The sequence below is a fragment of the Oncorhynchus gorbuscha genome, linkage group LG15 (assembly GCF_021184085.1).
Source record: "Oncorhynchus gorbuscha isolate QuinsamMale2020 ecotype Even-year linkage group LG15, OgorEven_v1.0, whole genome shotgun sequence".
Classification (NCBI taxonomy): Eukaryota; Metazoa; Chordata; class Actinopteri; order Salmoniformes; family Salmonidae; genus Oncorhynchus; species Oncorhynchus gorbuscha.
The window spans coordinates 70,429,907-70,501,600 of record NC_060187.1 but is presented as its reverse complement, the minus strand read 5'-3'; the positions used below and the strand labels follow the sequence as shown (position 1 = coordinate 70,501,600).

General features: G+C 42.9%; 3 protein-coding genes and 1 long non-coding RNA gene across 7 annotated transcripts; 2 read left to right on the top strand and 2 right to left on the bottom strand.

The window, feature by feature from the left end:
• Positions 1–7,900: 7,900 nt before the first annotated feature.
• Positions 7,901–16,461, bottom strand: LOC123997922. Its single transcript, XR_006832200.1, has 3 exons — positions 16,250–16,461; positions 13,223–13,274; positions 7,901–8,108 (listed from the first exon to the last, which is right to left on the bottom strand). It is a non-coding gene; the product is annotated as an uncharacterized LOC123997922 (long non-coding RNA).
• Positions 16,462–17,413: 952 nt separating this feature from the next.
• LOC123997918 (nuclear receptor coactivator 7-like) lies at positions 17,414–34,560 on the top strand. 2 transcript variants are annotated; one of them, XM_046302644.1, is made up of 7 exons: positions 17,414–17,487; positions 27,406–27,544; positions 31,889–32,035; positions 32,407–32,559; positions 32,697–32,792; positions 32,958–33,031; positions 33,212–34,560. In XM_046302644.1, exons 1-7 carry the CDS (start codon positions 17,441–17,443, stop codon positions 33,345–33,347), a joined length of 792 nt encoding a protein of 263 aa, XP_046158600.1. In that variant the 5' UTR covers positions 17,414–17,440; the 3' UTR covers positions 33,348–34,560. The 2 variants fall into 2 exon arrangements, with proteins under 2 accessions (XP_046158600.1, XP_046158601.1); XM_046302645.1 differs by lacking the exons at positions 17,414–17,487; positions 27,406–27,544 and adding an exon at positions 30,523–30,736.
• Positions 34,561–41,398: 6,838 nt separating this feature from the next.
• Positions 41,399–46,040, bottom strand: LOC123997653 (actin-binding Rho-activating protein-like). Of its 2 annotated transcripts, none has more exons than XM_046302106.1 (2): positions 45,823–46,040; positions 41,399–42,913 (listed from the first exon to the last, which is right to left on the bottom strand). In XM_046302106.1, exon 2 carries the CDS (start codon positions 42,847–42,849, stop codon positions 42,358–42,360), a length of 492 nt encoding a protein of 163 aa, XP_046158062.1. In that variant the 5' UTR covers positions 42,850–42,913; positions 45,823–46,040; the 3' UTR covers positions 41,399–42,357. The 2 variants fall into 2 exon arrangements, with proteins under 2 accessions (XP_046158062.1, XP_046158061.1); XM_046302105.1 differs by having other exon boundaries at positions 45,827–46,040.
• A 372-nt stretch (positions 46,041–46,412) lies between these two features.
• LOC123997917 (tRNA (guanine(10)-N2)-methyltransferase homolog) lies at positions 46,413–63,454 on the top strand. Of its 2 annotated transcripts, XM_046302642.1 has the most exons (13): positions 46,413–46,548; positions 46,752–46,817; positions 46,949–47,022; positions 47,178–47,259; positions 47,347–47,439; positions 47,602–47,736; positions 48,032–48,188; positions 48,306–48,386; positions 48,928–49,092; positions 49,286–49,367; positions 49,577–49,711; positions 56,154–56,274; positions 62,922–63,454. In XM_046302642.1, exons 1-13 carry the CDS (start codon positions 46,471–46,473, stop codon positions 63,072–63,074), a joined length of 1,422 nt encoding a protein of 473 aa, XP_046158598.1. In that variant the 5' UTR covers positions 46,413–46,470; the 3' UTR covers positions 63,075–63,454. The 2 variants fall into 2 exon arrangements, with proteins under 2 accessions (XP_046158598.1, XP_046158599.1); XM_046302643.1 differs by lacking the exons at positions 46,413–46,548; positions 46,752–46,817; positions 46,949–47,022; positions 47,178–47,259 and having other exon boundaries at positions 47,543–47,736.
• The last annotated feature ends 8,240 nt before the right edge of the window (positions 63,455–71,694 follow it).

The following is a 71,694-nucleotide window of genomic DNA, read 5'->3' as shown; positions in this document are numbered from 1 at the left end:
TTAAAAGCAGTGGTTCGCGCTTTCAGTTTCACGCGAATGCTGCCATCAATCCACGGTTTCTGGTTATGGAATGTTTTTTATCGTTGCTATGGGAACGACATCTTCGACGCACGTTCTAATGAACTCGCACACCGAATCAGCGTATTCGTCAATATTCCCATCTGACGCAATACGAAACATATCCCAGTCCGCGTGATGGAAGCAGTCTTGTAGTGTGGAGTCAGCTTGGTCTGACCAGCGTTGGACAGACCTCAGCGTGGGAGCCTCTTGTTTTAATTTCTGCCTGTAGGCAGGGATCAGCAAAATGGAGTCGTGGTCAGCTTTTCCGAAAGGGGGGCGGGGCAGGGCCTTATATGCGTCGCGGAAGTTAGAGTAACAATGATCCAAGGTTTTCCAACCCTGGTTGCGCAATCGATATGCTGATAAAATTTAGGGAGTCTTGTTTTCAGATTGGCTTTGTTAAAATCCCCAGCTACAATGAATGCAGCCTCCGGATAAATGTTTTCCAGTTTGCAAAGAGTTAAATAAAGTTCGTTCAGAGCCATCGATGTGTCTGCTTGGGGGGGATATATACGGCTGTGATTATAATCAAAGAGAATTCTCTTGGAAGATAATGCGGTCTACATTTGATTGTGAGGAATTCTAAATCAGGTGAACAGAAGGATTTGAGTTCCTGTATGTTTCCTTCATCACACCATGTCCCGTTAGTCATGAGGCATACGCCCCCGCCACTCTTCTTACCAGAGAGATGTTTGTTTCTGTTTGGCGCGATGCGTGGAGAAACCCGTTGGCTGCACCGCCCTGGATAGCGTTTTCCCAGTAAGCCATGTCTCCGTAAAGCAAAGAACGTTGCAGTCTCTGATGTCCCTCTGGAATGCCACCCTTGCTCGGATTTCATCAACCTTGTTGTCGAGAGACTGGACATTGGCAAGAAGAATACTGGGAAGTGGTGCGCGATGTGCCCTTTTTCGGAGTCTGACCAGAACACCGCCGCGTTTCCCTCTTTTTCGGAGTCGTTTCCTTGGGTCGCTGCATGCGATCCATTCCGTTGACCTGTTTGTAAGGCAGAACACAGGATCCGCGTCACGGAAAACATATTCTTGGTCGTACTGATGGTGAGTTGACGCTGATCTTATATTCAGTAGTTCTTCTCGACTGTATGTAATGAAACCTAAGATGACCTGGGGTACTAATGTAAGAAATAACACGTAAAAAAACTAAAAACTGCATAGTTTCCTAGGAACGCGAAGCGAGGCGGCCATCTCAGTCGGCGCCGGAAGTCAATATACAGTCAGATGTAATGGATGTTTCAATAATGACAGAACAGACCTACCTAAGGATGGTTTTGGCCATTTTTGGCCATTTTGGACCTATGAACAGCTACTTTGTTCATATGGATTTGAGGAGTTGATTATCATTTAATTGTTGTACATAGAGTGCATTCGGAAAGTATTCATACCACTTGACCTTTTCCACATTTTGTTATGTTACAGCCTTATTCTAAAAGGGATGAAATATATTTTTTTCCTTCATCAATCTACACACGAAACCACATAATGACAAAGAAAAAACAGGGTTTTAGTCATATTTGAAAATGTATTAAAAATAAATAAGAATCAAGCAATACCCCACCTCTTTAAGGAATACCTAGGATAGGATAAGTAATCCCTCTCACCCCCCCTCTCCCCCCCCCCCTTTAAGATTTAGATGCACTATTGTAAAGTGACTGTTCCACTGGATGTCATAAGGTGAATGCACCAATTTGTAAGTCGCTCTGGATAAGAGCGTCTGCTAAATGACTTAAATGTAAATGTACATTTAAACAAAAATCTGCCTAGAGCTGCACAGGATCTCACATAGAATGTTAAAGTTACCAGTAAAAGTTCTCAATTCTCAATGTAAACAAGACACTGACTCCATAAAAACTGCTAGCAACAGTACTGTAGCTAACATATATTCATCACATAAAAGCTAGAATATGGATGTTAGAATAACATATTTACATGAAATAGCATCTCAATATGATAAAACTCTTCACGAAGAAACAAATTCATAACAGGAATATTCATTAAAATACCTTAGGTATCGACATTTGACTGCATAAAAAAGCTTATAGTTCCACGACCGGGAAGAATATGCCAATACACATTCTAAAACAGGAATGGGCAACTGGCGGTATATATATAGTGGGGAGAACAAGTATTTCATACACTGAAACAAAGGTATCTGTACCAAATTTTAAGTTCTACTTTTCTGATGTATCAAATACTTATATCATGCAATAAAATGCGAATTCATTACTTAAAAATCAGACAATGGGATTTTCTGGATTTTTGTTTTAGATTCCGTCTCTCACAGTTGAAGTGTGTGTACCTATGATAAGAATTACAGACCTCTACATGCTTTGTAAGTAGGGAAACCTGCAAAATCGTCAGTGTATCAAATAATTGTTCTCCCCATTGTATATATATATATATATATACAGTACCAGTCAAAGGTTAGGACACACCTACTCATTCAAGGGTTTTTCTTTCTTTCAAATAGTAATGAAGCCATCAAAACTTGGAAATAACACATATGGTTTCATGTAGTAACCAGAAAAGTGTTAAACAAATCAACATTTATTATATATTTTAGATTCTTCAAAGTAGCCATCCTTTGCCTTGATGACAGCTTTGTACACTCTTGGCATTCTCTCCACCAGCTTCACCTGGAATCCTTTTCCAACAGTCTTGAAGGTGTTCCCACATATGCTGAGCACTTGTTGGCTGCTTTTTCTTCACTCTTCGGTCCAACTCATCCCAAACCATCTCGATTGGGTTGAGGTTGGGTGATTTCATGCCGTCCCTAGGAGGGGTGCATCACTTGAGTGGGTTGAGTCACTGACGTTATCTTCCTGTCTGGGTTGGCGTCAACCCTCGGGTTGTGCCGTGGCGGAGATCTTTGTGGGCTATACTCGGCCTTGTCTCAGGATCGTAAGTTGCTGGTTGAAGATATCCCTCTTGTGGTGTGGGGGCTGTGCTTTAGCAAAGTGGGTGGGGTTATATCCTTCCTTTTTGGCCCTGTCCGGGAGTATCATCGGATGGGGCCACAGAGTTTTCTGACCCCTCCTGTCTCAGCCTCCAGTATTTATGCTGCAGTAGTTTATGTGTCGGGGGGCTAGGGTCAGTTTGTTATATCTGGAGTACTTCTCCTGTCTTATCCGATGTCTTGTGTGAATTTAAGTATGCTCTCTCTAATTATCTCTTTCTCTCCTTCTTTCTCTCTCTCGGAGGACCTGAGCCCTAGGGCCATGCCTCAGGACTACCTGGCATGATGACTCCTTGCTGTCCCCAGTCCGCCTGGCCTTGCTGCTGCTCCAGTTTCAACTGTTCTGCCTGAGGCTATGGAACCCTGACCTGTTCACCGGACGTGCTACCTGTCCCAGACCTGCTGTTTTCAACTCTGTAGAGACAGCAGGAGCGGTAGAGATACTCTTAATGATCAGCTATGAAAAGACAACTGACATTTACTCCTGAGGTGCTGACTTGCTGCACTCTCGACAACTACTGTGATTATTATTATTTGACCATGCTGATAATTTATGAACATTTGAACATCTTGGCCATGTTCTGTTATAATCTCCACCCGGCACAGCCAGAAGAGGACTGGCCACCCCTCAAAGCCTGGTTCCTATCTAGGTTTCTTCCTAGGTTTTTGCCTTTCTAAGGAGTTTTTCCTAACCACCGTGCTTCTACACCTGCATTGCTTGCTGTTTGGGGTTTTAGGCTGGGTTTCTGTACAGCACTTTGAGATATCAGCTGATGTAAGAAAGGCTATATAAATACATTTGATTTGATTGTGGAGGCCAGGTCATCTGATGAAGCACTCCATCAGTCTGCTTATTGGTCAAATAGCCCTTACACAGCCTGGAGACGTGTTGGGTCATTGTCCTGTTGAAAAACAAATGATAGTCCCACTAAGTGCAAACTAGATGGGATGGCGTATCGCTGCAGAATGCTGTGGTAGCCATGCTGGTTAAGTGTGCCTTGAATTCTAAATAAATACTGACAGTGTCACCAGCAAAGCACCTCCACACCATCACACCTCCTCCTCCATGCTTCCCGATGGGAACCATACATGTGGAGATCATCCGTTCACCTACTCTGCATCTCACAAAGACAGCGGTTAGAGCCAAAAATCTCAGATTTGGACTCAACAGACCAAAAGACAGATTTCCACCGGTCTAATGTCCATTGCTGGTGTTTCTTGGCCCAAGCAAGTCTCTTCTTCTTATTGGTGTCCTTTAGTAGTGGTTTCTTTACAGCAATTTGACCATGAAGGTCTGATTCACGCCGTCTCCTCTAAACAGTTGATGTTGAGATGTGTCTGTTATTTGAACTCTGTGAAGCATTTATTTGGGCTGCAATCTGATGTGCAGTTAATTGCCCATTTCTGAGGCAGGTATCTCCAATGAACTTATCCTCTGCAGCAGAGGTAGCTCTGGGTCTTCCTTTCCTGTGGCTGTCCTCATGATAGCCAGTTTCATCATAGCACTTGATGGTTTTTGCGACTGCACTTGAAGAAACTTCAAAAGTTCTTGAAGTTTTCTGGATTGACTGACCTTCATGTCTTAAAGTAATGATGGACTGTCATTTCTCCTTGCTTATTTAAGCTGTTCTTGCCATAATGTGGACTTGGTCTTTTACCAAATAGGGATATCTTCTGTATACCCCTCCTACCTTGTCACAACACAATTGATTGGCTCAAATGCATTAAGAAGGAAAGAAATTTCAATATTTACGTTTTAACAAGGCACACCTGTTCATTGAAATGCATTCCAGGGTTTGCAAAGCTGTCATCGAGGCAAAGGGTGGCTAGTTTGAAGAATTTCAAATATAAATATATTTAGTTTGTTTTACACTTTTTGGGTTACTGTATGATTCCATGTGTTATTTATCATTTTGATCCCTACACTATTTTTCTACAATGTAGAAAATAGTAAAAATGAAGAAAAACCCTTAAATGAGTAGGTGTGACTGGTACTGTATATATTTTGCAACTCAGTCTGAGTCTCAACTTACTGTTGAGAATTAAAATAGTAGAATACAAAATGTGCAATTTCTAAATTTAGTTGTGCATCAGCAAATTTTCTCGTTATGTCTGTCACTGACAGTCACTCAATTAGTCCATGTCCACAAATGTTTTTATTTATTGGTAAGTTATTCTAACTGGGGAAAGCTATCTAAACTTGTAGTAATCATGGTCAAATTATCAGCCAGGGACCCCTCACTGATTTTGTTAATCACTCTCACTCAGTTATCATATTAAAAACTGCCAACATTTCTCTCCACTCTATGGCAAAATGTTTAGAACTGCAGGAAATGAATTCTCCTCAGTCAAGAGGGGGGCCACTACAATGTTTTGCTCACAATCAAAGTTGCCCATCCCTGTTCTAGAATGACAACTCAGAGCTGGCCCCATCAGCAATACATGTACATGTAACTAGCTAGACATCATCAACACTTCACAAGAGCTAAAAACGAAAGAATACTATATCTCGTTTGCAAATCTTACTCATAAAGAAAGAAAACGTGAAACACTGTGCTGTTGATAAACATTTTCTCTGTCATGAAACAAAATAATCTTCAAACCAAAAAAATTAAAACTCTTGAAAAGAATATCGCTCAAAACACTTTATATTTCTATATTTCGATCTGGTGATTTCACTTTGTGGGAATTTCTACTAACTAGCTTGTGATGGTAGGTAGCTTATCTAGTAGGCTTTTTCGAGACTAGGTCAGTGTTGCCTGAACCACAAATCTTTTCAGCCTCCTGAGGGGGAAGTGGTGTTGTCATTCATGCGGCACGACTGTATTGGTGTGTTTGGACCATGATAGGTCCTTAGTAATGTGGACACTGAGGAACTTGAAGCTCTCAATTTTTCAGTGAGAAATGCTATTGGCTCCTTGATCTGTCGCTAGAAACACGACATTGAGCCATTACCGCAACAACACCACAGCACCAATTTGCCTTTCTGCAGCACAGCTGCAGACCCGTTATGGATTGCATTACAGCTTCATAGGGAAGACAGGGACCAGGAAGCTTCTTTCCCAAAAACTGAGCTGATCAAAACCCTTATCATCTCCAGTACATTGAGCAACGATATGACAATCCGAGCTCTCTCTGAGTATGTGTTGGGTTTGGGCAGAATATCACTGGGAGAAAGCACACAGTGGGCTGCCCCTAAATGCTATTCGGAAAAAGTAGGAAAGACTCTGTCCTGAATTTTGAGCAAAGGGTCTCAAAGGCAGCCTGAAGAGACAATTCCTGCTCGTGTCTGTAGCCTGGAACTCGAGAGTAGAGTAGAGAGAATCTTTCGCACTCCAAGTCGCTGAATGAGGACCCAAAAGCGACTTGGCGAAAACAGAGTCTTTAATCAGTAAAGTATTTCTACAAACATAAGACGTAAGTAAAGAAGTTTCCTCTGGCAGAATTGGCACAATAAAGAGACAAAAATTCCACCATGTCATGAACTGCAGGTTGCCCGTACAGACTCAGACACCTGCTCTCCACGCAGCATCTGAGGGAAAACGACAACAGGGCGATCACAGACACAGCACGGTGGCAACAGAGAAATAGGGACTCTAAGGGGAAAAGATAAGGAACAGGTGTGGGAAGACTAAATTGGGAGCAGAACGATAGAGAGAAGAGAGAGAGGAAGGGAGAGAGAAAAAGGGGAACGAACCTAAAAAGACCAGCAGGGGGAAAACGAACAGAAGGAAAAGCAAAATGACAAGATGATATAAGACAAAACATGACACTCACAATCCCGTTTGTGGCAGAATTGAGGGAGAAAAGTCCCTAAATGCTATTAAAACCATAGGAAATCTCTGTGGCAAAACTCCCCAAAGGCAGCCTGAAAAGTAGCTAGTCTCTTTTACTAAGTCGCTAGAGGGCTCTGAAAACAAAGTTGCTAAATTGGCAACAATGGACTAGGTACTGTAGTGGAAAAGTACTCAATTGTCATACTTGATTCCTTAGTAGAAAATGACTCAAGTTAAAGTGAGTCACTCAGTAAAACACTACTTGAGTAAAAGTCTAAAAGTATTTGGTTTGAAATATATTTAAGTATAAAAATTAAATATAAAATATACTTAAGTATCAAAAGTAAAAGTACAAATTATTTCACACCAGACGGCACTATTTTATTTTATTTTTTAATTGACGCATCGCAAGGGGCACACTCAGACATCAGGGATGACCAGGGATGTTCACTTGATAAGTTTGTGAATTGGATACATTTCCTGTCAAAATGTAACGAGTACTTTGGGTGTCAGGGAAAATGTATAGAGTAAAAAGTACATTATTTTCTTTAGTAATGTAGTGAAGTAAAAGTAAATAGTGATGTTCAGATACCCCAAAAAACAACTTTAGTGCTTTAAATTATTTTTACTTAAGTACTTTACACCACTGACTAGGTATCTGGGGCTTTCTCTTTTTACTCACAAACTGCTAGCTAGAACATTTTATGCAAATGTTTAATGCTATAGTGCCCTCTAGGGGAACTACAATGTTTTGAGAAAGGGATAACAAATTATATACTGTTGCTGCTTGTGGCAGGCAGATTGACATAAATTGTCAAATTTGTTCTAAGGGCAAAAATAATCTGATTGGTTTAGGGGGCAGAACAAATTTGATTTCTTCTAAAATGTCAATGGGTGGAGTTGAACAGATGCACAACTTTTGAAAACATGGCGAAGGTTTGAACTGAGAATCTTGTAAATAAAACGTTTAGTTACAAGTTGTATCATTTTGACCTGCTAAATGAATGGGGGTTACATGGTGCATGAGTCTCACAGATTCCATTTTGTATCACGACTCAGGATATGACCCAGATGCAGACACCGGAGGCGGATAGTACAGTTCTCAGATGATTTATTATAAACATGGGGCAGGCGAGGGGCAGGTCGAGGACAGGCAGAGGTTCGTAACCAGGTCAGAGTCAGGCAGGTACAGGGACGACAGGCAGGCTCAGGGTTAGGGTGGGCAGAATGGTCAGAACCGGGAAAAGCTAGGAAACAGAACTTGAGGAACGAGAAGATATGCTGGTAAGACCTGTCAAGAAACTGGCAATAGACAAACAGAGAACACAGGTATAAATACACAGGGGATAATTGGGCAGATGGGCGACACCTGGAGGGGGTGGAAACAAGCACAAAGACATGTGAAACAGATCAGCGTGTGACATTTTGTCTTTCAGGAACTGAAAGCATGTTACCTTTAAGGCAATATGTTCCTCGCCAAAGGCAGTTGCTAACATCACAGAGATAACTAAGTGGAAGTTATGTTGATCTTATTGAAAATATAGGCCTATTGTTTAAAAGCATTACTTATTACATTAGGTAAAGTTTAAATTCATATTCAATGTATGACTTGTAATTCTATAATTTGTATTTTGTGTTTAATTTTGGTGTGCTTTTGTACTTGTCTAGTGACATGTTTCCCAGCAGTTTGTCATATGTTACGGTATTCTTATAAGGGGTGGCCACCCATTCTCTCAGAGACCCACAGAGTGAGCAGGATTCATGTTCAAGCCCTGTTCTACCACACCCAATTCAACTAATCAGCTTTTTAGTATACACATGTAGAACTGGGCTTGAACAAAGGCTTGCACAAGGGCTTGCACATCATGTGGCTCCTTAAGCGCAGGTTGGATCATCCCTGATTAGTTCATATGTCTAATGATTGTAAATTTGGCTGTAAATAGTGTATTTTGTGATAACTCACTTTTATACAGGTATTTTAAAGTACTGTACATTTTCATGTAAATATTCTGAACAAAAATATAAACGCAACATGCAGCAATTTCAACAATTTTACTGAGTTACAGTTCATATAAGGAAATTAGTCCATTTAAATACATTCAGAAGGCCCTGATCTATGGATTTCACATGACTGGGCAGGGGCGCAGGCAGGCCAAGCCAATCAGACTGAGTTTTTCCCCACAAAGGGGCTTTATTACAGACAGAAATACTCCTCAGTTTCATCAGCTGTCCGGGTGGCTGGCCTCAGATCATCCCATGTGGAGGTCCTGGCCTGACATGGTTACACGTGGTCTGCGGTTGTGAGGCCGGTTGGATGTAATTGACAAATTCTCTAAAATGACATTGAGGCAGCTTATGGTAGAGAAATTAACATTAAATTCTCTGGCAACAGCTCCGGTGGACATTCCTGCAGCCAGCATGCCAATTGAGTGAATGAGTAACGGATGTTGTCAACATGTTGTCAACCTTTTGTGGTTGACAAAGTCGTCCACAGAGAGGGTGGTATGCCAGTAGCACCGCCCTCGATCACATGTCGCTTCAGCGGGTTGTGCGGACAGACAGGTACATCACTGAGGCCAAGCTCCCTGCCATCCAGGCCCGGAAAATCGTCAATGACCCCAACCACCCAAACCATTGTGTCACGTTGGTATAAAGGGATCGGGAGACAGGCGCAGGAATGCGTAATAGGGTTTTTTATTTACCCAAATTACAGTGTGCCATGTAAAGGCACAGGGACGAAGACCAAACATGTGTACAAAATACAGGGTTGAGACCAAAACAAAAGAGCGAGGAGTACCTCAAATAAATATAGCGCACACAATGATACCACACGAGACGAGACCCATAATCATCTGAGCAATACAAGCGGCACGAAAGCCAAAACACAGCACAGGTACTCACACAACCAACGGACATTTGAACAATAATCGACACCTCAATGGTGAACAGAAGGCACATTTATACAATACAAAATCAAGGATGAATGGGTACCAGGTGTGCGTAATGAAAACAATTCAGTTCTTGGAGGGATCCGTGACACATTGACTATTTTCTCTGTTGCCACACGGCAAGAGGTACCGGTGCATCAAATCTGACAACAACAGGCTCTTGAACAGCTTCTAACTAATAAATAGCAGGCACGTTTTTTAATCCAATAATGAAATAGCGCCCCCCTAGCTTCAACTGGTTAAACATTGCGCCACCCGGGAGGCCCAGGCAGCCCAATTCCGATATTCTTTTCCACTAATTGGTCTTTTGACCAATCACATTAGAACTTTCACATCAGATGTTTTTTCAGACCTGAAAAAAGCATCATAATTGGGCTGCCTGTCTAAACACAGCCTTAGAGGGCCACAATAATAGCAATGTTGACCTAGGGGTTGTAAACTCCTGAGGGATATTGACCTTTTACTGTGACACAATGTACAGGAAATTGTGTTCAGTGAAATATGAATGACAGAACATTGTGTGCAGTGCATTATACAACAGGTGGGTCTAATCCTGAACGCATTCCCAGCAAGTGTCTATTCCACAAGTTATCATCGGCTAAATCTATGACATTAAAATGCCCATTTACTCTGTTCCATCTGACTGCTTAATCCACTGTCTCATCAGCCCAGCCAGCAATGTATAAACTTAATCTCCACTATAAAAATCATCTAGACATTATCTCACATTTCTTTAAGACTAACATTTAGTTTTCAACAGTGGAGATTTGTATAAACCTTGCTGTCTGCCTCTCTGACATTTACAACATTGTTTCAATGTTCAAATTCAATCTCCAGCTGTCCTATAGTAATGAAGGTGTCGGGATGAGACAGACAGGCATGCAGCTTTTCACAGTCGAAATCATGAATCAGCATAATTTCTTTTGAAATATACAAAGAAATATCAATAGAAAACAGGTCAAACTAAACAAAGTGCTGCTGGTTTTCTGTCTGTCCAGCTTCAGTTTGAAGTGATTGTTAGTTGTGTTGTTGGCTAGCTCCTCTGAACAACAGTGTCCTGACGAAAGAGCACATTTTTTTTGCCAGGCGAAATCATGCATCATTAGCTCATTGTTATGGATGTATCCAAATAAATGTCACTAGAAAACAGCTTAAACAAATGCAAATGCAGCTACTTTGCTTTTTGCTTTTTTTTTAACATGACAGTAAATTAGCTGTAGTTGACTAGCTAGCGAGCAAGGGATAAGACCGTTGCCAGCCAGTACAGCAAAGGAACATTTAGAATGAAAGACTGGGTCGCGTCCATAGATACAGAACAAAAATACTGAATGACTAGGTCGCTCTCTGGTAACCAAACAGAGAACGAACGACCAGCCGGCTTCGGTAGCAACCCTAGATTTGGTCAGGACTATATATTGTGGAAGGATGAAATCGTATGAATAAATTATTATTTGAATATGTTGGTAAACCGTTGTATAAAAGTGATAATGCCTGGGAATAATGCCGGTGTTGGGAGGACATATTGGCACGGTTTTCTGGCACTTGACGAGCAACACCCGCTTCTCGGTCATTACCACTTAAATAATAATGGACCAAATAACAATAGGATAAAATATTGAACAAAAAGTTGATTATTATAATTTGGATAGGCCAGGGTGTGACATGGGTTTATATGTTATATTCGTATTGGGGTTTGTATTATTTGGGATTGCGGCTGATTAGGGGTGTGTCTAGTTAGGCTTGGCTGCCTGGGGCGATTCTCAATCAGAGTCAGGTGCTTGTCGTTGTCTCTGATAGAGAACCGTATTTAGTCAGCCTGACTTTCGCTTTGTATTTTGTGGGTGTTTGTACCTGTCTCTGTGTAGTAGTCACCAGATAGGCTGTATTAGTTTACGTTTTGTTTGTTGTTTTCGTTATTCAGTTATTTCATGTACCGCGATATATTTAATTAAAGTCATGAGTAACCTACACGCTGCATTTCGGTCTGACTCTCTTCATTCAACAGACGAACGACGTTACATATTATTATTATTTGTTATTACTACTATTATTAGTAGAAGCATTATGTAGAATGTTCTGTTATATGTTTAACTGTTTTTACCATAATCATTTTCTAGTAATCATTACTCTTAATGCTGTTAACAATATTGTCAATGCTATAATATTAGTTGTGCTATTAAGGCTATTCACAATTGTATTTTTAAGTCTGCTTCCTAATAACATTTTACAAATTTCGACCATTTGTGTTATTGCTTACGATCTTCATTCATCTTCATTCATCATAATATTCTATTTAGAAGGGAAATCGCCGAGGTAACAGCTTTATTCTTGCCAGGTCTGGCTTATTCTTGCTGGGGTCTCAGTAGTGGGGGTGTGTGCGTGTCGTCCGTGGCATTTCAATTGTTTCATTATGTTTATTGGTTGTTGTGTCACCTTGCGTTATCAGGGGAACACGACCTCTGTCACGTAGCATAGCCGTGCAGTTCTGCAGCATCCCAAATGATGGTGAGGTTCACGTAGACAGTTTACAGAAGGTAAGACTGACAAATTAGGGGTGATAATAGGCAGTAGAAAACATTTGTTTATCACTCAGACATGCACCACTATCGACATGAAAACACACAATAAGAGTTGGAATGATAACCTCTGCGTGAACCAGTGTTAGACATTTTTTTTTTTTATCAATGGGTTTCATTGATTCAAATTGGGGTTGCGTTGTACAGTTTCTTAATTCCCACAGCAGTATGCTATCTTGCCCAAGTTGACAGCATAGACTAGCTAACTAGATGATCATCTAGCCTACATTAGTGGTGATAAGTTGATATAGCCTCCTACCCACCCCAGGAGTGGTTCTAACAAAGAAGTATCCCCATCAAAAGGTCTGTGCACTGCCCTCAGCTGAACATTTGATTTCAGTTATCTTCTCCTCTTCAACTCAATGTTTGGTATCGTCACGTGAGCTTTCAGCTCCTTTCCTAATGAAATGTGTCCCCTAAAAGTTATTTTGTAATCTAGGTTATGAATAGATTTATAAACCCCTTAACCCTCCAATAAAGTAAAGCTCTTTTTACTACTTGTTCTTTACAGTCATGTTAGGTAATAACAAAAGTAATTTATATGTTTCAACAATTCATATACAGTGGGGTCTGGAATTATTGGATCCCTTGTCACGTTCTGACCTTAGTTCCTTTGTTTTTGTCTTTGTTTTAGAATGGTCAGGGCGTGGGTTGGGGTGGGCAGTCTGTTGGTTTTTGAGTTCGGCCTAGTATGGTTCTCAATCAGAGGCAGCTGTCAATTGTTGTCCCTGATTGAGTATTATACTTAGGTAGCCTGGGTTTCACTTTTGGTTTGTGGGTGTTTGTTTCAGTGTGAGTGTTTGGGCCACACGGTACTGTTTCGGTTTGTTCACATCGTTTATTGTTTTGTTCCAGTGTTCAGTTTGTTTATTAAAAAGACATGAACACTTACCACACTGCACCTTGGTCCTCCTCTCTATCTCCAGACGACACCCGTTACATCCCTTGATAAAGATGAGCAAAAAATACTGTATAAATCAAACAATACAAATACTGAGCTATATTGTCTGCTTTTCTACTAATAACCTTTCTCAGAGAAAGATGTAATAAAATAATTAATAATAAAAAATAAAAAGAGGGGTCAAAATGATTGGATCCCTTGTTTTCAATACTCCAGCACCCTCCCCTTGTGAGGATGATGACACTTAGCCTTTTTCTAAAATATTTTATGAGATTGGAGAACACATTGGGAGGGACCATTCCTCCATACATAATCTTTCCAGATCCTTGATATCCTTCGTCTGCGCTTATGGACTGCCCTTTACAATTAAAACTACAGGTTTTCAATGGGGTTCAAGTCCGAAGACTGAGATGGTCATTGCACTATGTTGATTTGATGGACAATTAACCATTCCTTTGTGGATTTTGATTAGTGCTTGGGGTTATTGTCTTGCTGGAAGATTAACGTGGGTGATGAATTACCACATGAAAGTCCCCTGACTCAGATTGCTACTCATTCCACTGCGACAGCCACAGAGGTCAGGTTAGAACCAGCCTGGTTCCAGGACCACACTCTTACAGCTGTCCCCACACCTTTCTTGGAGTGAAGGGTGAAAGTGAAGCAAATAGAAAAATGTCAAGATTCTGTTTAGAAAGTTGATGACGATGTTGCTGGTTAGTTTCCATGAAAGCCTGTTGATGCATTCTGAGTAAACCTGCCTTCCCATTTATTTGCGATGTATTGAGTTGGGGGGTCTGAGTCTCACAACTATCTCTCCCTAGAGTTAAATAGGCGGACAGAGCTATCTACCCTACCTGATAATTATTTTATACAATGGCGGAAACAGCGTCCATAGTAATCTCATGCAATTTGCCAATATAAATACATATTTTAAATGTATTTTAATTTTGTTGTATTGCATGTTTTAGTTTTAATGCTAGAATCCTTACTTGCTACCTACATTTTGGGACTCAGAAATCAATTATATACAGTATATTCATTGATTCCTTTGTTGGAGGGTTAAGGGGTATAAATCTATTCCTAACCTAGATTACAAAATAACTTTTAGGTGACACATTTCAGTAAGACAGGAGCTGAGAGCGGTTGACGATACCAAACATTGAGTTGAAGAGGAGAAGATAACTGAAATAATAGGTTCAGCTGAGGGCAGTGCACAGACCTTTGATGAGGATACTTATTTTGCTAGAACCACACCTGGGGTGGGTAGGAGGCTATATCAGCTAATCATTGCTAATGTAGGCTAGATGAATCAGCTAGTTAGCTAGGCTACGCTGTCAAAACAAGCGAATTAGTCTTTTCTCGACTTGAATTTGTTCTGATACTGAAAGAGGCGAACTGTAGTTGCCTCCTTCCCTGTCCCTGACAGTGAGACGAGACAACACATTCATTTCAAACTCACTGCCAGGCGCAGGTGCGAAGCTCCTTCATGCGAAGAGGAAGCTTGCGGTTGCAGAAGGGCTTTTTTCAAGACGGAAGGGCTTTTTTCAGAGGGGAATTTTTTCAATAATAATTAGTGCATGAGAACTGATCTAGTTTGTTGGGCAATTCATCTTATTTAAGTTACAAGATAGAAAAGAGACAACAAAAAATATTTGTTTAAAGCAATGACACCAATCTAAATGTCATGCTTTCATAGAAGGGGAAAGGGGGCAGGTGCTCCAGAACCTCAAAGGGCTCTATCTGTGCATGGCCTTATGTAAAGCTTTTTTTATACACTGAACAAAAATATATGGGTTGGTCAACTTGGTTTCATGAGCTGAAGCAAATGATCCCAGAAATGTTCCATAAGCACAAAAGCTTAATTCATTCAAATCTTGAGCACAAATTTGTTTAAATCCCTGTTAGTGAGCATTTCCCCCTTGCCAAGATTATCCATTTACCTGGCAGGTGTGGCATATCAAGAAGCTGAACAGGGTGATCCATGGTGACGGTGGCGTTATGGTATGGCATAAACTATGGACAACGAACACAAATGCATTTTATCGATGGTAATCTGAGTGAACAAAAATACAGTGACACATTTTTGAGACCCATTTTTAAGGTATCTGTGAGCAACAGATGCATATCTGTAATCCCAGCCATGTGAAATCCATAGATTAGGGTTTAATGAATGTATATCAATTGACTGATTTCCTCAAATGTACTGTAACTCAGTAAAATCTTTGAAATAGTTTGGTTTAAAATTTTGTTCAGTATTTGATTTTTTAAATTTTGGATTATTATTAGAAAAAGTTTTTGTTGTGTAATTTCGATCTTGTCTCATCAACTCCCCAACACAGTTCTGAGCCTTTAGAAAACACTGGAACTACTAGTGAGTTTGAAATTAAAGTGTTGTCTCGTCTCACTGTCAGGGACAGGGAAGGAGGCAACTACAGTTCGCCTCTTTCAGTATCAGAACAAATTCAAGTCGAGAAAAGACGAATTCGCTTGTTTTGACAGCGTAGCCTAGCTAACTAGCTGATTCATCTAGCCTACATTAGCAATGATTAGCTGATATAGCCTCCTACCCACCCCAGTCTGTGCACTGCCCTCAGCTGAACCTATTATTTCAGTTATCTTTTCCTCTTCAACTCAATGTTTGGTATCGTCAACCGCTCTCAGCTCCTTTCTTACGGAAATGTGTCGTAATCTAGGTTAGGAATAGATTTATACCCCTTAACCCTCCAACAAAGTATGATTCTTTATTACTACTTATTATTTATCATTAATTTGGTCAGCTATGATTACAGTCATGTTAGGTAATAACAACAGTATAATGTATATGTTTCCACAATTCATATAGATATACAATTAAATTACAATCAAACATTGGTAAACATGTTGATGGGGGAAAGTAAACTGCGGTTGCTTTCACATTTCAAAAAACTGTATGGCTAGTTCTAAATGGGAAAATGATGCGTACGTCAGCCAACTCAAATGCGTACGACAGCCTACTCAATTTCTTAGGAAGCCCCTTACCACTCTGAGCCTGAGAAGTGTAGAGTAGCTTTTTACCACAGAGTGACTCTGCTGCATGCGACCTTACAGTATGTAGGTCAGAGGAAAAAGCTTCTCTGACATCTCAACATCATTCATTAACTCACTTGACTCTGAAGGTTTTAAGTAATGCCATTACCATCAAGCATAAAACCCTCTTTTATTCCTCATTACACCAGACAATGCACCATTGAGTCATAGAAAGAAACTGAATGTAACGCCCGGGGTGTAGTGGGGAAGAAGTCAGGCGCAGGAAGCAGAGAGTTCTGGGTAGCGCTTAATTTTAATGCACTACAACGGTGAACAGACGCCAACCAAAACAAATGCCCCCAAAAAACGACCAGCAAAAAAAAAACACAAAAAAAACACGGACAACCGTGACATACAGCCGTGTACACATGTACATCGAAATAATCCTGCACAACCAGCAGGCAGGCGACGACCGCCGAGCGCCACCCGAACAGGAAGGGTACCCAACTTCGGTAGGAGTCGTGACACTGAAGTTAGATCTTGCAGTGACATAACATTATTGCTAGATATAGACAGAACTTTAACAGAGGGAGCAGGGAGATATGTTTTTTTTAACTAGGCAAGTCAGTTAAGAACAAATTCTTATTTACAGTAAAAGATTTGACCTTGTCAGTTTAGGAATTCGATCTAGCAACCTTTCAATTACAGGCCCAATGCTCTAACCACTAAGCTACCTGCAGCCCCTAGTAATAAAATGAGAGAGAGATGTGGTATTGAGGAATTGCAATCTATTTGAACAGTCTGTAGTGAAGTTGGATTCCTTTCTTGTTATCACTGCCCATCTCATCTATTCAATTCTATTACAGATAATTACCATATAATAAACACTAATAGCATGAAGAGAATATGTTGTACAAAATTTACTCGCCAACAGTATAATAATAATAATAATAATACATGGGATTTAATGCGCCTTTTGAAAAACCCACAGACACCGTACAGCAAAGAGTATAGAACAAAAACAAGAATAAGACAATAACATGAATACAAGCTACTTAGACATCCTTTTTCCAGACCAAACCGGTTCAGCAAGCTTAGAGATTTGGCTTAGTCATAAACACATGTATTAATCTGGTGTGTTCCATAATGCACTGTTGCTATGCACACACACTGGACTCACACTACCCACACACTCACACATACATGTATATAATCTTTGTCTTTAACTCTACATTTTTGGAAAAGGACTCGTAAGTAACAATTTTACTGTTACACCTGTTGTTTATGAATCATGTGACAAACACAATGTGATTTGATTTGATGCTGACTGAAGCAGACTTGCTTTTCCAATTGAGCAGTTTTCTGTGTTTTAGTGTATAAAGGGAAGAAATACAGGTGTTAGGTCTTAATTTTCTAACTGGAAATTAGTCTTGCATAGGCTACAGTAGGCTATAGTTTAGGTGTAGCCTACGGCTGCATTTCACATACACTTGTACTGTATGGCGTAGTGGAGAACAATATCTATCTTGTGTTATTAAGCTATATAAAACAACGGATGTTGATGTGTATGGCTGCATTTCAGAAACATGTCTGTACATTTGAATGTTGCAGCAGTAGGACCTACAGTAGTCGGACATTTATTCTGTCGGGTGCTTTAGCGTTTGAGTAAACGAAAGAGAAAGTAAACTGCAGGTTTTCAATAAAAGTATCTAGATCAAGAGGCACATTTGAATTTCCTCAGGTGCAGAGTGATTGATCAAATTAAGATAGTACATATGTACTTACCTGGTTAAACCAGACTGAACACTGTCATGAACCTACAGGAACGGGCCACCGCCTTGATGTTGGTTGAGAACGACAGGGTGTTGTCCAGGATCACACCAAGGTTCTTAGAGCTCTGGGAGGAGGACACAATGGAGTTGTCAACCGTGATGGCGAGATCATGGAACGGGCAGTCCTTCCCCGGGAGGAAGAGCAGCTCCGTCTTGCCGAGGTTCAGCTTGAGGTGGTGATCCGTCATCCACACTGATATGTCTGCCAGACATGCAGAGATGCGATTCGCCACCTGGTCATCAGAAGGGGGAAAGGAGAAGATTAGTTGTGTGTCGTCTGCATAGCAATGATAGGAGAGACCATGGGAGGTTATGACAGAGCCAAGTGACTTGGTGTATAGCGAGAATAGGAGAGGGCCTAGCACAGAGCCCTGGGGGACACCAGTGGTGAGAGTGCGTGGTGAGGAGACAGATTCTCGCCACGCCACCTGGTAGGAGCGACCTGTCAGGTAGGACGCAATCCAAGCGTGGGCCGCGCCGGAGATGCCCAACTCGGAGAGGGTGGAGAGGAGGATCTGATGGTTCACAGTATCGAAGGCAGCCGATAGATCTAGAAGGATGAGAGCAGAGGAGAGAGAGTTAGCTTTAGCAGTGCGGAGCGCCTCCGTGATACAGAGGAGAGCAGTCTCAGTTGAATGACTAGTCTTGAAACCTGACTGATTTGGATCAAGAAGGTCATTCAGAGAGAGATAGCGGGAGAGCTGGCCAAGGACGGCACGTTCAAGAGTTTTGGAGAGAAAAGAAAGAAGGGATACTGGTCTGTAATTGTTGACATCGGAGGGATCGAGTGTAGGTTTTTTCAGAAGGGGTGCAACTCTCGCTCTCTTGAAGACGGAAGGGACGTAGCCAGTGGTCAGTGATGAGTTGATGAGCGAGGTGAGGTAAGGGAGAAGGTCTCCGGAAATGGTCTGGAGAAGAGGGGAGGGGATAGGGTCAAGCGGGCAGGTTGTTGGGCGGCCGGCCGTCACAAGACGCGAGATTTCATCTGGAGAGAGAGGGGAGAAAGAGGTTAGAGCACCGGGTAGGGCAGTGTGAGCAGAACCAGCGGTGTCGTTTGACTTAGCAAACGAGGATCGGATGTCGTCGACCTTCTTTTCAAAATGGTTGACGAAGTCGTCTGCAGAGAGGGAGGGGGGCGGAGGATTCAGGAGGGAGGAGAAGGTGGCAAAGAGCTTCCTAGGGTTAGAGGCAGATGCTTGGAATTTAGCGTGGTAATGTAGAGAGGAGGGAGTGAAAGGATGCCAGGTCCGCAGGGAGGCGAGTTTTCCTCCATTTCCGCTCGGCTGCCCGGAGGCCTGTTCTGTGAGCTCGCAATGAGTCATCGAGCCACGGAGCGGGAGGGGAGGACCGAGCCGGCCTGGAGGATAGGGGACATAGAGAGTCAAAGGATGCAGAGAGGGAGGAGAGGAGGGTTGAGGAGGCAGAATCAGGAGATTCAGGAGATTCAGAATCAGGAGGTTGGAGAAGGTTTGAGCGGAGGGAAGAGATGATAGGATGGAAGAGGAGAGAGTAGCGGGGGAGAGAGAGCGAAGGTTGGGACGGCGCGATACCATCTGAGTAGGGGCAGTGTGGGAGGTGTTGGATGAGAGCGAGAGGGAAAAGGATACAAGGTAGTGGTCGGAGACTTGGAGGGGAGTTGCAATGAGGTTAGTGGAAGAACAGCATCTAGTAAAGATGAGGTCGAGCGTATTGCCTGCCTTGTGAGTAGGGGGGGAAGGTGAGAGGGTGAGGTCAAAAGAGGAGAGGAGTGGAAAGAAGGAGGCAGAGAGGAATGAGTCAAAGGTAGACGTGGGGAGGTTAAAGTCGCCCAGAACTGTGAGAGGTGAGCCGTCCTCAGGAAAGGAGCTTATCAAGGCATCAAGCTCATTGATGAACTCTCCGAGGGAACCTGGAGGGCGATAAATGATAAGGATGTTAAGCTTGAAAGGGCTGGTAACTGTGACAGCATGGAATTCAAAGGAGGCGATAGACAGATGGGTAAGGGGAGAAAGAGAGAATGACCACTTGGGAGAGATGAGGATCCCGGTGCCACCACCCCGCTGACCAGAAGCTCTCGGGGTGTGCGAGAACACGTGGGCGGACGAAGAGAGAGCAGTAGGAGTAGCAGTGTTGTCTGTGGTGATCCATGTTTCCGTTAGTGCCAAGAAGTCGAGGGACTGGAGGGAGGCATAGGCTGAGATGAACTCTGCCTTGTTGACCGCAGATCGGCAGTTCCAGAGGCTACCGGAGACCTGGAACTCCACGTGGGTCGTGCGCGCTGGGACCACCAGATTAGGGTGGCCGCGGCCACGCGGTGTGGAGCGTTTGTATGGTCTGTGCAGAGAGGAGAGAACAGGGATAAACAGACACAGTTGACAGGCTACAGAAGAGGCTACGCTAATGCAAAGGAGATTGGAATGACAAGTGGACTACACGTCTCGAATGTTCAGAAAGTTAAGCTACGTAGCAAGAATCTTATTGACTAAAATGATTAAAATGATACAGTACTGCTGAAGTAGGCTAGCTGGCAGTGGGCGCGTTGTTGACACTACACTAATCAAGTCGTTCCGTTGAGTGTAATAGTTTCTACAGTGCTGCTGTTCGGGGGCTAGCTGGCTAGCTAGTAGTGTTGTTTACGTTACGTTGCGTTAAAAGAACGACAATAGCTGGCTAGCTAACCTAGAAAATCGCTCTAGACTACACAATTATCTTTGATACAAAGACGGCTATGTAGCTAGCTAAGTAGCTAGCTACGATCAAACAAATCAAACCGTTGTACTGTAATGAAATGAAATGAAAATGTGATACTACCTGTGAATGCGACCGGGTTGTTGAGTTCTATTCAGAAGACGTTGGCTAGCGTTGGCTAGCTGTTGGCTAGCTAGCAGAGTCTCCTACGTTAAGGACGACAAATAGCTGGCTAGCTAACCTCGGTAAATTAAGATAATCACTCTAAGACTACACACTCTAAACCTAAACAACACAATTATCTTGGAACGAAGATACGAAGACAGCAAAGACAGCTGTGTAGCTAGCTAACACTACACTAATCAAGTCGTTCAGTTGAGTGTAATAGTTTTCCCAGTGCAGCTAATCAGTGGACGTTAGCTAGCTGGCTAGTGAAGACTACGTTAGGAGGTTGAAATACGATAGTTACGCAATTATCTTTGATACAAAGACGGCTATGTAGCTAGCTGAGAAGAAATTGCTAGGATTAGACAAATCAAACCGTTGTGCTATAATGAAATATAATGAAATGTAAAAAGTTATACTACCTGCGGGAGCGAAGCGCCGATGCGACCACTCGCTCCAAACCGTCAAATGACTGCCACGCCTGGTTCACCAACTACTTCTCAGATAGAGTTCAGTGTGTCAAATCGGAGGGCCTGTTGTCCTGACCTCTGGCAGTCTCTATGGGGGTGCCACAGGTTTAAATTCTCGGGCCAACTCTTTTCTCTGTATACATCAATGATGTTGTTCTTGCTGCTGGTGATTCTCTGATCCACCTCTACGCAGATGACACCATTCTGTATATTTCTGGCCCTTCTTTGGACACTGTGTTAACAAACCTCCAGACAAGCTTTGATGCCATACAACACTTCTTCCGTGGCCTCCAACTTATCTTAAATGGAAGTAAAACTAAATGCATCTTCAGCCGATCGTCTAGCATCACTACTCTGGACGATTCTGACTCAGAATATGTGGACAACTACAAATACCTAGGTGTCTGGTTAGACTGTAAACTCTTCTTCCAGATTCACATTAAGCATCTTCAATCCAAAATAAAATCAAAAATCGGCTTCCTATTTCGCAACAAAGCATCCTTCACTCATGCTGCCAAACATACACTTGTAAAACTGACTAGCCTACTGATCCTTGACTCCGGCGATGTCATTTACAAAATATCCTCCAACACTCTACTTAGCAAATTGGATGTAGTCTATCACAGTGCCATCTGTTTTGTCACCAAAGCCCCATATACTACCCACCACTGCGACCTGTCTGCTCTCGTTGGCTGGCCCTTGCTTCATATTCGTCGCCAAACCCACTGGCTCCAGGTCATCTATAAGTATTTGCTAGGTATCTCAGCTCACTGGTCACCATAACAGCACCCACAAGTAGCACACGCTCCAGCAGGTATATTTCACTGGTCATTCCCAAAGCCAACTCCTACTTTGGCTGCCTTTCCTTCCAGTTCTCTACTGCCAATGACTGGAACAAACTGCAAAAATCCCTTAAGCTGGAGTCTTATACAGTGGGGAGAACAAGTATTTGATACACTGCCGATTTTGCAGGTTTTCCTACTTACTAAGCATGTAGAGGTCTGTAATTTTTATCATAGGCACACTTCAACTGTGAGAGACGGAATCTAAAACAAAAATCCAGAAAATCCAGAGAGCTGTGTAAGGACATCAGGGTTAAAATTGTAGACCTGCACAAGGCTGGGATGGGCTACAGGACAATAGGCAAGCAGCTTGGTGACAATTATTAGAAAATGGAAGAAGTTCAAGATGACGGTCAATCACCCTCGGTCTGGGGCTCCATGCAAGATCTCACCTCGTGGGGCATCAATGATCATGAGGAAGGTGGGGAATCAACCCTAGAACTACACGGCAGGCCTTGGTCAATGACCTGAAGAGAGCTGGGACCTAAGTCTCAAAGAAAACCATTAGTAAGACACTACGCCGTCATGGATTAAAATCCTGCAGCGCACGCAAGGTCCCCCTGCTCAAGCCAGCGCATGTCCAGGCCCGTCTAAAGTTTGGTCATGAGAAGGTCATGTGGTCTGATGAGACAAAAATAGAGATTTATGGTCTAAACTCCACTCGCCGTGTTTGGAGAAAGAAGAAGGATGAGTACAACCCCAAGAACACCATCCCAACCGTGAAGCTTGGAGGTGGAAACATCATTCTTTGGGGATGCTTTTCTGCAAAGGGGACAGGACGACTGCACTGTATTGAGGGGATCTTGGCCAACAACCTCCTTCCCTTAGTAAGAGCATTGAAGATGGGTTGTGGCTGGGTCTTCCAGCATGACAACGACCCGAAACCCACAGCTAGGGCAACTAAGGAGTGGCTCCGTAAGAAGCATCTCAAGGTCCTGGAGTGGCCTAGCCAGTCTCTAGACCTGAAACCAATAGAAAATCTTTGGAGGGAGCTGAAAGTCCGTATTGTCCAGCGACAGCCCCGAAACCTGAAGGATCTGGAGAAGGTTTGTATGGACCAAAATCCCTGCTGCAGTGTGTGCAAACCTGGTCAAGAACTACAGGAAACGTATGATCTCTGTAATTGCAAACAAAGGTTTCTGTACCAAATATTAAGTTCTGCTTTTCTGATGTATCAAATACTTATGTCATGCAATAAAATTAATTACTTAAAAATCATCCAACGTGATTTTCTGGATTTTTGTTTTAGATTCCGTCTCTCATAGTTGAAGTGTACCTAAAATTACAGACCTCTACATGCTTTGTAAGTGGGAAAACCTGAAAAATCAGCAGTGTATTAAGTACTTGTTCTCCCCACTGTATCTTCCTTAAGCATCAGCTGTCAGAGCAGCTTACCGATCATTGCACCTGTACACAGCCCATCTGTAAATAGCCCACCCAACTACCTCATCCCCATATTGTTATATTGTTATTTTTTTGTGAAATAAAAAAAATACATTTAAAAAACCAGCCAGGCAAAGGAATACAGTATTACCAAGTTTATTTGCACAGCCATCTGAATCTACTCTACGACATGGTCCTTTTGTGCCAACTCTCTTATTCAAGAACGGCTGAAAGTGGTTGGATCTCTCATTGAGATATGTAGTGTATTGTCATTTGGGTGAGTTTAAGACAACATGGTCAGGAGAATGTGGCTGCTATTGCTGTGATTTTACTGCTGCTCTGTGGGGCCTCGGACACTAGCCGTGTAGTTCTACGTCACCCAAAATTAACTGGTTCAACTCAACAAGTTCTTCTCTTGTGCCTTATAGCAGGACAGGTGAGGGTGACTCTTCTCTATAATGTGCCCAGAGTTGTCTTGGTAATGAAAAATGTTCCTCTGCTGCAGCAAACCAAGAAAGAGACACGTGAAACTACAGCTAAGCTATATTATGGCCTACTGAAGAAAAAGTACAAACTTTATCACTTGGCCCAAATTTTCAACTTTTTGAATACGCTCTAAATAGGTACTGATCCCAAAGCAAAATGTTACACATGAAAATCAGAGAGAGAGTTATGCTTGTTTAGCTGCTAATAAAATGCATTTGTTACTGCGTGTAGTTTGTTCGACTTGACTGGAACCTCTGGCTGGTGGAGGAGCCTAGAGGTTAAAGTGTTGGGACAGTAACCAGAAGGTTGCTTGTTTGAATCCCAGAGCCGGCAAGGTGGAAAAATCTGGCGTTCTGCCCTTTAGCAAGGAAGTAAACCCCAACAACAACTGCTCCCCGGACACCGATGACATTAATTAAGGCAGCCCCCTGCACCTCTGTGATTCAGAGGGGTTGGGTTGAATGCGGAAGACAAATTTCAGTTGAATGCATTCAGTTGTGGAACTGACCAGATATCCCCTTTCCCTAATGTGTGGCTTGTGACAGAATGATAGTTAAACTGAGATAAATATGGGAAATATGGTAGTCTGGTGGTTAGAGTGTTGTGCCAGTAACCGAAAGGTTGCTGGATTGAATCCTTGAGCTGACAAGGTAAAAATCTGTCGTTCTGCCCCTGAGCAAGGCAGTTAACCCACTGTTCCCTGGTAGGCCATCATTGTAAATAAGAATTTGTTCTTAACTGACTTGCCTAGTTAAAAAAGGTTACAATGTAGTCATTGTCTATATTTGACAGTTGAATGGCTATGTGCTTCTAGGTGGATAGTACTTCTCTATTTAATTTAATCCTCATAAAATGGGAATTTGTGTGCATATATAGGAGGAAGAGACAACTACCTATCAGAGGATGATAAATACAGTAGTAAAGTTGTTTTACAGTAAGGAAGTTCCTCCTCCTCAACATCTGTGAGTGAACAGGTGGACATCAGGCATCTTTAAAGAGGGCTGACACCTGCACTTTTGCCTTTTACCAGTGAATGCTGTTTACTTATTCAAAACCTTTTGAACAGTCAATATTCTCCTCACAGTTTTGTTTTCACATGGTAGCCTAGTAATCCTATTAATTCTCTGACACCTCTTTAGAGTCTCTGACCTATGTGTGAACCCTACTCTATCTCTCCCATCCCAAATCAACTGTTATTTGTCACGTACACAGTTTACAGCAGGTAAGACTAACTGACGCAGTTTAGGGGTGATAGACAAATGTTTTCTACTGCCTATTATCACTCAGACATGCACCACTATTGACATGAAAACACACAATAAGAGTTGGAATGATAACCTCTGTGTGACAGTACGTTTTTTAAATCAATGGGTTTCATAGATTGGGGTTGCGCTATACAACGTTTCAGTGGTTCTTACATGTAATATCCCTAGGTCCAGTCAAAGTCTCTGTGATAATGGTCTGATGAAGTGTCAAACTCTGTTTTGTATTCTGGATCATAATTCCTCATCCTTATACTCTATTGTTTTTGATAGAGGGCCTGCCACAGGGTCTACAGCAGTCTACCACAGCAAACCAAACTAAAGACATGCCATGGCCTTCCCCATCCCCCATCTAAATATACACATTTTCGTTTAAATACTTATTGCCTGATTTGCAATTTGTACACGATCCCAAAGCACTAAGGATGCCTTTAGCATGCCTTTAGCATGTCCAGGTCCATGTGAGATTTTCCCATTACTCATCTGGAACATTCTAACAGGTACAGTACAAACTGTAATTATTAAGCAATTATCCTGGAAATCACACCCACTATACCAGATTGTTTTCTCAATCTGCATTCATTTTTTTAATATACAGTAGGTACCAGTAGATCTTTAACTCACTGCTGTCTATTGCGCATGATTAAGGTTTTTCACTCATGGAAAGTTGTCCATTTATATTTAACGTAATAAAATACATTTCACATATAATCAGCCCCCACACAGTCTGATATGGATTTCTTCCATCTTACGGTTGGCTACTCTTGTGTAACCTCTTGGCCTCCTCTGTGACCCCTGGCTTTCTTTTAGACAGAGTTTCCAATTTGCTCCTTACCCCTTCCTCTTGACACTAACTCTTGGACATTTGAAGACTGTACAGGGTATGGATAGGTATACGCAATGTAGTGGAGGACCTTCCACCTTACAGATCTGCACACCTTGAACGGTAAGGGCCAAAGTGAAGTGGTAGGGAGTCAATTGGGACTGGCTGTGTTTCACACAATAGAGTGCAGATTACAATAAAACAAAAGTATCAAGAAAAGAGACAGATAGAGATAGACAGTGTCCGTCAGCCAGACCTTTATCTGTTCGGAAATTAGCGTCTCTGAGACAGTGAATTAACACGGTCATTTTCTGACCCAGATTCAGCCCAGGGAGGCATACTGTAGCAAGTCAAGATGTGTCACAGAGGCTATCTAACGCCATTGTGAAATCCTCCATGCCAGGCAGCCTTGAAGGACCTTAAGAAAGGGTTTTATGGTGAAAGGGGCTTATCTAAGGCAACGCTGGAGTATAAGATGCCTGATGGCTGAGATGGGATTGACATGCTGTTAAAGCTCTGATCCTCCAGACCATCCGCACTCATCTTCACCACATCATCCTCTCTTCTTCACCTCCTTTTCCATCCCCTGAACCACCTTTCTACCCCGCCTACTATTCAGCATGGGAGCCAATTACAGCGTTGAAGAGTAAGTCACAATACTTAATTTGGATACCAAACCTGGACGCTTGATTTGGAGAAATACGGGTTTTGAAAAGACGAATCTTGCCCTTTCTTTGCTAGAGCAATGGGAGGGATTTTGATATTGCAGCTTTTGGGGGTTTTCTTGTTCGGGGGAATAGCTAGGCCTATGTCAGCTCCAGCCTCTTCTGCATGAGACTTCAGGTCTTGTGTGAGCAAGAATGCATGTGGGTGGTGAGCCACAAGTGAAGGCTATGCATGATCCGATAGTGGCATTCCAATGGTGTGTAGTCATGTATTTGGACCCTTAATTAACTTTTTCCTGTAAGTGTTATTTCTGAAAAATAGCTGAAAGACTTGTTTTTCCATGCAGAAATTGGTTAACTTTAGACTTGTTTAAAGATTTCTGGCTTGTGGTTGTTAGATTAGATTGTGTTTCAATAATATTGTAGAAGAGTGTGTGGGCGTTTGGTGAAACATGTATTACATAACATAAAGTACATAAAAAATATATTGATGTAGGAAAAATAGGAAAAACCCTTGAATGAGTAGGTGTACCAATACCAAGCTTTTGACTGGTATTGTGATTGCCTCCTCAGGGTTGACCACTTCTACACCAAGGACAACAACACGAGACACCACAAGAATCTCCACTATCTGGTAGTGGAGAAAGACAAGCTGGCTGTGATTGACAAGTTATTCCTCGACCCAGCTGCCCCTGCCTCCAAAAACTGGGAGGTGAGTTCTGACTCAAGGATCTCTATCTCTCAAGCATCTCTATCTCTAATACAATGAGAGCAGTTTATCATTATAAAGAATGGATTAGAAAAATGATACAAGTATGAAATAATAGATTTAAGCAAGTTTGATTTTTTTTTAAATTTGACATTTATTTTTCCAGACTAGGTTTGTTGTGATGAAATATCTATGAACTATTGTCCCTGCAATGTACGGATGTGTTAGCCTGGGTACCAGTCTTCTTCTCCTAACATTCCACTCCTTGCCACTTCTCATAATGCTAAACATGTTTGGCATATGGCATGGAGCACAAGGAGTGGAAGGTTAGCAGACAGACTAGAACCCAGGAGTACAAGGAGTGGAAGGTTAGCAGACAGACTAGAACCCAGGAGTACAAGGAGTGGAAGGTTAGCAGACAGACTAGAACCCAGGAGTACAAGGAGTGGAAGGTTAGCAGACACAGACTAGAACCCAGGAGTACAAGGAGTGGAAGGTTAGCAGACACAGACTAGAACCCAGGAGTACAAGGAGTGGAAGGTTAGCAGACACAGACTAGAACCCAGGAGTACAAGGAGTGGAAGGTTAGCAGACACAGACTAGAACCCAGGAGTACAAGGAGTGGAAGGTTAGCAGACACAGACTAGAACCCATGAGTACAAGGAGTGGAAGGTTAGCAGACAGACTAGAACCCAGGAGTACAAGGAGTGGAAGGTTTAGCAGACAGACTAGAACCCAGGAGTACAAGGAGTGGAAGGTTAGCAGACTAGAACCCAGGAGTACAAGGAGTGGAAGGTTAGCAGACACAGACTAGAACCCAGGAGTACAAGGAGTGGAAGGTTAGCAGACACAGACTAGAACCCAGGAGTACAAGGAGTGGAAGGTTAGCAGACACAGACTAGAAAGGAAGGTTAGCAGACAGACTAGAAAGGAGTACAAGTGGAAGGTTAGCAGACAGACTAGAACCCAGGAGTACAAGGAGTGGAAGGTTAGCAGACACAGACTAGAACCCAGGAGTACAAGGAGTGGAAGGTTAGCAGACACAGACTAGAAACAGACAGACTAGAACCCAGGAGTACAAGGAGTGGAAGGTTAGCAGACACAGACTAGAACCCAGGAGTACAAGGAGTGGAAGGTTAGCAGACACAGACTAGAACCCAGGAGTACAAGGAGTGGAAGGGAACAGTTAGAACCCAGGAGTACAAGGAGTGGAAGGTTAGCAGACACAGACTAGAACCCAGGAGTACAAGGAGTGGAAGGTTAGCAAGGAGTGGAAGACAGACTAGAACCCAGGAGTACAAGGAGTGGAAGGTTAGCAGACACAGACTAGAACCCAGACTAGAACCCAGGAGTACAAGGAGTGGAAGGTTAGCAGACACAGACTAGAACCCAGGAGTACAAGGAGTGGAAGTTTAGCAGACAGACTAGAGCCCAGGAGTACAAGGAGTGGAAGGTTAGCAGACAGACTAGAACCCAGGAGTACAAGGAGTGGAAGGCAGACAGACTAGAACCCAGGAGTACAAGGAGTGGAAGGTTAGAACCCAGTACAAGGAGTGGAAGGTTAGCAGACACAGACTAGAACCCAGGAGTACAAGGAGTGGAAGGTTAGCAGACACAGACTAGAACCCAGGAGTACAAGGAGTGGAAGGTTAGCAGACACAGACTAGAACCCAGGAGTACAAGGAGTGGAAGGTTAGCAGACACAGACTAGAACCCAGGAGTACAAGGAGTGGAAGGTTAGCAGACACAGACTAGAACCCATGAGTACAAGGAGTGGAAGGTTAGCAGACAGACTAGAACCCAGGAGTACAAGGAGTGGAAGGTTAGCAGACACAGACTAGAACCCAGGAGTACAAGGAGTGGAAGGTTAGCAGACACAGACTAGAACCAGGAGTACAAGGAGTGGAAGGTTAGCAGACAGACTAGAACCCAGGAGTACAAGGAGTGGAAGGTTAGCAGACACAGACTAGAACCCAGGAGTACAAGGAGTGGAAGGTTAGCAGACACAGACTAGAACCCAGGAGTACAAGGAGTGGAAGGTTAGCAGACACAGACTAGAACCCATGAGTACAAGGAGTGGAAGGTTACCAGACAGACTAGAACCCAGGAGTACAAGGACTGGAAGGTTAGCAGACACAGACTAGAACCCATGAGTACAAGGAGTGGAAGGTTAGCAGACAGACTAGAACCCAGGAGTACAAGGAGTGGAAGGTTAGCAGACACAGACTAGAACCCAGGAGTACAAGGAGTGGAAGGTTAGCAGACACAGACTAGAACCCAGGAGTACAAGGAGTGGAAGGTTAGCAGAAGGTTAGCAGACAGACTAGAACCCAGGAGTACAAGGAGTGGAAGGTTAGCAGACACAGACTAGAACCCAGGAGTACAAGGAGTGGAAGGTTAGCAGACAGACTAGAACCCAGGAGTACAAGGAGTGGAAGGTTAGCAGACACAGACTAGAACCCAGGAGTACAAGGAGTGGAAGGTTAGCAGACACAGACTAGAACCCAGGAGTACAAGGAGTGGAAGGTTAGCAGACAGACTAGAACCCAGGAGTACAAGGAGTGGAAGGTTAGCAGACACAGACTAGAACCCAGGAGTACAAGGAGTGGAAGGTTAGCAGACACAGACTAGAACCCAGGAGTAAAAGGAGTGGAAGGTTAGCAGACAGACTAGAACCCAGGAGTACAAGGAGTGGAAGGTTAGCAGACAGACTTGAACCCAGGAGTACAAGGAGTGGAAGGTTAGCAGACACAGACTAGAACCCAGGCTACTTGTTTGCCCACTGCTGTTAGTGCAATCATTACATACTTTGCACCTGGTGGACATCCCATATTTGGGCATACTTCCCATAATTCAGTTAACTGAAAAGGACATCCTGTTTTTCGAGAAATTAATCTGAACCACAAAACAGAGGTGGCCGTTGACTTTACCATAAGCAGGGTTGCTATCAGCCAATGATATTTAGGGGGATGAAACTTGAATTATTTAAGAGAGAGCATTTGAAGGTTGGGTACAGATTATCAGTTCACACTCTTGCCTGTGGTACATACAGTATCATATACTAAGGCTAATGTTACATTATTAGTATAAATGAGTTGTGTTCGACTAAGAGGAATATTAGTAGACATGAGACCAATGCAGGAGAACATCAAGGTGCTTTACTTTGCAAACAAATGTCTGGAGCCATATATAGAGGTGGGTTGCTAACTATACTCAGATATTCATGAATTGTAATGTTTAGCGTGAGATAATGTACTAGTTTGTATGCCTTTTTGGTTGATTGAAGAGTCGTTTTTGGGTGGTCTGCAAAAATGGTAATTTCTTGGAAAGAAATTATTGTATTTAGTCTTTTATCACCCACCTTCCATCACTAGTACTGATTGTGGGTGGTTTCATGTTTTATGTGTGTTTGCGTTTGAGTCAGTTAATCACTCAGCCTTATGTTTTACAATATCAGTGTGGTTAAGAAACTAACAGCAGAGAGAAAAGGAGAGTGTGTTTGAACAGAGTTGTGGTTTACATTTACATTTAAGTCATTTAGCAGACGCTCTTATCCAGAGCGACTTACAAATTGGTGCATTCACCTTATGACATCCAGTGGAACAGCCACTTTACAATAGTGCATCTAAATCTTTTAAGGGGGGGGTGAGAAGGATTACTTTATCCTATCCTAGGTATTCCTTAAAGAGGTGGGGTTTCAGGTGTCTCAGGGAGTTTGTTCCACCATTGGGGGGCCAGAGCAGCGAACAGTTTTGACTGGGCTGAGCGGGAACTGTACTTCCTCAGTGGTAGGGAGGCGAGCAGGCCAGAGGTGGATGAACGCAGTGCCCTTGTTTGGGTGTAGGGCCTGATCAGAGCCTGGAGGTACTGAGGTGCCGTTCCCCTCACAGCTCCGTAGGCAAGCACCATGGTCTTGTAGCGGATGCGAGCTTCAACTGGAAGCCAGTGGAGAGAGCGGAGGAGCGGGGTGATGTGAGAGAACTTGGGAAGGTTGAACACCAGACGGGCTGCAGCGTTCTGGATGAGTTGTAGGGGTTTAATGGCACAGGCAGGGAGCCCAGCCAACAGCGAGTTGCAGTAATCCAGACGGGAGATGACAAGTGCCTGGATTAGGACCTGCGCCGCTTCCTGTGTGAGGCAGGGTCGTACTCTGCGGATGTTGTAGAGCATACTCATCTGGTTTCATATCCAAATCATCTTCATGTATCTGAAATTGATTGTATCTTAATAAAGTTACTTTAAGATCATATGAACTTGAATGCGGAAAATTATAATATCGGGGACATAATCAATGTGTCATTTTGTAATTTGCATGAACTTTCCCCTTAAAGAGTTATTTCCCTGCAGATCATCACAGGGAAGGATGCAGTGAAGCATCGACGGAGCGTGTGCAGCTCAGAGGAGGGTAACTGCTCTGAGGACGAGGAGCCCAAGGACTTACTTCCTGTTCTCCGAAACCACAGCCAGCTCCTTAATGACCACCACATCGAGAGTGTGAGTTACTGTAAACCTACACCAAAACGAAACACTGTAGCTAATACAGTCAATCCTGGCACGTTTACAGAAATGTTGATGAAGGTGCGTTGTACTTATCAAATAAACCTAATGAAGTAAAGGAAAAGTAAAGCAATCATCTCCCAGCACTATATAGGCTACACAGCCAGCTCATGGGAGGAACTTAGTGCTTTGGTTTATTTGATATGTACAAAGCTAAATATGGGACTTTTTGGGGGGTTCTTCAATTTATACTGAGTTCCGGGCAAATAAAGTGCACATACTCATCTCAACACTACACAGCTTTGACATGTGAATTTAATGGGACATTTTCTCATCATCAATCTCATCCTATGTTTCTGAAACCCCAGCTAGCCAATCACATGCCAGCAAGGACACTGGGGTATCCATGGAACCTGGTCTACAGCACAGCCATTCATGGCACCAGCCTGAAGACTCTGTACAGGCAAATGGCCCACATCGACAGTCCTGTGCTTCTGGTCATCAAAGACATGGAAAAAAAGGTGGACATCTCAACAACGTACTGTTCTATATGATTGACATTTAACGTAATATTACATCCATGTACATTGTTATTACATTATGAATGGGTCATACGATCCCAGTAAAATGCTAATAGGTTTGTTTTCCTCTCTCTCAGGTGTTTGGTGCCTTCTCCTCCCATCCCTTCAGGGTGAGTGACTGTTGCTACGGAACAGGAGAGACTTTTGTCTACAGTTTCGACCCTGCATTCAAGGTAACACTGCATTCTGTTGTGTGCACGGCTTTGTCCAAAATGGCATCCTATTCACTATATAGTCCACTTCTACGTTTGTCGTTGTAGTTAATAGGCTGTGGTCAACATCACAGTATCTTTCCCCTGACTGTCGTGAGTTAGTCTGACACCTCTCTCTTCACACAGGCCTACAGGTGGAGTGGTGAGAACTCATACTTCATCAGGGGCCATATGGACTCTCTACAGATTGGTGGAGGAGGGTAAGTGTTCAGAATTTTCTTTATCAGAAATACCTAAGCCTAAAATACCCAATACCTAAATACCTCATCCAAAAGTAAATCTAGTTAGCTTCCACAAACCCATTGATGTCTACAGATCAGATAGGCTAAACCGCATCCCTTGGCTCTGGTCTGATATATGTTTCTCTTGTTGACCTCTAGGGGGCTTTTTGGCCTGTGGCTGGATGCTGATCTGTATCACGGTGCCAGCTACTCCTGTCACACCTTCCACAACCAGCCCCTGTCCACCCAGCAAGACTTCACAGTGAAGGACCTGGAGGTCTGGACTGTACAGTAAACAGAGTGAGACACTGAGAGACTCAGAAGCGGAAGAGAGAGAGAGAAAAAGCCAGAGCCATGTCTCTCTATGGTTTACAACATGGCTTTACTTGTGTTCAGTGAGGTTTAGCCTATGCTCAAGCTGTTAGACTACAGTGAGCTTAATTCATATATGAACAGACAAGGCCATTGATCACGTGACACCAGTCATTCCTATGTGAAAACTCAATAGTGCATTTGAAGCCAAGGAAGTCCGTTAAGATGGTGTCTCATGTGGGAGATTTACGTAGGCATAACATGCTACTCCAGGATGTGACGCTGCAGGCTAGCTCAGTGCTGCTGCCCCCTCTCATTGAGTTTTTCACGTTGAAGGCAGATTGGGGAAAGGCACGCTGCCATTAGCTACAAAAGTATGATAATGACTTCTTCTGTGTACGATTTTAAAATAAATCGGTTCAAGCACATACATATGGTATAATAGAAGCAATTATCAGTAGCATTATTTTTGTTGTTTGTTATTATTTTATTTACACAAAGATTGCCATCTTCCCATTCACTATAATGGGGATCCTGTGTTCTGCAAATAATGCCTGCAGTACTGTGGTTGGCCTTGAATGAGAGGGGGCAGTCATTCTCCCCTGGGTTTGTCCTGTGTAAAACCTGGTCTCGTGACTTTTAGGCTGGTTTTAGCTGTGTTTTACCAGCGCGTAACCTATTATACCAGCATTAACTCAGGTTGTATCTGTGTTTTGCCTGGTTAACTGAGGACTGTAAAAACCTTTAGAAATACCTGGAAGTCCATTCACTTGTGGCCTCTAATGGTTTGTACAAAAGGTATGGGTTTAAATCCCATGTTAAATGTTCTCTTAAATTTGTAAAAGAGAATAATGAAAAAATATAAGATGTACCAATTGTTTTAATTTGGCTTCTTCTTCACATTACTTTGATGTTCTTATTTTCAATGACGGCCTAGGAACAGTGGGTTAACTGCCTTGTTCAGGGGCAGAATGACAGATTTGTACCTTGTCAGCTCGGGAATTCCAACGTTCTAACCACTATTTAAAGAAATGGTATCTAGGGAAGTATTTTGTTTTGTTTGCTTTGTTCTATTTGTATGTGTTGAGTTTGTAAGTATGTATGTTTTTCTGTATGTGTGCTGTACAGTGCTGGCACTGTTAAAATGGCTCCTTATTAAAATTCTGCATTTCCAGGTGACAAAAATGTGCTTTAAACCTGTGTGATTATGTGACTGATTGTTATAAGATCAATAAGCATCATTGCCTGAAATAGTAATACTAATATTCATCTCATCAACAACAATATAAAAGCAAGATTTATAATAACAAAAGGATATATGACATGTGTTAGATTAACCCAGTAGTTTGAAATATCATACTAGATGCCCAGTCATTTCTGTATGTTGAAATGAATCTAGCAATAGGTAGCGCAAGGCCATCTCAGTAGTCACACATCAGTCATTGTACAAGTATTGGTTTTGAAAGAAATTATAAAATGTCACAGCATTGATTTACATCTTGTTGTACTGTCAAAGAAAGGACGTTTGTTTAATGAAAACAACACCTGCAATCTCAAAAACGAGGTCTACATAGGATACAGCCTAATGTGCTTTCGCAAGAGCTAATGGGTATCCTAATAAAATACAAAATACCTAAATTGAGCACATCTTTATTACTGTAAATAGTAAGGAGGAGTTAGATCAACTAAATTATAGGCTATGACCAGTAAAAGAAATCAAGTTAATCTGTATCGTTCTTTTCCTAGGTCTGGCTGCTGCAGAACAAGAAAATGGCTTTAAAAAAATCCCATCTTTAAATCATTTAGGCAAAAACAACAATGCAATATAATCGATGCATTAACATATACATGTTGAAGATGTGGCAGAAAATAGAAAAGCATATCTCTTAATAAATTACTAAAATGTAAATATTTTATCTAGACTGATTCAGTGAGGGACGTGTTTCACTTCCGCCTTCAGGTGGTCATTAGTGCGTATTGCCAAGTTGGGTAAATGTTTGCTTTTCCTGTCGACTCACCAACGATAAACTAGCTAGCTAGGCTAACGTTACGTTAACTAACGTTGGCTAGCTATGTTAGCTGTCAGATAAACGGCGACAATAATGACCACTGACAGTTAATGACAGGTCATTTGAGCTAATCCGTTAACCCCTTTGTTCTAGGATCATAGCTATGTGGAAACAATATACAGTATTGATCCCCCCCAAAAAATAGTTTTTAGGCAGGTTAGCTTCCAAACTGAAAACAATTCTGATTGTGATGGACGTCGTAGTTGAACCAGCGAGCCACACCATTACCTGGTTGTGCCCACATACATGTTGGAAACTGTAAATCACTCAGTAAAGAGCATGTGTCATTAGGTATGCAACTTTAAAGGTGTGTGTTAGAGGTCGACTGATTAGTCGGAATGGCCGATTAATTAGGGCCGATTTCAAGTTTTCATAACAATCGGAAATCTGTATTTTTGGACACCGATTTGGCTGATTTAAAAATTTAAAAAAACTTTTTAACACCTTTATTAAACGAGGCAAGTCAGTTAAGAACACATTCTTATTTTCAATGACGGCCTAGGAATGGTGGTTTAACTGCCTTGTTCAGGGGCAGAACGACAGATTTTTACCTTGTCAGCTCTGGGATTCAATCTTGCAACCTTACGGTTAACTAGTCCAACGCTCTAACCATCTGCTTTACATTGCACTCCACGAGGAGCCTGCCTGTTACACGAATGCAGTAAAAAGCCAAGGTAAGTTGCTAGCTAGCATCAAACTTACCTTATAAAAAAACAACCATAAACATCAATGCCTTTCTTAAAATCAATACACAGAAGTATATATTTTTAAACCTGCATATTTAGCTAAAAGAATGTAACAGGAATATTTAAACTTATGGATGCCACCCATCAGATAAAATTCTTAACAGTTCCATATTTCCCTGAAAGAATATACGTGTCATGTTTTGTCTTATATTGTCTTGTCATTATGCTTTCCCTTCTGTTCGTTTCCCCCTGCTGGTCTTATTAGGTTCGTTCCCTTTTTCTATCCCTCTCTCTCCCCCTCCCTCTCTCTCCTCTCTCTATCGTTCCGTTCCTGCTCCCAGCTGTTCCTCATTCTCCTACTCACTCATTTAGTCTTTTCACACCTGTCCCCTATCTTGTCCTCTGATTAGAGTCCCTATTTCTCCCCTTGTTTTCCGTTTCTGTCCTGTCGGATCCTTGTATGATGTTCGCTGTGCTGTGTCATTGTCTCGCCCTGTCGTGTCTTGTCTCCTTCAGATGCTGCGTGTGAGCAGGTGTCTGAGTCTGCTACGGTCGGTGCCTTCCTGAGGCAACCTGCAGTTAATGGTCGAGTCTCCAGTCTGTCCTCGTCACTACGAGTGGATTTAAGTTTTTTTCATGTTTTGTTTTCTGCTTTGATTGTCCAGGAGTATTGCTTTTATCCTTTACTGGAATAAAGACTCTGTTTTCGCCAAGTCGCTTTTGGGTCCTCATTCACCTGCATAACAATATGTCTTGTTTTCAAAATTATAGTTTCCGGATTTGACCATATTAATTACCTAAGGCTCGTATTTCTGTGTTATTATGTTATAATTAAGTCTATGATTTGATAGAGCAGTCTGACTGAGCGGTGGTAGGCAGCAGCAGGCTCGTAAGCATTCATTCAAACAGCACTTTTGTGCGTTTGCCAGCAGCTCTTCACATTGCTTCAAGCATTGAGCTGTTTATGACTTCAAGCCTATCAACTCCCGGGATTAGGCTGGTGTAACCGATGTGAAATGGCTAGCTAGTTAGCGGGGTGCGTGCTAATAGCGTTTCAATCGGTGACGTCACTCGCTCTGAGACCTTGAAGTAGTTGTTCCCCTTGCTCTGCAAAGGCCGTGGCTTTTATGGAGCGATGGGTAACGTTGCTTCAAGGGTGGCTGTTGTTGACGTGTTCCTGGTTCGAGCCCAGGTAGGGGCGAGTAGAGGGACGGAAGCTATACTGTTATACTGGCAATACTAAAGTGCCTATAAGAACATAAATAGTCAAAGTTATATGAAATACATATCGTACATAGAAAAATAGTCCTAGAATTTCTATAGTAACTACAACCTAAAACTTCTTACCTGGGAATATTGAAGACTTGTGTTAAAAGGAACCACCAGTTTTCATGTGTTCTCATGTTCTGAGCAAGGAACTTAAACGTTAGTTTTTTTTACATGGCACATTTTGCACTTTTACTTTATTCTCCAACACTTTGTTCATTCAGTATTGTTGTAATTGTCATTATTACAAATAAATGAAAGAAAAAATAAATTGTCTGATTACTCGGTATCGGCTTTTTTTGGTCTTCCAATAATCGGTATCGGCGTCTAAAAATCATAATCGGTCAACCTCTAGAGTGTGTGTGTCACGGCTGATTTCCTCCTCTTCAGATGAAGGTGTAGCAGGGATCGGACCAAAATGCAGCGTGGTAAGTGTCCATAGTAGATTTGAATGAAAAACCGAAACCGTACAAAACAATAAACGAAATGTGAAAAACCGAAACAGTACCGTGTGGTGAAACAGACACGGAAACAATCACCCACCAAGTACCCACAGAATATGGCTGCCTGAATATGGTTCCCAATCAGAGACAACGATAGACAGCTGCCTCTAATTGAGAACCGATCTAGGCAACCATAGACATACAATATACCTAGAAGGGAAACAGCCCTATAAACATACAAACCCCCCTAGACAAGTGAAAACACATACATCACCCATGTCACACCCTGACCTAACCGAAATAACAAGGAAAACAAAGAATACTAAGGTCAGGGTGTGACAGTGTGTGTGTGTTTTAACTGATTATCCTGCGGTGTCTGTGATCAGTAGAGAAGATGGTGGAGATAGGGATGGAGATCCTTCAGAAGCACAATGTCTTAGACCTCAGCGATGTTAGATATGACCACAACATTCTCTCCAGTCAATGTCACATGATTCAAATGAAGGAGCGTTTTTCAATCTTCAGATGTTATTAGGGCTGTGACAATACCAGTATTGAGATATGTTTTCCATGGCAAAATAAATTCAATACAAGCAGACAACTCTTTGGTTCTTTAAAAACCTGCTGTATGAAAAGTATTGTGTGATGGGGAAATCTGTTGGAATGAAGTAAGATTACTAAAGCCCCAAATACACCGGCCATGAATTGTAATTTATTTATTATTGTACTATGTGTGTTTGTCTACTTCAGGCGGACCAGTTGATTCAGCAGCTGTACTCTTAAGGGAGAGACCAACTGAGTGGTGGGTTGCAGTCTGGGCTGGTCCAGTGAGAAACAGGGTTACCTTACTAGTAGTGAAGTGAGCAGGTCAGGACTAGTCTGGTCTCCCTCCGTGGTTCTCTGTGTGAGAGTACTATACTCCCTAGCAGGTTACAGTGAGACTAGTGATGATGGTACAAATCAACTCAACTGAGGTTTTTAATTCTAGTATCAAGCTGAACAGCCAAATGAGAAATTAAGCCAAATATTTTTTCCTTCTAATTTTAAAGACTTTTGTGAAGATTACCAATAGTTACGCTTTATTTTTTACCACAGTATATGAAATAGTAATGGCTGGAATGATCTTGGGGTCATTTTTCCCTTGGTAAAGAAAGATATAAAAAGTGATACAACTATACACTGCTCAAAAAAATAAAGGGAACACTAATATAACACATCCTAGATCTGAATGAATGAAATATTCTTATTAAATACTTTTTTCTTTACATAGTTGAATGTGCTGACAACAAAATCACACAAAAATGATAAATGGAAATCAAATTTATCAACCCATCGAGGTCTGGATTTGGATTCATACTCAAAATTAAAGTGGAAAACCACACTACAGGCTTATCCAACTTTGATGTAATGTCCTTAAAACAAGTCAAAATTAGGCTCAGTAGTGTGTGTGGCCTCCACGTGCCTGTATGACCTACAACGCCCGGGCATGCTCCTGATGAGGTGGCGGATGGTCTCCTGAGGGATCTCCTCCCAGACCTGGACTAAAGCACCCGCCAACTCCTGGACAGTCTGTGGTGCAACGTGGCGTTGTGGTGGATGGAGCAAGGCATGATGTCCCAGATGTGCTCAATTGGATTCAGGTCTGGGGAACGGGCAGGGCAGTCCATAGCATCAACGCCTTCCTCTTGCAGGAACTGCTGACACACTCCAGCCACATGAGGTCTAGCATTGTCTTGCATTATCAGGAACCCGGGGCCAACCGCACCAGCATATGATCTCACAAGGGGTCTGTGGGTCTCATCTCGGTACCTAATGGCAGTCAGGCTACCTCTGGCGAGCACATGGAGGGCTGTGCGGCCCCCCAAAGAAATGCCACCCACCCACACCATGACTGACCCACCGCCAAACCGGTCATACTGGAGGATTTTGCAGGCAGCAGAACATTCTCCACAGCGTCTCCAGACTCGGTCACGTCTGTCACATGTGCTCAGTGTGAACCTGCTTTCATCTGTGAAGAGCACAGGGCGCCAGTGGCGAATTTGCCAATCTTGGTGTTCTCTGGCAAATGCCAAACGTCTCGCACGGTGTTGGGCTGTAAGCACAACCCCCACCTGTGGGCATCGGGCCCTCATACCACCCTCATGGAGTCTGTTTCTGACCGTTTGAGCAGACACATGCACATTTGTGGCCTGCTGGAGGTCATTTTGCAGGGCTCTGGCAGTGCTCCTCCTTGCACAAAGGCAGAGGTAGTGGTCCTGCTGCTGGGTTGTTGCCCTCCTACGGCCTCCTCCACGTCTCCTGATGTACTGGCCTGTCTCCTGGTAGTGCCTCCATGCTCTGGACATTACGCTGACAGACACAGCAAACCTTGCCGCAGCTCGCATTGATGTGCCATCCTGGATGAGCTGCACTACCTGAGCCACTTGTGTGGGTTGTAGATTCCGTCTCATGCTACCACTAGAGTGAAAGCCCCACCAGCATTCAAAAGTGACCAAAACATCAGCCAGAAAGCATAGGAACTGAGAAGTGGTCTGTGGTCCCCACCTGCAGAACCACTCCTTTATTGGGGGTGTCTTGCTAATTGCCTATAATTTCCACCTGTTGTCTATTCCATTTGCACAACAGCATGTGAAATTTATTGTCAATCAGTGTTGCTTCCTAAGTGGACAGTTTGATTTCACAGAAGTGTGATTGACTTGGAGTTACATTGTGTTGTTTAAGTGTTCCCTTAATATTTTTGATCAGTGTACGTGTGGGCATAGGCTCCAGTATTAATGTACAGAACGATTAGTAAGACATTCTTAAGTGAGCATGACCAGGAGACCTGAGAATGGTAAGTGAATGGGATGTATTGGGACTGGGAAACATACTGTAAGTGTCATTGCAGGAGACCTTCGATAAAGATGAGTAATGCATGTGCATTGTGCCACTCGCTGGCATCCCAAATGGCCTTTTCCCATCTGGGCTCAGAAGTAGTTCAATGAATAGTGTGCCATTCGCCATGCAGTCACTGTCAACAGGATCTTGTATTATGAGGTAAAATAACTGAAAGCAGAGAAACATAATGAGAAGTATGAGCTTTTTTAAATTCTTATTTACAATGACGGTCTAGGAACAGTGGGTTAATTGCATTGTTCAGGGGCAGAACGACAGATTTTTACCTTGTCAGCTCGGGGATTCGATCTAGCAACCGTTCGGTTATGTAATGTATGTTTAGTTGTATGCTGCTGCATGAAATTGAGAGCGTCATTTGTATTTATTGGTTGACGTGTCGCTGTAAAAAAATCTCAACATGTATTGATGTAAATGGTTGTTCATGGTTAGGTTAAATAAATGATGCATTGCTGCCTCCACTAGGGTATTAGATTTCCTTCCTGGTCTCTCATTAATGGGAAACATCATTCAGGAACACTTCATGTAAAGTATGCAGTTATAAGGCTTTATGACTTGATATAAATATTTATGACCCTTTTCTAATGCCTTATAAAAAGTATAAAGTGTTACCTATCATTTTAATGCAATTTATCACGAATTAACAGTCATTTTTGGTGATCTGTTGGAAGACTTTATTGAAAAACATCAGTGCTTTCCTTTGTAAACATGAACACGTGTGTGTGTGTGTGTGTGTGTGTGTGTGTGTGTGTGTGTGTGTGTGTGTGTGTGTGTGTGTGTGTGTGTGTGTGTGTGTGTGTGTGTGTGTGTGTGTGTGTGTGTGTGTGTGTGTGTGTGTGTGTGTGTGTGTGTGTGTGTGTGTGTGTGTGGAATAAAGTATATTAGTTGGTGACAAAATAATTATTTTTCAAATGAGTAAAGTGTTAGAGTATATTTCATCATATTGTGTTATGAGTGCAAGTAGCTGCAAAAGCATTCCTCAAACAACCCTTGTTAAATTAAACAATGTGAATTTAGTACAGTGTGAATTCCACAAATTCCAGTGGCCCAAAAAGTGTTGTAATGTAAATGTAAATAAAATGGTGGTACATTTTGCTACATTGCCAACCATGTATGCAGTTTCATAGCCTCCTTCCAGCATTTCTAACATTAGCCTACAGTGCCAGTGTGTTGTATTTGTGCCCTAAAAAGTACACCTTTCCTCTGTGTCTAATTACAAAGGTTGCTAAGGAACATTGTAAATGCTATGTAGGTTACAGTGTAGCGGTGTAACTGGGAATGCAATGCAAGGTCCATTCAGGCCAATAGGCTCAGGTTCATCCTACAGCACCATATTGTATATCACTGCTGCCACAGGTTGGTTCTCTTGGGGCCTGTCCAGAAACAACTACCCCTACTAGGTGCAGGTGTAAATATGAAAGAATTCATAGGTGTTGTAGCTGCAACTTGCTACCTAGCTGCACCTTGCTACCTAATGTAATTTATCATATTGCTTAGACCTAGCGAATTCTTTCACAACTACTGTACATGAGTGCCTAAGGGCTAGGGGATGTTTCTGGACAGGGCCTTGGTTACCGCCTTGTCCGTCAGCTGCATCAACCTGGTCACTGAAGCAGCATAGAGACGACCCTGTCATCTCATCCTGGTGACTGTAGCAGTGTGATGAGGACCCGGTCATCCTGCCCCTGCCACAACATCTCCCCTTCAAAGCTGACCAGGCCTTGTTTTCTGGCCCTCAGCAGGATCCCTACCACCTTGTTGGAGATGTTCACATAGTGCTCAAACAGCTTCCCAAACTCTACCATCACCACAGGTCTCTCCTCGCTGCCTCCGTCCCCACAGCTTTCCCCGATGTCCCTGATCACCTGGCAGAGCTCCTCCACCTCCCGGCTAATGTGGATGTGGGCGTCCTGGCCCCTCTGCTCTGTCAAGGAGCCCTCCAGGGGCCTCCCGTAGCCATCCTGGTCCCTTTGGAGCCTCTGCTGCTGGGCAGTCACATTCACCATAGCCTCCCGGTCGTTACTGAAGGGGTTGTGTTTCTGGTACTCCTGGTGCTCGTTGGACCATCTCTGCCAGTTGTCCTTTAACCCTTTCACTGACGTCACACACACTGTCCCGTTGTTCTCCATGGTGGTGTCTCAGATGTCTTGTACATATTAAGTGATCCGTCCACTTTTAGGCATAGTTCATTTTCTGTGGGTGTAATAAAAGATTTAATGAACAACTGTTGAGAGCACAATTACATGTCTGTGTATGGTAGCTTATGCCTATTTCTAATTCACGGAGACAAAGTACTCATCACAAATAGCCTATTTAAACACTTAATTACACCCTGAATAAAGTTATGATAACTTTATTATAACTAATATAGTTTATAATAACAGGTCATCATCTTACTAATGCTCTGATGAAGGTGAGAGTTATTCCAGATCAGAGGTATCATACCCATAGGAGGCACATGGGCACGTGCCCCCTCAGATTTGTCCCGTAAAAAAATAATATATATATATACAGTACCAGTCAAAGGTTTGGATACACCTACTCATTTCACAGGTTTTCCTTACTTTAAAATGTTATTCTACATTGTAGAATAATAGATAAAAGACATCAAAGCTATGAAATAACACATGGAATGTAGTAACCCCAAAAAGTGTTAAACAAATCAAAATATATGTTATATTTGAGATTCTTCAAAGTAGCCACACTTTGCCTTGATGACAGCTTTGCACACACACTTCTCTCAACCAGCTTCATGAGGTCACCTGGAATGCATTTAAATTAAAAGTTAATTTGTGGAATATCTTTCCTTCTTAATGTGTTTGAGCCAATCAGATGTGTTGTGACAAGGTAGGGGTGGTATACAGAAGATAGCCATATTTGGTAAAAGACCAAGTCCATATTATGGTAAGAACAGATCAAATAAGCAAAGAGAAACAACAATCATTACTTTAAGACATGAAGGTCAGTCAACCCAGAACATTAGATAGATTCTTCAAATGCAGTCGTAAAAACCATCAAGAGCTATAATGAAACTGGCTCTCATGAAGATCGCCACAGGAAAGGAAGACCCAGAGTTACCTCTGCCGCAGAGGATAAATTCATTAGAGTTACCAGCCTCAGAAATTACAGCCTAAATAAATACTTCACTAAGTTCAAGAAACAGACACATCTCAACATTAACTGTTCAGAGGAGACTGTGTGAATAAGGCCTTCATGTTCGAATTGCTGCAAAGAAACCACTACTAAAGGATACCAATTTGAAGAAGATACTTGCTTGGGCCAGGAAATACGAGCAATGGACATTAGACTGGTGGAAATCTGTCCTTTGGTCTGATGAGTCCAAATGAGAGATTTTTGGTTCCAACTGCTGTGTCTGTGAGACGCAGAGTGCGGTTCCCACTGTCAAGCATGGAGGAGGAGGTGTGATGGTGGTTTGTCTGTGATTTATTTAGAATTCAAGTCACACTTAACCAGCATGGCTACCACAGCATTCTGCAAGGATACACCATTCCATCAGGTTTGCGCTTAGTGGGACTATCATTTGTTTTTCAGCAGGACAATGACCCAACATACACTCCAGCCTGTGTAAGGGCTATTTGACCAAGAAGCAGAGTGATGGAATGCTGCATCAGATGACCTGGCCTACACAATCACCCAACCTCAACCCAATTGAGATGGTTTGGGATGAGTTGGACAGCAGAGTGACGGAAAAGCAGCCAACAAGTGCTCAGCATATGTGGGAACTCCTTCAAGACTGTTGGAAAAGCATTACAGGTGAAGTTGGTTGAGAGAATGCCAAGAGTGTGCAGAGCTGTCATCAAGGCAAGAAACTCAAATATAAAATATATTTGGATTTGTTTAACCCTTTTTTGGTTACTACATGATTCCATATGTGTTATTGCGGGATCGTCTGAGACCAGCCACCCAGACAGCTGATGAAACTGTTTTCACAACTGATGGATTTCTGCACAAACTGTCAGAAACCGTCTCAGGGAAGCTCATCTGGGTTCTCGTCATCCTCACCAGGGTCTTGACTTGACTGCAGTTCGGCGTCGTAACCGACTTCAGTGGGCAAATGCTCACCTTCGATGGTCACTGGAGAAGTGTGCTCTTCATAGATGAATCCCGGTTTCAACTGTACATTTCAGATGGCAGACAGCGTGTATGGTATTGTGGGGGCGAGGAGGTGGCTGATGTCAACATTTTGAACAGAGTACCTTATGGTGGCGGTAGGGTTATGGTATGGGCAGGCATAAGCTATGGACAACAAACACAATTGCATTTTATTGATGGCAATTTGAATGCAGAGATAACGTGACGAGATCCTGAGGCCCATTGTGCCATTCATCCACCGCCATCACATCATGTTTCAGCATGATAATGCACAGCTCTATGACGCAAGGATCTGTACATAATTTCTGCAAGCTGAAAATGGCCCAGTTCTTCCATGGCCTGCATACTCACCAGACATATCACCACTGAGCATGTTTGGGATGCTCTGTATTGATGTGTACGACAGCGTGTTCTAGTTCCCGCTAATATCCAGCAACTTCACACAGCCATTGAAGAGGAGTGGGACAACATTCCACAGGCCACAATCAACAGCCTGATCAACTCTGTGCGAAGGAGATGTGTTGCGCTGCATGAGGCAAATGGTGGTCACACCAGATACTGACTGGTTTTCTGAATAAGAATCACATTCCTTTGAATCTTTTACCTAGATTTTAGTAGACCTGCAGATATATATATTTAGTTTCTTTAAAAAACAAAACACCAGTCAGGAGGATACAGAGAGCTCTGGAGGTATGCTTAGATATACAGTAAAATAAACATATATTTTTTTTACATAGAATTAAGCATAATGATTGTGGCTCCAGATTGCAGGAAAAAGCTGCTAAATTCGCCAACTTCTGGAAGGGGACCACCCACTGCCATCCTCACATACTTTGTGCCCCCTCAAATGTTTAGGGTACATGATACCCTGTTCCAGATTGAGTTATAAATGAAAAACAATTAATTCATCTCCCACAAATTAATTTCACATTACAAGAAATATAGGAATGCAAAGTGAAGCACACATCTGTAAACTGAAAGTGACATACATACGGTAAGGTGACAAGTGTCACTGCTACAATGTCAAAGTCGATGTATTGATTATTCCGAGATTTTCTTCTTCTGTCCGTGTCGACCCGTTATGAATAGCTGACATTGGTCCTGATATTTGATTTTTGGTACCTTAACACTTCTTGTCACGACACTGACGTAGCCTGAGGAACGTGTGTCTGTTAGCAACATTGTATCCATGCTATGGAACTTTACATTGGAACAGTGAAAAACACTGATAGGCATCCAAAGTAGCCAATGACAATGTGGTGATGATGCAGGCGGCTAAATTTTGATCCAATCGTTGAGGAGGTGTCACGTACCCTGTCAGTGAGCGGTGTTCTGAATTAAAGCGGTTACCCCTGGGATATGTTTAGATGGTGGATCATTAGCTCCATCTACAGTAAAATGATGCACCCTCATTTATGAAGCAGTTATGTGGCAGCTATACAGAATAATAAGCACACAATGATTTAGACGTTAATGACAAAACAAAAACATACACACTTACATTTTGCTTTGACAAAATACATGCATTTAATGCACAATCATTGCTGGTAAAGTGGTATTTATTTTGAAACAGACAGGAACCACTATTCGCGGGGACGCAGTTTTAAGCCGGGTGTATTTTGCGTAAGAACTCGAACATGGCGATCCACTGTAGCAGAATATGCCTGCAGTATTTGATACATCTGGCCCACGACAATGTTGACTTCAGGCTACCGGTATGCATATCAATGTCGTACCTCTCTGTCAAACTGTAAACGTTGTGTTATTTCTTTCTATCTCTAAAGATGGTGGTGTCTCATTACGGAATTTCTCCCATACATTAGCTTGCTACGATAGTAACGTTACTATCTACAAGCTGTGATGTTTGAATTCTTCAGAAATGTTCTGATTTTATTTATTGTCCATCGTAACATTACAGGAGATTAGGTCGTTGCTGTCCCTCAGGGGCAAACCGTTTGATCCAGGTGAAAACTTCAAAGAAACGGTAAAATACGTTAGTGTCTATATGTATTATTAGCCTGATAGCATTACCAGTGAAGGGAGGAGTTGACCATTATCAGCTGTCCATGCATAGGCTTCTCAAATCCTAAAATCTTCTGTAATTCTTCTCCCCAGTCTCCATTCTGGCTCCTGAATGGCTTGTCAGAGGAAGATGTCAACAGCATCATGGCCAGAACTGTTTGTGCAAAGTAAGTGAGACAAATCAACAATGGATTTGCAATGAAAAGAGCTAGAGGGGTACTGCAGCATTGCTCATCAGCCCTCCTCTTCTGAGATGATTCTCAACTTGAATGTCACAGTAAATTGTAATGACCGTTTTTGTGGTTATTTGTTCATCACCTAGGTCTGCATTTGAGCTGTGGGGTCATGGCAGAACGCACAGTGAACTCAGGAACTCACTCTTGAAATATCCAACAGAGAACATGGTTTGTGAGAAATTACATTACATCTAAATAGAGGGCAAACTAATCATGTGGAGTATCTAATGTGTGTAACTTTACTGCTCCCAACAGTCACCCTTTCTACAGAAAGACTCAACATACAAAATCAATGTCTACACTTTCAACAAGACTCTAGAGTTTGAAGATAGAATTAAAAAGATAGATGTGAGTATGATACACTTGACTTGCTCCCAGTAATTTGTATTTAAGATTGATCCCAGAAAAGTCAACTTACTCTACCTTTTTTTACTGCCCTATTGTGTTAAAGGCAGGCACTGATAAGCAGTATGCACCTGGACAAGTTACCCTGTGGTCTTCCTCCCCAAGGCAATGGAATATCTCACCTTCGAGGGAAGGGTCAATCTACGGAACCCTAAACATATCTTCTGTCTGTTGGAGGACTATGGGACTGACCCTAACGACATCCCAGACGAGCCTCTCTACATCTACTTTGGGAGATGGGTGAGTCAGTGTGCTGTGTGCTCCTTCATTTCTGGGGCAGTATACAAATGAGTAATTACTATAACTCATTCATGTTATTTACCACAGTGGTTGTTAAACCTTCTTTGGTTGCCAATCACATTTTGGTCTGCCTGAAGTATTCCCTCTTGTGAAACTTATTATGAGGCCTATGTCCTTATGAGTCTTCCCAAGTCCCCCATGTATAAGCCAGCTACCAGGTTGAGAAGCACTGTTTCATTTAATGATAAAGGTAAGCCTATATTTGATCTTGTCTTATCAACTGTATGTTCCTTAGATTGCAGATGGCCAGCGTGAGTTGATTCGCTCTCACAGTGTGAAGAACAGGCACTTCATAGGTAACACCAGTATGGACGCTGGGTTGTCTTTTATCATGGCCAACCATGCCAGGGTCAAGGCTCACGACCTGGTCTACGACCCCTTCGTTGGGACTGGTAAGAGATAAGTTACTTTTGGTCTTTGAACTGACACTTGCAGAAATACACTGCATTTAGCTGAACCCAAGGCTAGTCTGTGCTTATTGGATATTTTTTTCTCTCTTTCTCTCTCAGGTAGCCTCCTGGTTGCATGCTCTCATTTTGGTGCATATGTCTGTGGAACGGATATTGATTACAACACCATCCATGGGATAGGTAATATCCTAGAAATGGCCTTGTTTATGTTCTCTTATTTTGGAACCCAGAGCTAAATATCTTGTTCTTTGGCAAATGTGTTAATCCATTTATATTATGAACATTATGTTGTTTATGCTCTTTCTATCATCTTTTAAAATAGTTATTTTTTTCTGTGCTCATTTTCACGCTCAAATCCAATTGCATTGTCCTATAGGCCTAACACTTGATACTGGTATCCCCCTGGCCCTAGTTGTAATCATATCACGTATCTCTATTTTTTCCCTTGGCAAAAAAATAAATAAGAAATAGAGCAAACTCTACTGGTCCTTTTACACCTGCTGTGTGTAAAATATTGTGTGCTATAGCTTGGAAAATAAATAAATGTGAATCTCGATGACAATGTTTTCAACATTCCAGCTGTTTTCCTAAAGAGGTTAAACCCGCTTCGTGTTTTGTTTCCTTGCCACAAAACTAACGATTATCGCGATACTGCTATCATCCCGGCCCTAATTACAACCAAGTGCATTGCTGTATAATAGTATTTTGGTTTGTTTTTCAGGAAAAGCGAGTCGTAAGAACCAGAAGTGGAGGGGTCCAGATGAGAACATCAGAGCCAACCTGCGTCAGTACGGCTCAGAGAAGCTGTATGTGGACGTCCTTGTGTCTGACGCCTCCAAGCCTATCTGGAGGGACGGAGTGCTCTTTGATACCATCATCACTGACCGTACGTTCTTATCCTAGAGCTCTGTGTGTTCTCTTCCCATGTAGGGTCCTCCATCCTGTAATGTCTCCTGTACAGCCATGCACGAGTAAAACGTCTTATCCTGTTGAAGTCCACATTCCTTGTGATTTGTTCAGATTTAAATCTGTTCAAATCTCTTATCTTTCATTTTTGTGTGTGTTTGTTTAATTCTCAGCCCCGTATGGGATTCGGGAGTCAACCAGGAGAACAGGCTCTCAGAAGGACAGTGTAAACAGTGTGAAGCCATCTGAAGACTAGTACGTCTTACATTACATTACATTTAAGTCTTCATCTTCCTCTCGAGTCTCAGTGTTGTTTATAGTGCTTTGTATATTTGCTCAGTTTTGAAAAAGACGGCCTGTAAAACTTGCAAGCAAGCAATAGATACACTAGAGAGATATAAAGTCCTCTCAGATTATGTTAAATCAGTGTGTAAACAGTGAGGATGCGTTTATCTTTCATCCAGCGTTGGAGACAGCCATGTCCCCGTTTCCATGGCTTACCACCTGAGTGACATATTCACTGACCTGTTAAACTTCTCAGCTCAACACCTGGTCATCGGAGGGCGGCTAGTCTACTGGCTACCAATCTACAGGCCAGAGTGAGTAATGTTGTGTTTGTTTATTTGTCAGGGACCAATCACAACAACACCAGTATTGCACCAGAGTTATCTACATATAGGTAAATGGTTAATATCCATCTGTGGTCCCTGGATACAGCACTTCCTGTTAAAGCTCTATAGTTTGAATTGGTCAAATATTCACATCTGGTGTTGTTGAATCTACTGTATCGTCATGGTTTTTACATGGGTTTGAGCTCACAGATGTATTGTCTACACAGTCTCCCTCTTCTATGTGTAAACCAAATAGCACTGTCATCAACTGTTGTGATGTCGAATAGATACAAACAGCATTTGATAAGACCTTATTGCACACAGTCAACCTCACCAGTCAGCAGTTTTTCCTGCTGATACATGCTGTTATCTTTTCCCCTTTACCCTGTTAGACCACTAGAGGGCCACAGTCACACTGGGGATTTAGCCTACACCCTGATTAAGTGTTGCTACTGTACTAGATCTGTTTAACAAAGCATTCTAGTTTAGATGAGGGCTTTTCTCTCTGCACCTTTTCCCCTCATAAGCATCATAAGCATCTCTGTCAGGACCAGGTGTTTATTCCCATCAGTACATCTCATTCTCTGTCCCAGGCCTGGGGTTAGTGGTGTTCTGGTCAGTGTGCAGGTGTCCTGAGGTATATTGGGTGTATTGTTCCATACAGCTGGTTTACTGTGTGGACCACAGACAGGATACAGGCCCCTGGGACTTCTGGTCACTGATTACAGGGCAGGGTCTGAGTATCAGGAAGATGAGACCAGACCATACACCACAGCCCTGTGATGTTTCAATTACACCTCCTGCTCACCTCCAGCAGTTCCCCCTGACTGTCTGTGACACACACACTGGAGTTCCCCACACTGACTGGCTGAGACAGGGAAAGGAGAGAGGGCTACAGCCTTTAGCACTGGTGGTTGAGAGAGAGTCTGTGCAACTGTGTGCCTCAGTCTGACTGACTGTGCCTGTGCTCTGCTCTTCTCCTCACTCTGGGTGTGTAACTACTTAGCAGTTCCTGACCCTGTCTCATTCAGTGCAGAGTGCCAAAATAAACCCATGAGGCCAGACATGCTGACACCGACCAAACACAGCCTGTCTCCAGGTCCTGATCTGTGGGCTCCACACTGGGGTTTGGGAGGCTGTCGGGGGGTTATTGGGTTTCTGTCACCCTGCTATGGTGACGGGAAGGAGGGAGAAAGGCCGGGTTGCACCCAGGCTGGGTTGGGCTGGAGGTCCTCACAGTATCAGTCAGGAGTCATGACCTCCAGAATGTCAGGACTGGGTCAGAACAAAAATACCCCTGTGTTGGGCCTGCTCTGACCCTTTCACTCATCTCCACATTTACTGAGCAAAGAAGAAGGTGGGTCTTAGAGAAAGAAAATATATGGAGAGAAAAGGGAAAGACTGCCACTGTGTAACCAGAGAGGTTATGAACGAGACTTGGGGGATGCTAATAAGACAAGGCATGTGGGTTTTTGGTAGAGGTGGGAATTCAGTTGAGAGAAAATGTTATTGCACAAAGTTGGTTAGTAACACTGTTGAAACATTAATAGTAGATGTCTTAGCTGGTTAGATTTAGGTGGTCCTAAGTCTGTTCTGAGAGAGCGCAATATACTACACCACTAGATGTCACCATTCACCAATGACTGTTACTGCGGTGGACCTTTGAGATAGAACAGGGTGACTAAATGGTCAAAGGGGACAGGACTGTGGAGCAACATGCTTGTTTGTAAACACTGGAGTCACCAAGGGGGGTTGCAGTGCAGCTGCTGTAGGAAAAAACAATTTGCTGTGTTGTGTTACTGTTGTTTTGGGCTGGGGTCGGACCAGACGCAGGCCAATACGAGGTCCCTTAACACTGGTCACAGGCCTAGGCAATGAGGTCCCCCAAGCCGGCCAATTAAAACATTTCTGCCGTCGTCATGAGGAGCACCGCCTTGCCCTGTGCCTCAGTTGCCTTTCAGTGTTTCAATTAACTCTGTGGCTTCTCAAGCTCATTAGTCTTTCTCTTGCGTGCTCCCCCCCCCTGTGATGCTGTGTTTAAATTTGAACTAGTTCAAGACTTTTCCAGCCGCGGTGTGGTCTGTTGCCATTTCCTCTCTGCTGCAGTGCCTTGGCAGGATCCAGACCCATTATCTCAGAGGCTAAAGCATAGAGATAAAGATGAGTCCTCTATATCTGTGCTATTATAGCGTCTGTGACAGCATGAGCAGCGCCATTGAGGCTACAACCCATAGGAATCCTCACCGAGTTGACTACTTTAAAATGGCTCTTGCGTGGTTGAAGCCCTCAATGGTGCTGCCAATGCTAAGATGGCCTTTTGGTCACTAGATGTGTCTATCATTCTCTATGGGTTAAAGTCATAAGCCAGACGGCGCTAATGAAGCAGAGTGCAAAGCTAACAGGAAGCTCATGGGGTTTGAACTCCCATGGTTGGTTTAAGGGGTTATCGACTTCCTGTTGTCTACAACACTCCTGCTGCTGCCTTACTGAGAGACAGAGACACCGGCATTAAGCACAAGGATATCTGACCTACAGTATACCATCAGGGCTCTACAGTGCGACCATTTTAATCGCATATGCGCCGAAATATTTTGCTGTGGACCTGACATTTTTTTATTTGGAGCACCATAGCACCAAAAAATTTAAAGATAATTGTTGCAAGGATTACTTCACTGTGCGGCAGCCCCTGAGTGGCATGGAGAATACACTGAGTGCAGATTCATTGCCATCACCCTTGCACTATTGCTACAAAGAAAACGGCTTGCTACATCAAATCTATTTCATTGTGCTCCTAAATTTCTTTGTGTGCTCCTACATTTTTCAACTTAGGCGCAAACATGCTCCTTAGAGCCTTGACCAGGAAATAAAGGCTATTGGGCTTAAATGGTCTCTAACTTGACCCCCCCAGTCTGCATATCACATGAGGTTGGTGGCACGTGGTAATGGCTGGAGCGGAATTATTTGAATCGTATCAAACACGCAGTTTATATTGACTCTGTGCTTGGTGACCCCCTGTGTATAACCTCGCTATTGTTAGTTTACTGCTGCTCTTTAATTATTTGCTACATTTATTTCTTATTTTTGGGGGGAGATAAAAAAAAACTGTATTGTTGGTTAAGGGTTTGTAAGTAAACATTTCACTGTAAGGTCTATATACCTGTTGTATTCGGCACATGTGACAAATACATTTTGATTTGATGTATTTGATGCCATTCCATTCACTCTGTTCCAGACATTATTATGAGCCGTTCTCCCCTCAGCAGCCTCCTGTGCTGCTTACTTAGCATCTGCACAGAGGTTTCAAGTCTATATTTGTCTGAGGATGGAAAAAGCTGAATTGAAAGGCCCCATCCATCTTTAAATGAAACAGCCAATGTGGAAGGTCCAGCTACCCAGTAATAAGAGGTGATTGGCAGGTAGAATTAACACCCGTTTTGGTCGCGGTGCTCACTGAAGCACGCGCGCACACACTCACCACAACACATTAGAGGCCTGTATTCCATAGTGGCCATAGCAACCCAGGAGACAAACAGTAAGGTGAAAATATGGCCCAGTGTGGTGCTGGTAGGAGAAAGTGCTACGTATGCAAACAAACACTCTCGTAATCTACATGTATTCATAATAATGGCTACACTGCAGTCATCCATTTAGTTAGTTGCTTACTGTTAGAATTACAGCTCCTGATCCTAATCTCTCAGAAGCAGCTATTCTCTAAACACTAGTGAGAATCTCACAATATCAGGAACCACCTGTGTCCTTGGTTCTGCCGTTTGATGTCAATACTATTCATAATAATAATCATGTGATTAATAGATGTGCCTATAAAATACAGGCCTCTCGTGTGTGTGTGTGTGTGTGTGTGTCAGCACTGACCAAAGCGAGACATTGTGGACATTTTAGAGATTTGTCACTCCACTCCGTCCTATAAATTGAACAGAGTCATAATTCTGATCAGATGGGCTTCACTTACTTCCTTCACCCTGTCTAGTGCATAGAAATGAACTAAACAAAACATTTGCTGTGTTACGTTCTAGCACCCATAAAGGGTTAACTAAGGTATAGTGCAATGTGTTAGTCTACCACCCATAAAGGGTTAACTAAGGTATAGTGCAATGTGTTAGTCTACCACCCATAAAGGGTTAACTAAGGTATAGTGCAATGTGTTAGTCTACCACCCATAAAGGGTTAACTAAGGTATAGTGCAATGTGTTAGTCTACCACCCATAAAGGGTTAACTAAGGTATAGTGCAATGTGTTAGTCTACCACCCATAAAGGGTTAACTAAGGTATAGTGCAATGTGTTAGTCTACCACCCATAAAGGGTTAACTAAGATATAGTGCAATGTGTTAGTCTACCACCCATAAAGGGTTAACTAAGATATAGTGCATTGCCTTAGTACTTATTTATAAAATGAATAAAGTCCCCTTGATATGGAGTTTCCTCTGGTTCTCATAAACTTGTTTTGCATTTTCATTCCCGCACCACTCACACCCAGCAGCATCCACTCGTCACACACAAAATAAGAATTCACTTCAATAAAACCTTGCTCTGCTGATTAACATCAGTAAGCTGACCAGACTATCATATCATATGGAGCAGTACGTCCTTACTTTACTGAGGCTTCGCTTCCAGTTGCTTTCTCTGAGCAGGCCCTGATATCCTGATGTCAGGGGCATATCTTATCTTTAACCCAAACACCAGATGTGCTCTGGAAGGAGATGCTACAAGCAATTTAGGTCAGAGACATTGGGCTGTGCTGTTTTAATGAGTTTTTTTTAAAGCTACTTTTGTTGCCTGCTTGAGTGATTTGATATGTCAGGGAGTTCCATGCTATCATCGCTACATACAGTATATTACTGTGTTGTCTTGAATTCCTTTTGGCTTTAGGGACTATGACGAGACCTTTTTATTTGCATACCTTGTGAAATATGAATGTCTGTAGGACTTGTTTGGTCAGTTGTGTGGTTAAGAATGCTGAGCTTCTCCTTATCAAAGACAGGCCTCTCCCCATCTTGACAACAATTGAATTAATATGCCTTGACAATGTCTATATGGCCTACAGTATACCATGCAATAAAAGGCAGGTGGGCTAGTCTAATGCACCTCCGCCTATAGGGCTTAAATAGCCTCTAACCTGACCCACAATCTGCCTGCCTATGGGACACAGAGATTTCAACACTGTATTTGTCTGCGAAGATGGAAAAAGCTGTATTGAAAGGCCCCACCCATCTTTAAATGAAATTGCCCATGTGGAAGGACCAGCTACCCAGTAATAAGATGTGATTGGTAGGTAGAATGAATGCCTCGCTTTGGTCACGGTGCTGACAAACACACACACACACACACTAGAGGCCTGTAATCTACAGGCACTTGCATTCAGTAGCATCTATTAATCGCATTATTATTATTATTATTATGAATACTATTGACCTCAAGTGGGAGAACCAGGGACAAAAGGTGGTTCCTAATTTTGTGAGATTCTCGCAAGTGTTTACGGAACAACTGGTTCTGAGAGGTTAGGATGAGGAGCTGCATTTGTAGCAGTAAGCAACTCAATAAAAATGGATGACTATAGTGGAGCCATTTGAATATGTTGCATGGATTACTAAGGCAAAAGAATATGAAAGTGTGTATCCTTATTTTTAATTGATGTAGTTCTGTACCTGTCGATTTAATGTTATGTATTATGTCAATTTATGTAGTTCTGTCCTTCAGCTGTAATGGTCTATTAATATCATGTTTCATGGACCCCATGAAGAGTAGCAACAGCTTTGACCCTAGCTAATGGGGATCCTAATAAATACAGTACCTTGCCCTGGACAGCTTTAGTTGTGGTGCTTTGCCGACATGCGCGCGAACACACACACACACACACACACACACACACACACACACACACACACACACACACACACACACACACACACACACACACACACACACACACACACACACACACACACACACACACACACACAGCGCTCCTGACAAGAATATGTTTTCCCGATATCTTAAATCTAATCTAGTTCACCTTTTTCACCATGGCTTTTGTCCACTTCAGTCAGATCATGACATTGTCAGTAAAGGCCTGGAGCTGAGAGAGAACAGGCCTAGAGTTGGGATTGGGAAAGAGTATAGAGAGAGTGAGCGAGAGGGAGTAAGGAGAGAGTTGATCTGGGTTGAGTTTAACGGAGAGAGAGCTGACCTGGCCTGGATGTAGTGTCATTTTGAGGGGATTACATGGAGGCTAAGGCTGGTCTACTCTGCAGGTGAGTGTATGGTGTGACGCAGATATTGTGGTTTGGAGGATAATTTGGACCCATCAACCTTTTAGATGTATTAGTTCATGCTTTACAGTACAGGACCAGCTGTTTGTGAATGTCCTCAACCATAATGATTCACCAGTAGAGTGTGTGTGTGTGTTTGTAGGTACTGTGAAGAGATGGTGCCCCTGAATGCCTGTCTCAGACTGGTCAGTAACTGTGAACAGACCCTTTCCAGCCACACCTCCAGACGTCTCATCACCATGGAGAAGATCAAGGAACCAGAGGTGGGTGTCTGTCGGTCCTTCCATATGTATGTGTCCGTCCGTCTGTCTGGTGTGTGTGCATATATGCTTTTGTACTTGTCTACCCTGTGTGTGACTGCTGTTACGAGCGGGTGTATGCGTTTGAGTGGAACATCACTCATTTTGAAAAGGTAGATGGATCCCTTTGTGAATATGATTGCAACACTATATAATTGTAGGTTTTCATGTTGCTGTGGTGTGCTTACTATGAATTACATGCATGTATCTACAAAGTAAAGTATCCGTGCGTGCCACTGAATATGTTTGTGCCGTGTTTGTATGTACAAGCATGCACATATGTGTACTATGAGTGTTGTCGGTCTGTGTTCTTTAAACATACACACGCGCAATACAACACAGTTAAAGGGGATGTCGATGGTGCTTCCCTCGAGGTCTGCCATAAACCTCAGCATCTGGCTATGATTGGCTTTTTTATATACATCACATAAATTACTTAATCACACATTTTATGGAAAATAATCCATCTTTGGATTTGACAACCTCTTCACTTCAAAACACAATTGTTCCCATAAAGGCAAGCCCTGTCTGAATCACCGCATACACACACACACACACACACACACACACACACACACACACACACACACACACACACACACACACACACACACACACACACACACACACACACACACACACACACACACACACACACAGGCATCTGTCTCTGACTCTGACTCCCAGTGCCCCAAACCTGGAACATATATCTCATAGCATGCTACTATATATAGATAAATAGTTCCTTCAGAAAGTATTCATACCCCTCGACTTATTCCACATTTTGTTGTGTTACAGCCTGAATTCAAAATGGATTAAATCAATTTTTTTTTTCCCTCAATCGTCTACAGAAATATCAAATTTACATACAGTCCCAGTCAACGTTTGAACACAGCTACTCATTCTAGGGTTTTTCTTTATTTTTACTATTTTCTACATTGTAGAATAATAGTGAAGACATCAACACTATGAATTAACACATATGGAATCAAAAACGTGTTAAATAAATCAATGTATTTTATTTTTTGAGATTCTTCAAAGTAGACACCTTTTGCCTTGATGACAGTTTTGCACACTCTTGGCATTCTCTCAACCAGCTTCATGAGGTAGTAACCTGGAATGCATTTCAATTAACAGGTGTGCCTTGTTAAAAGTTAATTTGTGGAATTTCTTTCCTTAATGTGTTTGAGCCAATCAGTTGTGTTGTGACAAGGTAGGGTGTTATACAGAAGATGGCCCTATTTGGTAAAAGACCAAGTCCATATTATTGCAAGAACAGCTCAAAGAGAAATGAGAGTCCATCATTACTTTAAGACATGAAGGTCAGTCAACCCGGAACATTTGAAGAAATTTGAAAGTTTCTTCAAGTGCAGTCGCAAAACCCATCAAACTCTATGATGAAACTGGTGAGGACCGCCACAGGAAAGGAAGACCCAGAATTACCTCTGCTGCAGAGGATAAGTTCATTAGTTACCAGCCTCAGAAATGGCAGCTCAAATAAATGCTTCACTGGTTTCAAGTAACAGACACATCTTAACATCAACTGTTCAGAAACTGTGTGAATCAGGCATTCATGGTCGAATTGCTGCAAAGAAACCACTACTAAAGTACACTAACAAGAAGAAGATACTTGCTTGGGCCAAGAAACATGAGCGATGGACATTAGACCGGTGGAAATCTGTCTTGGTCTGGCGAGTCCACATTAGAAATGTTTGGTTCCAACCACTGTGTCTTTGTGAGATGCTGAGTAGGTGAACGGATGATCTCTGCAAGTGTGGTTCCCACCGTGAAGCATGGAGGTATGATGGTTTGGGTGTGCTTTGCTGGTGGCACTGTCAGTGATTTATTTAGAATTCAAGCACACTTAACCAGCATGGCTACCACAGCATTCTGCAGCGATACGCCATCTCATCTGGTTTGGGCTTAGTCCCACTATCATTTGTTTTTCAACAGGACAATGACCCAACACACCTCCAGGCTGTGTAAGGGCTATTTGACCAATAAAGAGAGTGATGGAGAGCTGCATCAGATGACCTTGACTCCACAATCACCCAACTTCAACCCAATCGAGATGGTTTGGGATGAGGTGGACCGAAGAGTGAAGGAAAAGCAGCCAACAAGTGCTCAGCATATGTGGTAACACCTTCAAGACTGTTGGAAAAGGATTCCAGGTGAAGCTGGTTGAGAGAGTGGCAAAATTGTGCAAAGCTGTCAAGGCAAAGGGTGGCTACTTTGAAGAATCTCAAATATAAAATATATTTTGATTTGTTTAACACTTTTTTGCTTAATATTATTATTATTATTCTACAATGTAGAAAATAGTACAAATAAAGAAAAACCCTTGAATGAGTAGGTGTGTTCACCCCTTTGCTAAGACACTCCAAACTGAGCTCAGGTGCATCCAATTTCCTTTGATCATCCTTGATGTCACTATAACTTGATTGGAGTTCACCTGTGGCCAATTCAATTGTTTGGCCATGATTTAGAAAGAAACACCTGTTTTATATAAGGTGACAGTTGACGGTGCATGTCAGAGCAAAAACTATACCATAAAGCCCAAGGAACTGTTCGTAGATCTATATACCTGGGGAAGTATACAACTGTTGAAAGTTTCCAAGAGCACAGTGGTCTCCATCATTGGAAAATTGAATAAATATGTAACTATCCAGACTCTACCTAGAGCTGGCCGTCTGACCAAACTGAGCAACCGGGAAAGAAGGACCTTGGTCAGGGAGGTGATGAAGAACCCGATGACCACTCTGACCGAACTACAGAGTTCCTTGGCTAAGATGGGAGAACATGCCAAAGGTGCTTCTACAAAGTATTGACTCAGGGGTGTGAATACTTATGCAAATTAGATATTTATGTATTTCATTTTTATTACATTTGCTAAATAAAAAAATCAAAACATTGTTATTATGGGGTATTGTGCATATGATGGGTGAGCCAAATCAGGCTGTAACACAACAAAATGTGGAATAAGTCAAGGGGTGTGAGTACTTTCTGAAGGCACTGTATACAGTGGCGTCAAATTATTGACACCCTTGATAAAGATGAGCAATAGTGACTAAAATAAATCATTCAAATACTGAGCCTCTAAAACTACACACTACATGTTTTACTATTACTTTATATTATGCACAAAATAATCTGAAACAACCTAAAGTAACTGCAAATGCATCCAAGTTTGTAGAGTATTTGAACTATTTATTTTATACAGTCATTGTTTTTTTTAAATCAAGGGTGTCGATTTGGGACCCCACTTTCCTGACTGGGCCGTGAACTTGGCCCGTCTCCCCGTTTTCCATATGTTGTGATGTGATCTTAGGCCAAAGTTCAGTCTCAAACTGAAATGACTATTTATCCAATCAGAGGTAAGGATTTGCAAAAGCTGGAGAATGTAGGCTACCATTCATAATGAGATCACGTACACAGTTTAGCAGATGTTATAGCGGGTGCAGAGAAATGGTTATGTTACCAGCTCCTTACAATTCAGTACAATGTCAAGCAAGTACACACATAATTCAAATGTAGCTACATGCTGATCAGGCTGATACAGAGACTCATCCATGCTTTTATTACAGCAGGCTTGACTACTGTAATGCTATTCTGTCGTGTCTACCTAAGAAAGCCATTGGTCAACTGCAAAAGATACAGCACGGGTACTGCCCATGACCAGATGAAGAGCGCACATTACACCGGTTTTAAAGTCTCTGCGCTGGCTGCCTGTGAGTTTTAAAATAAATGCTAAGATTCTTCTATTGGTTCTTAAATCAATGAATGATTGTGCACCCAAAATCATGTCACATACTTTTTAGTTATGTGTCCCTCAGGTCCTCTGGCGCTGGCCTTTTAACTGTCCCAAAGCTTATGACGAAGACTATGCCCCCAGCCTCTGGAATAGCCTACCAGAGAACCTGAGGAGGGCTGAAACTGGACATATTTAAAAGGGATCTTAAAACACACATTTTAAGCTCTGCTTTTCCTTAGTGTGCTTTTTAGTCTTTCAGTTTGTATTGTTATTCCTTTGTTTTCCATCCTCTGATTTTTGGTCATTTATAAAAAATAATACGACTGAAATATTACATTTTAGAAAAGTATTCAGACCCTTTACTCAGTAGTTTGTTTAAGCGCCATTGGCAGCGATTACAGCCTCGAGTCTTCTTGCGTATGATGCTACAAGCATGGCACACCTGTATTTGGGGAGTTTCTCCCATTCTTCTCTGCAGATCCTTTGATCAGGTTTATGTCCGGGGTCTGGCTGGGCCACACGAGGACATTCAGAGAATTCTCCAGAAGCCACTCCTGCATTGTCTTGGCTTTGTGCTTAGGGTCGTTGCCCTGTTGGAAGGTGAACCTTCGCTCCAATCTGAGGTCCTGAGCAGGTTTTCAGCAAGGATCTGTCTGTACTTTGCTCTGTTCATCTGTGTCTCGATCCTGACTTGTTTCCCAGTCCCTGCGGCTGAAAAACATCCCCACAGCATGATGCTGCCACCACCACCATGCTTCACCGTAGAGATAGTGCCAGGTTTCCTCCAGATGTGATGATTGGCATTCAGGCCAAAGAGTTAAATCTTGGTTTCATCAGATCAGAGAATCTTGTTTCTCATGGTCTGAGAGTCCTTTAGGTGGCTTTTGGCAAACTCCAAGCAGGCTGTCATGTGCATTTTACTGAGAAGTGTCTTCCATCTGGTCACTACCATAAATGCCTGATTGGTGGAGTGCTGCAGAGATGGATGTCCTTCTGGAATATTCCCCGATCTTCACAGATAAACTTCAGAGCTCTGTCAGAGTGACCATTGGGTTCTTTGTCAGAGTGACCATTGGGTTCTTTGTCAGAGTGACCATTGGGTTCTTTGTCAGAGTGACCATTGGGTTCTTTGTCACCTCCCTGACCATGGCCCTTCTCACTTGATTGCTCAGTTTGGCCGTGCGGCCAGCTTGAGGAAGAGTCTTTGTGGTTCCAAACTTCTTCCATTTAAGAATGATGGAGGCCACTGTGTTCTTTGGGGACTTTCAATGCTGCAGAAATGTTTTGGTACCCTTCCCCAGATCTGTGCCTCGTCACAATCCTGTTACGGACAATTCCTTCGACCTCATGGCTTGGTTTTTGCTCTGACATGCACTGTCAACTGTGGGACCTTATATAGATGTGTGCCTTTCCAAATCATGTCCAATAAATTGAAGTTAACACAGGTGGACTCTTATCAAGTTGTAGAAACCTCAAGGATGGTCAATGGAAACCAGATGCACCTGAGCTTAATTTCGAGTCTCATAGCAAAGGGTCTGAACACTTATGTGTATAAGGTATTTCTGTAAATTTGCATTTTTAAAACCTGTTTTTGCTTTGCCATTAAGGCTTTACAATGAAGCCAGGTTGTAACAATGTGGAAAAATTCAAGGCGTCTTGAATACTTTCCGAAGGCACTATACGTATACACCGGAACAGTTTACACAAGATGTGCTAAGAATGATATGTACATCAGTAAATATATTAGTGAGCTGTCAATAATCCAGTATTTAAATAAATATGTTGCGTGTGTATAAATAGAGTAACTAAATACAAAGTACAGTAGTATAATTATTAGAATGAGCTATGACAGTAATAGAGGATTTAAATACTCAGTGGGAAATGGGAAGTGTCCAGTGGTTCAATGTCTCTACGACATGGGACAGCAGCACTGGGTGTGTGTGAGAGTTTGCAGTGTCAGTTTGTATGAATTGAACTGCTTCCATTGAGAAGTGATGGTTGTGTTTTTAACTCCTACCACGGAGCACTTTGAAGTTAGTTGCTGTGCTTTCCTATTCTGTGTTGAATGGTTTGGTGTATGGTCGTGTTGGGAAAGGTTCAAATTTGGGACAGGTGTGTGAACTCTAGGCCTATCAAGGACTACCAGGTAGAAAAGAACCTGGAAAACATTGACCCTCTGGTTATTGAATAGCCCTGCTATGTGGCACCTTAGAATGTGTTAGGAGCTTCATATCTGGGATTGCTCTTTAAGCTCTTGGATGTGGTGGCGACTGAGGGTAACCATCTCTAGTTCCAGGACAGGTTGCCTGGCAGTGGTAACCAGGGCCAACAGAGAGAGGTGGCGTTGACGAAATGCAGGCCAGCTGGGGAGTCATCTCTTCTAGCACTCTTCATCCCCGGCACCTCGTTAGTCCTCATTCCTCCCGCTCCATCCAACTGTCCGTCCGCCCCGACACTTTCTTGCCTGCTGGCCTTCCAAACACAGCCTAACAACCTGGCTAAAGCTCCAACCAGGAAAATATGAGGAACATAACACTGCTAACATTTATTATTGTTACACTGAGCTTGTGATGGCAAGGAGAGGAATACAAGGTGAGAATTTTATCCTGTGGTTGTTTGGTTAGTTTAATGGGATACCTGGCAGAGGTCTGATATCATCTGGTTTCTTTCCTCCTTCACCTGTGTTCAAAGGCATTTTTATGACGCTACATTTGTTTACTGAACCGAGGTTGTAGGTGAATTGGTTCCACTTTGTGAAGGCAAACCCTCACACTTTTCTCGCAATTGTAAGAGGTATAATTGTACCAAGAACTTTCTGTCGTTGGTATATGGGGCTGAATTGTCTTTTCTCTCTCTGTAGGAGACAGATGCCCTGGCCCACCTGTCAGACCCTCACTTTAGCCCGTACCAAGGCCACAATGCCTTCAGGGAAAAGTACTTCAGCGGCATCAGCAAGAGGACATTGACAGGAAAGGATGAGACCAACAAGATGGCCGCCAACGGTGGGGAGTGATGTAAGGATCACAGGATGGCCCAATTCCAAATGAACCCCTAAGCCAGTATGCAATTGTGCAGAGGATTTGAAAGGTGCAATCAATATGGTAATAACTCCACCTTGCTGTTTGATAGGCTAGATGGAAGTTTGACCATATTGCATATACAAATCGAATTCTCACAGATCTGCACAAGTGCATTAGCTGAAGGTTCTAGGGCTCCATTTAGGATTGGGCCGATACCTGCCTATGGTTTACAATGGACTCCATGGGGACATAGGGCCCCCTGTTTTAAATCTAATTTTCTATTCAAATATGTTTTTTTATTATTTGATGTTTATTGCCCTTTGTGTAATAATGAATGTGAATTGTGAACGAATAAACACCATTTTAAAATGTATTTATTTATTGGAGGCAGGAGATTTAAGGGCTCTCAATGTTCTATATCTTTCTGTGTTATGTTTTGTTTTATCCCAGCAAGCACATTATCAGATGTGATTCAAGAGGGCCCTAAGTGTCCAGAGAACTGTTAAAGGGCTTTACTTTCAGGCAGCTGTATCCATGTACCAGAGGGCATTTGGATAACAGTTTGACAGTATCCCTGCAAGATTCCAGACGAGACAAGGGACAAACTTGTTCCTCACAAGTCTTTTCTCAAGCTTTTATGTCCAGACATTTAAAGAAACTAACAGTTCCTTATTGTAAAGAGACTCAGAATAACAGTTTCTGAAGTCCCAGCCATGGTTTGTTTGTTGTCTTACCATCACTGGCAGAATCTGGGATATGCTCAATGGTGTGTTCTTTCAGTGAAGGTGTTGTTTATCTAACGTTGGCTCTGAGAAGTGATGCCATCATCTTGGCCACCCTGTACGGTGCAAGCCTGGGGGGGCCGCGGAATACTTTTGTGGAGGGGGCTGAAGGAAATACTTTTGTGGAGGGGGCTGTCTATACAGGATGCCATTTGGGATGCAGCCTGTATCATACCAGTCTACCTTTGACAATATGGCTAGAGTGAGAAGCAACCTAACTGTCTAGTTTCTGACAGAAATTTAGACTGCACCGCTGAATCAGAGAGGAATAACTTTTTAGATGAGGTTAATTTTACCTAGCCGCAGCGATCAGGCTGGTTCCACCTGGCTTAATGTGTTACCTGCTAATTTGTAAAATCTGATTGACCTCTTTCAGTGGGTTAAGCAACCATCATAACATAATACAAAGTTATTACAGTGTTTTTATGGTCATGTAAAGTCCATTTCAAAATGGTGTTTCCCAGGCCTGGAAAAGTCATGGAAATGTATTTAATAATTTGTTAATTTAATTTATTTAGTTATTTAGGCACAGTTTTTACATATTTGATCAATCAAATAAACAAATCTGCATATCAGCCAGGATTGGAATGACAGTTGAGAGTGCCTGTGTTTGTTCAATCAAACCGAATGTGAATCAAAATAATAATTTGCAAACTATAATTTTAGGAAAAAAGATTAGATGTAGCTTTTCTTTTGGATTATTTGGCTTCAAACCTTGTTTTGTAGATACTTCCAGTTGATTTGGGCATCCATCGTATGGGACATTGCAACTGAATAGATGATAGTCAGCAGGGGCGGACTGGGACCAGAAATGACATTTGTAACACATCGGCAATTTATTTCCATAAGGCCCCCAAACCAGCCCGTTTTCTTCCCTCGAGGCCCCCATTATTAGTCAGATAATTTCTAATAAAAAATATGTTAAAAACTAGTTCGGCAGGCCCACTAGGCTAGAAATGGACCAGCCCTTCTGGCAGATGGCTAGTCTGCCACTGCTAGTCAGCCTGCAAAGTAAACACTTCTAAGGTAGCTAAGATAAATAAACTCAGTAAAAAAAAGAAACTTTTTCAGGACCCTGTCTTTCAAAGATAATTTGTAAAAATCCAAATAGCTTCAGAGATCTTCATTGTAAAGGGTTTAAACATGGTTTTCCATGCTTGTTCAATGAACCAAGTACAATTAATGAACATGCACCTGTGGAACGGTCGTTAAGACACTAACAGCTTACAGTCTGTAGGCAATTAAGGTCACAGTTATGAAAACTTCGGACACTAAAAGAGGCCTTTCTACTGACTGGAAAAACACCAAAAGAAAGATGCCCAGGGTCCCTGCTCATCTGCGTCAATGTGCCTTAGGCATGCTGCAAGGAGGAATTAGGACTGCAGATGTGGCCAGGGCAATAAATGACAATGTCGTACTGTGAGACGCTTAAGACAGAACAGACAGCTGATCGTTCTCGCAGTGGCAGGCCACGTGTGGGTGTGCAGGCTTTTATTCCAGTCTCCAGTTAACAAAGCACGTTTTGGAAATTAGCTGCTCAGCCGGGCCTTGATAAACTGCCTCTGATGGGTTTGAACAGGGCTTGATCAAATGCTTGCACATCCAGTATTATTCAGTTGCCTACCTGGTATTTTACTTTGGGGGTTAAGTGACTTGCACAACTACAGGAGATTGTAAATGGGATCCGAGAGCAGCCTCCTGGTGTTAATACCACATTACACTTACTTTTTTTAATACATTATGTACATAGAAACACTGCTAATGGTTGGTCATGGGAAAGTCATGAAATTCCATCTGTCAAAATGTGTATGAACCACAGGAGGCTGCTGAGGTGAAGACGGCTTATAATAATGACCGGAACGGAGCAAATGGAAAGGTATCAAACTTGGAACCCATGTGTTTGATGTATTTGATGCCATTCCACGGATTCCGCTCCAGCCATTAACACGAGCCTGTCCTCCCCAATTAAGGTGCCTCCTGGGTATGAACCCTGTTATTACTATACCATAAATCAATCAGGGATCTTGTTTTGAGCAGGGGCTGGGTTGGCACCTTCCTGTAATAAAGATGGAATACTACTACCCTGTCTGTTGGTGAACTGTGACCTTTGAACTGAGACAGATGAATAAACCCATGACCTGAGAGGCTGAGCTCTCTCAGTGCTGGTGGTAAGGTGGAGGCCAAGTGTCTAGGGCTTGTTAGGGGGGTAGGGGATAGGTTTTGTTTCTGGACAGGGCCTGTCAGCATGTTGGGTTGAAATAACATTACTCTGGAGCCCTGAGTGGTATTTTGAGGGCATCATAAGTCTACTAACCAACCTCTAGTCCAGTAGGAAACCTGTTGTTAATCTGTTTCCAAGGTGACAGGGTTATGCTTGTTTATTTTATATTTTTTTAATGATGTGTTGATTTGCACCAATGGTGTTAGAATCCATATAAAAGGCCCAGTTTTAAAACATTCACCTGATACATCATTACATTCTAGTGTTTACACAGCAGACGTACAACAGGAAATTCGCTCCAGGGAACGAGAGATTTCATTGGTTCTGAGTATGATGCCTGTCAACCCAGTAAAAGACACACATTTACTAGAGATATGAACCCAATGCGATATGATTTCTAATCCCCGAGCCGATTAAATGCCGTCTGTATTGAAGTCACTTGGAGTTTTAATGAGACACTTGAAGACTTAGGAAAACTCCTCAGATTGAATTGTTTCTTTATCCTCTGTAAGGAAAGTAAGTGATAATAAACTGCAGTCAGTGAACTCCTTTCCTGTGTTTTAAAATGAGCTGTGTCGTTTAAATAGGGTGCCCACGAACAGGCCTTTAAACTGATAAAGAGCAAAAACAATGACAGCAACAGGTCTCTATTTAACAGCAGGGCTATTTTGGATGGAAGGAGGAAGGTGATGGGCACTTATTTATGTGATACAGATGGTGGCAAAAAATACAGCCCTGGTTGGTGGGTTGGTTGGGTGGTTGGTATACCCAGACTAAAGAGGACATGTTTAGATGAGTGAGGCACTCTCAGTCAGGCAGCCCAAGCACAGACCAAATAACAGGGTGCCCCCACCTTTTACCCCACTGCAGTTAGTCAGCAGCTTTCTGTTTTCCGACCACAGTTTACATGTGGCTGGGTCATTTTTCATCTCCATAGCTTGCGTAGTGACCATTTATATACTTTACTCCTCAGCCTGTTTATCAACGGGGTTCAGCTGCGCCCATAATTCCCCCCAATTTCCCCAGAGGAAAAATGGCAAAAACATGATCACACGATCACCAGTTGCATCGTTTGTGGTGCATATCGTTTAGATTACCCAACATGCCTTGGCTCATCAGGGGAAACTCTACCCTACCACACGACACACAGACCTCCCATCTTCCCCCTATCCCCCCAAACTCCCCCTCATCACGTGTAAACAAACAATTCCTATGAAGAAACAGAAGAGCTTTTCAGGCTTGTTATTTTTACTGGTCTTTCTATGAAGTGTTGCCACCACGTAGTGAGAAAAAGTTTACTCAGAAACTTCCAGTGTGTGGCTGGAGACTATAATTAGGAGGGGGTTCCTTCTTTCTTCGGACATGTGGTGTACACGCATACTCTCGCTCTCTCTCTAATGCTGTCCAGACACAAGTAGATACAGGGTTGTTCCACCTCAAAAAGCACAAGAAAGAGGTTTTTGACACCCACCATCTCAGATTGTTCTGAAATCGTTTCTGTTAGAAAGATTAGCATTCCTGAAACGTTCTTTTGTTGAAATATAATATTTAATTAAGCTGATTGATTGCATTTTAATTTATAGGGTTCATATAATATTCAATAAATATAGTACCTAACACCCGATTTGGACCAGACTTTTTTCTAACAATGAGTTAGACATGAGGAATCCAAGGGAATGGTCAAAAGCCCCCCATGGACCCCCCCAGAACCCACGGGTCCCCCAGAACCCACACCAATCTGACCCCAACAACGGAGGTGGGATTTCACCCTGCCTTTCAAAGCTAATTCGTAAAAATTGAAATAACTTCACATATCTTCATTGTAAAGGGTTTAATCACTGTTTCCCATGCTTGTTCAATGAACCATAAAAAATGAATGAACATGCACCTCTGGAACGGTCATTTAGACACTAACAGCTTACAGACGGTAGGCAATTAAGGTCACAGTTATGAAAACTTAAGACACAAAAGAGGCCTTTCAACTGACTGAAAAACACCAAAAGAAAGATGCCCAGGGTCAGTGCTCATCTGAGTGAATGTGCCTTAGGCATGCTGCAAGGAGGCATGAGGACTCCAGATGTGGCCATGGCAATAAATTGCCATGTCCATACTGAGACGCCTAAGACAGCGCTACAGGGAGACAGAACGGACAGCTGATCATCCTTGCAGTGGCAGACCACGTGTAACAACACCTGCACATGATTGGTACATCCAAACATCACACCTGCGGGACAGGTACAGGATGGCAACAACAACTGCCCGAGTTACACCAGGAACGCACAATCCCTCCATCAGTGCTCAGACTGTCTGCAATAGGCTGAGAGAGGCTGGACTGAGGGCTTGTTGGCCTGTTGTAAGGCAAGTCCTCACCAGACATCACCGGCAACAACGTTGCCTATGGGCATAAACACCACCGTCGCTGGACCGGCAAAAAGTGCTCTTCACTGACGAGTCGCGGTTTTGCCTCACCAGGGGTGATGGTCGGATTCGCGTTTCTCTACGAAGAAATGAGCATTACACAGAGGCCTGTACTCTGGAGCGGGATCGATTTGGAGGAGGAGAGTCCGTCATGGTCTGGGGCGGTGTGTCATAGCATCATCAGACTGAGCTTGTTGTCATTGTAGGTGTAACAGTATCATTTAAAACCGTCCCCTCGCCCATACCCGGGCGCGAACCAGGGACCCTCTGCACACATCGACAACAGTCACCCACGAAGCATCGTTACCCATCGCTCCACAAAAGCCGCGGCCCTTGCAGAGCAAGGGGAACTACTACTTCAAGGTCTCAGAGCAAGTGACGTAACCGATTGAAACGCTATTTAGCGCGCACCGCTAACTAAGCTAGCCGTTTCACATCCGTTACATAGGCAATCTCAACGCTGTGTGTTACAGGGAAGACATCCTCTTCCCTCATGTGGTACACTTCCTGCACTTCCTGCAGTCTCATCCTGACATGATGTGGAGGTAAACCCAGGCCCCGCATGTCCCGAGGTACCCTCATTTGTTGACTTCTGTGATCGAAAAAGTCTTGGTTTTATGCATGTCAACATCAGAAGCCTCCTCCCTAAGTTTGTTTTACTCACTGCTTTAGCACACTCTGCTAACCCTGATGTCCTTGCCGTGTCTGAATCCTGGCCCAGGAAGGCCACCAAAAATTCAGAGATTTCCATACCCAACTATAACATCTTCCGTCAAGATAGAACTGCCAAAGGGGGCGGAGTCGCAGTCTACTGCAGAGATAGCCTGCAAAGTAATGTCATACTTTCCAGGTCCATACCCAAACAGTTTGAACTACTAATTTTGAAAATTACTCTCTCCAGAAACAAGTCTCTCACTGTTGCCGCCTGCTACCGACCCCCCTCAGCTCCCAGCTGTGCCCTGGACACCATTTGTGAATTGATTGCCCCCCATCTAGCTTCAGAGTTCGTTCTGTTAGGTGACCTAAACTGGGATATGCTTAACACCCCGGCAGTCCTACAATCTAAGCTAGATGCCCTCAATCTCACTCAAATCATCAAGGAACCCACCAGGTACAACCCTAACTCTGTAAACAAGGGCACCCTCATAGACGTCATCCTGACCAACTGGCCCTCCAAATATACCTCTGCTGTCTTCAACCAGGATCTCAGCGATCACTGCCTCATCGCCTGTATCCGCCACGGAGCCGTAGTCAAACGACCACCCCTCATCACTGTCAAACGCTCCCTAAAACACTTCTGTGAGCAGGCCTTTCTAATCGACCTGGCCCGGGTATCCTGGAAGGACATTGACCTCATCCCGTCAGTTGAGGATGCATGGTCATTCTTTAAAAGTAACTTCCTCACCATTCTAGATAAGCATGCTCCGTTCAGAAAATGCAGAACCAAGAACAGATACAGCCCTTGGTTCACTCCAGACCTGACTGCCCTCGACCAGCACAAAAACATCCTGTGGCGGACTGCAATAGCATCGAATAGCCCCCATGATATGCAACTGTTCAGCGAAGTCAGGAACCAATACACGCAGTCAGTCAGGAAAGCTGTGGCGGACTGCAATAGCATCGAATAGCCCCCGTGATATGCAACTGTTCAGCGAAGTCAGGAACCAATACACGCAGTCAGTCAGGAAAGCTAAGGCCAGCTTCTTCAGGCAGAAGTTTGCATCCTGTAGCTCCAACTCCAAAAAGTTCTGGGACACTGTGAAGTCCATGGAGAACAAGAGCACCTCCTCCCAGCTGCCCACTGCACTGAGGCTAGGAAACACGGTCTCCACCGATAAATCCATGATTATCGAAAACTTCAATAAGCACTTCTCAATGGCTGGCCATGCCTTCCGCCTGGCTACTCCAACCTCGGCCAACAGCTCCGCCCCCCCCCCGTAGCTCCTCACCCAAGCCTCTCCAGGTTCTCCTTTAACCAAATCCAGATAGCAGATGTTCTGAAAGAGCTGCAAAACCTGGACCCGTACAAATCAGCTGGGCTTGACAATCTGGACCCGCTATTTCTGAAACTATCTGCCGCCATTGTCGCAACCCCTATTACCAGCCTGTTCAACCTCTCTTTCATATCGTCTGAGATTCCCAAGGATTGAAAGCTGCCGCAGTCATCCCCCTCTTCAAAGGGGGAGACACCCTGGACCCAAACTGTTACAGACCTATATCCATCCTGCCCTGCCTATCTAAGGTCTTCGAAAGCCAAGTCAACAAACAGGTCACTGACCATCTCGAATCCCACCGTACCTTCTCCGCTGTGCAATCTGGTTTCCGAGCCGGTCACGGGTGCACCTCAGCCACACTCAAGGTACTAAACGATATCATAACCGCCATCGATAAAAGACAGTACTGTGCAGCCGTCTTCATCGACCTCGCCAAGGCTTTCGACTCTGTCAATCACCATATTCTTATCGGCAGACTCAACAGCCTCGGTTTTTCGGATGACTGCCTTGCCTGGTTCACCAATTACTTTGCAGACAGAGTTCAGTGTGTCAAATCGGAGGGCATGCTGTCCGGTCCTCTGGCAGTCTCTATGGGGTGCCACAGGGTTCAATTCTCGGGCCGACTCTTTTCTCTGTGTATATCAATGATGTTGCTCTTGCTGCGGGCGATTCCCTGATCCACCTCTACGCAGACGACACCATTCTATATACTTTCGGCCCGTCATTGGACACTGTGCTATCTAACCTCCAAACGAGCTTCAATGCCATACAGCACTCCTTCCGTGGCCTCCAACTGCTCTTAAACGCGAGTAAAACCAAATGCATGCTTTTCAACCGATCGCTGCCTGCACCCGCATGCCCGACTAGCATCACCACCCTGGATGGTTCCGACCTTGAATATGTGGACATCTATAAGTACCTAGGTGTCTGGCTAGACTGCAAACTCTCCTTCCAGACCCACATCAAACATCTCCAATCGAAAATCAAATCAAGAGTCGGCTTTCTATTCCGCAACAAAGCCTCCTTCACTCACGCTGCCAAGCTTACCCTAGTAAAACTGACTATCTTACTGATCCTCGACTTCGGCGATGTCATCTACAAAATGGCTTCCAACACTCTACTCAGCAAACTGGATGCAGTCTATCACAGTGCCATCCGTTTTGTCACTAGAGCACCTTATACCACCCACCACTGTGAC

Coding starts and splice junctions, on each gene's coding strand:
- LOC123997918 (XM_046302644.1), top strand. CDS start 17,441: ATGTATATAATCTTTGTCTTTAACTCTACATTTTTGGAAAAGGACTC. Junction 32,036..32,406: donor ATGACCACCACATCGAGAGT/GTGAGTTACTGT, acceptor CTGAAACCCCAG/CTAGCCAATCACATGCCAGC. Junction 33,032..33,211: donor CTACAGATTGGTGGAGGAGG/GTAAGTGTTCAG, acceptor GTTGACCTCTAG/GGGGCTTTTTGGCCTGTGGC.
- LOC123997653 (XM_046302106.1), bottom strand. CDS start 42,849: ATGGAGAACAACGGGACAGTGTGTGTGACGTCAGTGAAAGGGTTAAAG.
- LOC123997917 (XM_046302642.1), top strand. CDS start 46,471: ATGGCGATCCACTGTAGCAGAATATGCCTGCAGTATTTGATACATCTG. Junction 46,818..46,948: donor GTGAAAACTTCAAAGAAACG/GTAAAATACGTT, acceptor TCTTCTCCCCAG/TCTCCATTCTGGCTCCTGAA. Junction 49,093..49,285: donor TGATACCATCATCACTGACC/GTACGTTCTTAT, acceptor TTTAATTCTCAG/CCCCGTATGGGATTCGGGAG.